This window comes from Salvelinus namaycush, chromosome 3 (genome assembly GCF_016432855.1).
Source record: "Salvelinus namaycush isolate Seneca chromosome 3, SaNama_1.0, whole genome shotgun sequence".
NCBI lineage: Eukaryota > Metazoa > Chordata > Actinopteri > Salmoniformes > Salmonidae > Salvelinus > Salvelinus namaycush.
Genome location: NC_052309.1, coordinates 59,974,512 through 60,046,049, shown reverse-complemented (window position 1 = coordinate 60,046,049; position 71,538 = coordinate 59,974,512). Strand labels below are relative to the sequence as shown.

The 71,538-nt window shown below is 42.3% G+C and overlaps 4 protein-coding genes across 4 annotated transcripts; 1 reads left to right on the top strand and 3 right to left on the bottom strand.

The window, feature by feature from the left end:
- Positions 1-371: 371 nt before the first annotated feature.
- Positions 372-2,406, bottom strand: LOC120033762 (ferritin, middle subunit). The gene is made up of 4 exons (XM_038980220.1): positions 2,122-2,406; positions 1,584-1,730; positions 1,225-1,350; positions 372-761 (listed from the first exon to the last, which is right to left on the bottom strand). The coding sequence occupies exons 1-4, from the start codon at positions 2,221-2,223 to the stop codon at positions 606-608; spliced, it is 531 nt and encodes a 176-aa protein (XP_038836148.1). The 5' UTR covers positions 2,224-2,406; the 3' UTR covers positions 372-605.
- Positions 2,407-22,575: 20,169 nt separating this feature from the next.
- LOC120033771 (ferritin, middle subunit-like) lies at positions 22,576-24,614 on the bottom strand. Its single transcript, XM_038980231.1, has 4 exons — positions 24,310-24,614; positions 23,779-23,925; positions 23,424-23,549; positions 22,576-22,947 (listed from the first exon to the last, which is right to left on the bottom strand). The coding sequence occupies exons 1-4, from the start codon at positions 24,409-24,411 to the stop codon at positions 22,792-22,794; spliced, it is 531 nt and encodes a 176-aa protein (XP_038836159.1). The 5' UTR covers positions 24,412-24,614; the 3' UTR covers positions 22,576-22,791.
- A 7,990-nt stretch (positions 24,615-32,604) lies between these two features.
- LOC120033753 (ferritin, middle subunit-like) lies at positions 32,605-35,904 on the top strand. Its single transcript, XM_038980211.1, has 4 exons — positions 32,605-32,915; positions 33,215-33,361; positions 34,944-35,069; positions 35,535-35,904. Exons 1-4 carry the CDS (start codon positions 32,808-32,810, stop codon positions 35,688-35,690), a joined length of 537 nt encoding a protein of 178 aa, XP_038836139.1. The 5' UTR covers positions 32,605-32,807; the 3' UTR covers positions 35,691-35,904.
- Positions 35,905-47,355: 11,451 nt separating this feature from the next.
- On the bottom strand, positions 47,356-54,514 carry LOC120033798 (ferritin, middle subunit-like). Its single transcript, XM_038980235.1, has 4 exons — positions 54,236-54,514; positions 53,698-53,844; positions 53,337-53,462; positions 47,356-47,717 (listed from the first exon to the last, which is right to left on the bottom strand). Exons 1-4 carry the CDS (start codon positions 54,335-54,337, stop codon positions 47,562-47,564), a joined length of 531 nt encoding a protein of 176 aa, XP_038836163.1. The 5' UTR covers positions 54,338-54,514; the 3' UTR covers positions 47,356-47,561.
- Positions 54,515-71,538: the final 17,024 nt, after the last annotated feature.

Genomic DNA, 71,538 nt, shown 5'->3' with positions numbered 1-71,538 from the left:
GTAAGAGCCAAACTTCCAACACTAGAGAAATGGGCCATAACAGCTGGCTAACGGCTTTGACCTGTAGGCCGTCTAATAAACTTGTGATGCAGAGTAAAGGTCTACGTCAACTGTAGTAACCCATTTTACTCCTATGGACCTAGAGTTGACAGTTGGGCACTTATTTGACATGGCACTATAACAAGATACGGTAGAGGACACGCTCTGTGGTCAGAGGGAATGTCCTTTATAAACCTCATGTTAAACTTTCCCTATTGTTATGACCCTCAGTCACTGGTAGGTCTTCAATTGTCAGTATTTATCACCAGGAATTTGAGATTCTCAGTAAGATGGAGCAAAGAACCCAAATAAACTGATACAACATCCATTACTACAGGTCAACAATTAGAAAAGAAACTTTAGTGATATTGTTCATTGTTTTACAAGAAGCCTCGACTCCAAAATACAGTAGTGTTGTCAACAAAACACCTCAATATTACAGCTGTGTTGCACTGACCCAGTTTAACACTACCACCTCCCTATAAATGCACAGCCAGTAGGATCTATCAGAGAAGGTAGGAGTCCTGGACTGAGGCTGGAGGCCGTAGCCTGGGGATGGACGTGGTTTAGCTCTGGCCTCCCAGGGTGTGCTTGTCAAACAGGTACTCTGCCATCTTGTTTTTGACAGCATCCATCTTGGTGAGGTTGGTGATGTGGTCTCCCAGCTTCTTAATGGCCTCCACCTGCTCGTTCAGGTAATGGGTCTCCAGGAAGTCACACAGCTAAAGAGGGAAAACAGGTCAGACATGAGAATGACTACAGACTATTGTAGATACAGTAACACAAGAGCCTGGTGGTAATGGCATAAGTGCAGATAATGTGTTTCCAGCTTTTTTTTTAACTAGGCAAGTCAGTTAACACATTCTTATTTACAATGACATCCTAACGTGGAACAGTGGGTTAACTGCCTTGTTCAGGGGCATAACATATTTTTACCTTGTCAGCTAGGGGATTCAATCCAGCAACCTTTATTACTGGCCCAACGCTCTAACCACTAGGCAACCTGCCGCCCTTTATGCATTAGCTGCATTGTGTGTATAGTGTGCATCTGTAGACTATTGTGTGCGTGTGAAGCAGCAGGTCACACAATCCTGTGTAATCAGAGCGACAACAACCTGATCATCTCGTGAGACAGTACCTGTCTATGTGATACATACATGTGATGTGCGGTTCCTCATAACTTACATGGGGGTCAACCTTGTCAGAGGCAATCTTGTGCAGGTCCAGCAGGGCCTGGTTCACATTCTTCTCCAGCTGCAGAGCACACTGCATGGCCTCCAGCCCATTGCCCCACTCATCACGTTCTGGCTTCTACACAGGACAGAGTGAACACAGAAGTGTTAGGGACTACTAACAGACATTAAGGTTAGGATTAAGTGAACAGTTTTACACCCCTCAAACTAAGTTCAGTGGTTAGAGACAGTATGTTCAGGACTACTCCAGGCTCTATAGATCAACTAAACTCTAGACATTCTCCTCCATGAAGTAAAGACATTTCTATCAGTCTACAATCTAAATGGGTTTTTCGATGCTCAGGGGCTCACCTTGATGTCCTGGAGTAAAATGCGTCCCCCTCTCTTGTTCTGGAAAGAGAGTAGCTTGTCGGCGTGCTCGCGCTCCTCGTCGCTGTTCTCCTTGAAGAAATGCGCGAAGCCAGACAGAGCCACATCGTCACGGGAGAAATAGAAAGCCTGGGTGGATAAACAAGACAGTGTGGTTAAAAGAAAACAATTACAACCTGAACGTGACTCGGCATTCTGTTATTGTTGTTGCAACTAAGCTTGATGACAAAGGCATGGATCCCTCTAGTCCATAGTCTACTTGGTAACATGCCAAATAACGAGGAGTTGTTACGCGCTCTGTCCAAGGTAGGATAGATTCCAAAATTCTTTGGAAAGCTATATCTAACTGAAGGCTGTAAATAACCAAGCCAACTAAAACTCAAATGTGTACTTCACGGAGTTGAGTTTATCGGCTATTAATTGTTTAGGACTACAGAAAAGGTGAAAAAAAGGCATTTAGGCCCAGGCATAATAATAAACAGGTTGATCAACAAAACGGTAATCTTGGTAGACTCATTACCATTGAAGTGTAGGTGTAGGAGGCAAACATCTCCATGTTGATCATCCGGTTGATTGCAGCTTCGCAATCGTGGTGATAGTTCTGACGGATCTGAGACTCCATTTTGGCAGATATTCTTTTTTTATCAAAATGAAAAGTACAAAAATAAAGTTCCTTCGACTATTTTGCTATTACAGTTAGAGTAAGTGTTACGTTATCAATGCGGGACAAAGGCAGAGGAGTTCCGTTCAATCACTGTTGAAGCAAGAACTTCTTCATGCGTCTTCCCAGACTTGTGAAATGGAAGGAGCCTTGCTCGCTCTATTTATTGTTCCAAACGGAACGCGTCAGTGAAATCCACCCTCACAGAGCGTAGCCAATCACCATTAGAATTTCAACAGGAACTAGGCGGATCATTTGATGACGATCCCACTCATACACATGACATAAAGCGAAGAGTATTTATTATATTGACAAGAGAGCCGAGTGACCAATCTAACAATGGATGTTAGACATGTGCTCAACGATTGAAGACAGGCAAGATCAGGTGGGACCATTCTAGCCAATGAAAGTGCAGGTACGCGTATGAAAAACACACAGAACTAAACTTCGTTTTGCTCAAAGTTGCCGGAATGACACGTGGATCCACATATATTAGTACATTTGTAAAGCTTAAACAATACGAAACTTCGATCAAAATCCTCAAGTAATTTGACACTCTTGTTATCCTCTAACGAGCCTCAACCCCGGATCCGGGATCACCCCCCACCCCCCCCACACTGATTAGCATCGCTAGCATAGCGTCACAATTAAATAGTAGCATCTAAATATCATTAAATCACAAGTCCAAGCCACCTAATGAAAGATACAGATCTTGTGAATAAAGCCACCATTTCAGATTTTTAAAATGTTTTACAGGGAAGACACAATATGTAAATCTATTAGCTAACCACGTTAGCAAAGGACACGATTTTTTTACTCCCAACAGCTTTTTCCTGCGTCAGTAGCTATCACTAATTCGACTAGATAAAAATATATATAGCCACTAACCAAGAAACAACTTCATAATATGACAGTCTGATAACATATTTATGGTATAGCATAGTTTTTTTGGGGAAAAATGTGCATTTTTCAGGTATAAATCACAGTTCTACATTGCAGCTGCAATCTGAAATAGTGCTGACCCAGCCAGAACAATTACAGAGACCAACGTCATATAACGAATTACTCATCTTAAAACATTTCAGAAAAATACACAGCGTACAGATATTGAAAGCCCAACATCTGGTGAATCCAAACAATATTTCAGATTTATTAAATGTTTTATAACGAAAACAAAATGTAGCGCTAAATTAGCATAGCTATACAAGGCAGATTCGGCTAGGCGCCCACGGTCAGTTCACATGCACAACAGATATGATATAACATCGTAAATTGGGTCTTACTATGGCTGATCTTTCATCAGAATGTTGATCAAAGTGTCCTTTGTCAAGATGAGTCGTTGGTTCCGTTCAGAAATCTTCCTTTCCCACTCCATTTAGCACAGGTACCGGTCGAGTGGCACAGATCTCTCAAATGTAAATAAATTGTGACAACGGAACACCGCAAAACTCCCAAAAAAATTCAAATAATCTGATTAAACTATATTGAAAAAACATACATTACGATGATATGGTCACATGTATCAAACAAAATTCGACACGGAGATAGTTTTCATCCATAACGCCAGCAAAACAGTACACAATCGCAGCTCCAACTCGTGCGAATCAGCAAACCGGAAGTTGTCGGTCACGCCAAAGAAATAGGTCTTATTTCACGTCAGTACCAGATAAACAAAGAATTTCTCCTCTGACGTCTTCTTGACACCCAGAGGAAGGCGAATGAGGTGTGTTTCGGGTCATAGGGGGCACGACCATATATAGGCAGAGCTTTGAAGCCAGCATAACACATCTTGATTTTATGTTCTTGGTCATGGAAAGTGCTGTGAAATGACTTCTGTATCACTCAGAGACAAAATTGAAACGGTTTTAGAAACTAGAGATTGTTTTCTTTCCAATGGTATTATTTATATGCATGTAGTAAGAGCAATAATTGAATAAGAGGCAGTTTAATCTGTTGAGCAAATTATGCTAATGGGAAAATAGCACCCCCTGTATTCTCAAGAAGTTATATACCTCCACACAAAAACGGGCTTATCTCAAGAGGACAGATTTTGGGCGGAGTAAATGCTCTCGCCTCGACCTCGACCTCTTCATCTTAATCTGTTTTAAAAAATGTACCTTGTTCTATGACATGCTTGGCATTCCTTTTTAAAGGATACGTTTGGGTGAGCATATAACGCGAACGTCTAGCGTTCCAAAGGTTGCTTGAGTTCACAGACAACTTTAGCATTTTAGCTAATTAGCAACTTTGCAACTATTTACAACTTTTTAGTTACATTGCTACTACTTAGCATGTTAGCTAAACTTTCCCCTAACCGTAACCCTTTAACCTAACTCCTGACCTTAATCTTAGACCTAACCTTAACTCTTAACCCCTAGCCTAGCTAACTTTAGCCACCTAGCTAATATATTTTATTTTTGAGATTCTTCAAATAGCCACCTTTTGCCTTGATGACAGCTTTGCACATTCTTGGCATTCTCTCAACCAGCTTCACCTGGAATGCTTTTCCAACAGTCTTGAAGGAGTTCTCACATATGCTGAGCACTTGTTGGCTGCTTTTCCTTCACTCTGCGGTCCGACTCATCCCAAACCATCCCATTTTTGTTGAGGTCGGGGGATTGTAGAAGCCAGGTCATCTGATGCAGCACTCCATCACTCTCTTTCTTGGTAAAATAGCCCTTACACAGCCTGGAGGTGTGTTGGGTCATTGTCCTTTTGAAAAACAAATGATAGTCCCAGTAAGCCCAAACCAGATGGGATGGTGTATCGCTGCATAATGCTGTGGTAGCCATTCTGGTTAAGTGTTACCAGCACCCCCACAACATAACACCTCCTCCTCCATGCTTTACGGTGGGAAATACACATGCAGAGATCATCCGTTCACTCACAAAGATACGGCTGTTGGAACCAAAAATCTCCAATTTGGACTCCAGACCAAAGGACAAATTTCCACCGGTCCAATGTCCATTGCTCATGATTCTTGGCCCAAGCAAGTCTCTTATTATTATTGGTGTCTTTTAGTAGTGGTTTCTTTGCAACAATTCAACCATGAAGGCCTGATTCACACAGTCTCATCTGAACAGTTGATGTTGAGATGTGTCTGTTACTTGAACTCTGAAGCATTTACTTGGGCTGCAATTTTTGAGGCTGGTAACTCTAATGAACTCATCCTCTGCAGCAGAGGTAACTCTGGGTCTTCCATTCCTGTGGTGGTCCTCATGAGAGCCAGTTTCATCATAGCGCATGATGGTTTCTGTGACTACACTTGAAGAAACTTTCAAAGTTCTTGAAATTTTCCGGATTGACTGACCTTCATGTCTTAAAGTAATGATGGACTGTCATTTCTCTTTACTTATTTGAGCTGTTCTTACCATAATATGGACCTAGTGTTTTACCATTTACATTTACATTTACATTTAAGTCATTTAGCAGACGCTCTTATCCAGAGCGACTTACAAATTGGAAACCAAATAGGGCTATCTTCTGTATACCCCCCCCCCCCCCCCCTACCTTGTCACAACACAACTGATTGGCTCAAACGCATTAAGAAGCATTAAGAAGGAAGGAAATTCCACAAATTAAGTTTTAAGAAGACACACCTGTTAATTGAAATGCATTCCAGGTGACTACCTCATGAAGCTGGTTGAGAGAAAGCCAAGAGTGTGCAAAGCTGTCATCAAGGCAAAGGGTAGCTATTTGAAGAATCTCAAGTATAAAATATTATTTTTTGGTTACTACATGATTCCATATGTGTTATTTCATAGTTTTGATGTCTTCACTATTATTCTACGATGTAGAAAATAGTAAAATTAAAGAAAAACCCTTGAATGAGTAGGTGTTCTTAAACTTTTGACTGGTAGTGTATACATATTTTTTGTCTAATAAACACCACAAACAGCCTACCCGACCGCTCGGAGGCTTCCGCATGGTCCTAAAGCACACTGTTGCCTCGTTTTGTATCACATTCCAATGATAAAACTGGTGGGATGGACAAAAATGCATGTCCCCCCTGTCCCCAGTGAAATGTGCACCCCTGCTTATTCCTGTCATAACGTCCTGTTGGTTCTACTACGGTATAGACTGACTCAGGCTCTGCCCTGGCTGTATTTCTGCCTTGTCATTGTGACTCAGCATTCTGCAGTCTCAAGCAGAGACGGAAGAGGAACAGAGACAGCCCACTCCTTCATTTCCCCCCCCAATGGAAGTCAACTAACTAAGCAGACCACTATCGCATTGTTGTCTGCTTAAGGACACACCTCCTTAAGCAGACAGTGGTAAATGGCCTGAGTGAACTATCTTCACTATCTTGGGCAAAGACCGGCTGATACCAGATTTGAAGAAAAGGAAAAACGGAAGGAGAGAACAGCAGGAACATATACTATACTATGCATCTTACATATACTGTGTAACTTACTAAGACATTTTTAAACAAATAGCTGGTTCTGGTGAATTGAAGGGAAAATACAACAACTTTCCTGAAAATGTTGTCAATTTAGTCAATCAGAACTCAAATACCAATATTTTTCTGTATTACTTTAAACTGTTGGTCTAACTATAACAGTTCAGAAAGTCACCACCAATGTCAAAACACATGATTTTATTTATGTTCCCTTCACCATGTTTGGGTAGTACATGGTCTTGAAATGACTAATTTCTTTATATATATTAGTATTTTCTCTCTTTATTGAGATTTCAAGTTATAAATGAGAGGGGGTGACAGAAAGGTAGAGGAATACAGATATGAAGGCGTAGGTTTAAATCCATGCCGCAAGGGGCCATGTGTGGTCCAGAGTCATCAGCATTACCACTAGACTAGACTATGGCACAAAATTAATAATGTCTAATACTCAATGAACTTAAAAGGAGTCGAGGCACTCAAAGTCAAGAAACTGCTGACTTGATTACACAATTTAATTGCACTATCAATTCATTAAAAAGTATACATACATGGTTGGTAAGGAAATCATGTTCAGTCCTAATAAGCTGAAGATTCTATTATGAATAAACCAGCAAGCTCTGGATCTTGTAGAGTAAGAGTTGAATACTCCTGCACTAGATTGTGTAAGGCAAAACCTGCAATGAAAAGGCAACAGGCAAATGCACAAACACTAGAGAAAACTAAGAAATATATTTTTATTTGCTATCTACCTGCATTTTCTCTGGTATTTCTAGAACCACCTGCAACTGGACACCGACATGTATAAGATAACTGGTTTCCAGAATTGGGAACGAAGACAGTACTGCCAATACCAGGTTAGTTGTAGAATCTATTGCAGTGTTTTGATTAGGCAAACCTGTAATGTCCAGAAATGCTGGATAACAACAATCTTTTGTTATATCATATCTAGTGTAGCTACAATCTATGGATTATTTTGCCATGGGGCAGAGAGAAAAATGTTGCTGTTTTAGAGCTCAGGGATTCTTAAAAGATTTGCACAATCAACTTTTTTTCTACAAATATTTGTCTTAATTTTAACAAAATGTGAAGATTTTGACACAACAAAGTATCAGCTATTAACACCATGTAAAGGAACAACCTATTTTTTCATTAAATGCAACTAAGTGGATTTATGTCAACTCCGTCCAGATACCATAAAAGACATTTCATTTGTACAATTATTGTCCAACAAGTGTTTAAAGGCCTTGATTGTTTAATGCTAACATTTAGATTATTCATAAATGTGTAATACAAGTCTCAACAAATATTTTTGTTTTGTTTTATAGTTATATTAAATGCTCCAGGGCTAATTTAGTTAGAAATCTGGCATGGTTTTCTAGATTTTGAACATAAAAGAACAATTATGAAGCTAACATTATCCCTTAGGTCTAGCAAAGCAAATACATTAACTGTTGAAGCATATGTTGCAGAACAGTGATTACAATATTTGTTCAGAATATTGACAACAAAAGAAATACATCTTAAGGGGGTTAGTTCCTCTGTAGAGATGGGAGAACATTCCAGAAGGACAACCATCTCTGCAGCACTCCACCAATCAGGCCTTTATGGTAGAGTGGCCAGACGGAAGCCACTTCTCAGTAAAAGGCACATGACAGCCCACTTGGAGTTTGCCAAAAGGCACTTAAAGGACTCTTAGACCATGAGAGGCAAGATTATCTGGTCTGATGAAACCAAGATTGAACTCTTTGGCCTGAATGCCAAGCGTCACATCTGGAGGAAACCTGGCACCATCCCTACGGTGAAGCATGGTGGTGGCAGCATCATGCTGTGGGGATGTTTTTCAGCGGCAGGGACTGGGACACTAGTCAGGGTCGAGGGAAAGCTGAACGGAGCAGAATTACAGAGAGATCCTTGATGGAAACCTGCTCCAGAGCGCTCAAGACCTCAGATTGGGCGAAGGTTCACCTTCCAACAGGACAACGAACCTAAGCACACATCCAAGACAATGCAGGAGTGGCTTTGGGACAAGTATCTGAATGTCCTTGGGTGGCCCAGGCAAAGCCCGGACCCGAACCCGATTGAACATCTCTGGAGAGACCTGGAAATAGCTGTGCAGTGACGTTCCCCATCCAACCTGACAGAGCTTGAGAGGATCTGCAGAGAAGAATGAGAGAAACTCCCTGAATAGAGGTGTGCAAAGCTTGTAGCGTTACACCCAAGAAGACTTGAGGCTGTAATCGCTGCCAAAGGTGCTTCAGCAAAGTATTGAGTAAAGGGTCTGAATAGCAGTGGTTGAAAAAGTACCCAATTGTTATACTTGAGTAAAAGTAAAGATACCGTAATAGAAAATGACTCAAGTAAAAGTGACTCACCCAGTAAAATCCTACTTGAGTAAAAGTCTAAAAGTATTTTGTTTTAAATATACTTAACCCTTGTGTAGTCTTAACATTCTGTATACTCCCCTTGTCCTAAGGGTAAAAAATGCCCCGCCTTCACTAAACCCCTCAAATAAAGCAGGTTAATTGAATTTTAAACCCAAAATATATTTTGCATGAAGAAAGAACCTGTCATGCGTCACAAACTTTGTGAATATCTGGGGTTTCCCTCTTCACACAGCAGAAAGACTGCATATAATCAGTGGACACCGCTCATTTTTATTACACCACAACTGACATGGTTTTCTTTACTAAAGTAGAAGTTTATTATTATTATTATTGCTAAAGGAACTGCGTAGGTGTAAATATATTTTTTTTGCAAGAGATAGCACTTGTATAGCCTAAGAAAGTAGCAGAAATATGCAGAAAGTAGTTTTGAATGCATTTTATTGAAGGGAAAGAATAATAGTCTTGAATGTTTTTGGTAACATAGTGATATATTATTATATACTGTACAAAGAGGAATTCAACTACAAAATACTTGTCTTTTCCCATGTTTTTTACCTTTGCCCCCACCCACAAGGTGTATAAACAACAACAATAAATACGAATAAAATAAGATAATAGATACAAAACAAAAACGTGAAGAACATAAATCAACCAACTCAAATTAGCACATGTAGGACAGTATGCAAGTGTGTGTGCATGGACTTTGTAGATGTATTTCTCACATGTGCAGCACATAGTATTTGTTTTACAGTCCTTCTTTGGGGGGCAGAATTGGCATCTCCTCCTCTTGCCTGGCCCAGCTTCAGGTTCAGGTGGAACAGGACAGAATTCAGCCCACTAACAGCTTTCACAAGCACTGCAGAGGCTTCTTTAAATGTGTGGGGTTACAAGTGCCTTTTCCAGCTGCTCCAGGAACACCCTCCTCTTGTTCTGCTTATCAGGCATCTAAGTAGGGTTGATCTTGTTCCATATCACGAAGTCAAACTTTGATGAGAAGGCCTTTCTCTCTCTTGTAGCGAGGAGTGCAGGGGGGAGCTCAGGCTTGTTCTTTATAACTGTGCCAACCATGGTGCTCTTCCTCTTCAGGAGCTGTTGGCTGAGTTCATAAGAGGTGAAGAAATTGTCACACGTGACATTGTGCCCCCTCAGTCCATCTGTCACATCAAGCACAACCCCCATCCCCTGGTTCTTCTCTGGCCCTCCACCGGTCGGCTTCCCTGTGTAGACTTCCATCTTCCAAGCGTAGCTGGATTGTGCGTCACAGGCCACCCATATCTTGATGCCATACTTTGCTGGCTTGCTGGGAATATACTGCCGGAAAGGACAGCAACCTTTTGACAAAAGAGATTACTATCAGTAATTAGTATCAGTGTCACAGAAAATAGTCACATAAATCAATAATATTACAGGTATGGATGTATGGAGGAAACTCCACGAACTTCTCCCAGACCTCTCTTATGGCCGCCAGTTTGTCTCTCACACGTCTCGCAGGTCTTTTCTCACGGTTATCAAATCGTAACGTTCTTGAGAAAGTGTGAAAGACTTTCAGTGGCATTGTGGCATGGAAAATCGCCCTTCCACTCTCTGCATCCCAGAGACTACATGTAGCCTCATCTCGGGACCTATACACACCCGCTAAGATTAGCAGCCCTATTTAGGCACGCAGATCAATCTCATCCATCCTTTTCCAGTTGTCTCCATATTTACGGAAACCCTCTAAATATGTCATCTCCAGGATTATTTTTTATATGGCTGGTGTGATGAACATGTAGAATGTTGAGGTGGTGTCCTGGGCATGGGCAACTGCATGTCTTGTGGGCCCTGGGGTCATCCTTATGACATTTTGGGCTGCCATCCTGCCCTGGTTGTCATATGGTGACAAGGACCATGTTATTTTGCTATTCTTTGACAAAAATGTCTCTCTTTCAGCTTGGGGGATTTCTTTATCTGAAGATGATGCATCGTGCTCTGGGTTGTATTCTTCCCCATCTTCTTCTTCAGATACCTTCTCTTCTAAATCATTGTTCTCTTGTTCCTCCTGAACATCTGAAAAAATCTGATCTACAACCTGTTGGGCACTGAAACGTGCACTCATGGCTTCAGCAAAGAGAGAACTGGGAGGACTGTCATCTGCAGCACCTTTATACCCTCTGACTCTGTTCCCCATTAGTAAACAATGCTTTCCAAGATATGTTTATTTTGTCTGAATTTTTTTTAATTTTGTCTGTGAACTTGAGTCATGTGGGGTCGTGGAGGGGAGATGCTGCACATGTACAAGAAAGTTTTTGTTTTCTCTGAGTTCAATCAGTAGCAGACATCACCTCAATTTCTCAATGTGTGTGTGTCTTTGTGGTTTATGTGGTGTGTAAATGATTTTAAAACTGCCGGGTCAAAAATGACCCTAAGACAATCTTTGTACCGTGGTGGTGTACAGCTTTCATGGAAATATGAACAAAGGCAATGTTTCACTTTTTCTAATGTTGGGGTCACTCTTGGAAAAGTCATCAAATTTCAAGTTGAAAAAAGATCATTTCTCTGCTGTTAAACATAGTGGCGGGTCATTTTTGACCCTTAAGACAACACAAGGGTTAAGTATCAAAAGTAAATGTCATTGCTAAAATATACTTAAGTATCAAAAGTCAAAGTATAAATCATTTCAAATTCCTTATATTAAGCAAACCAGATGGCCCCATTTTAAATATTTTTTTATTTACGGATGTTGCAACCCTCAGACATACTTTACAAACGAAGCATGTATTTAGTGCGTCATCAGATCAGAGGAAGTACGGATGACAGGTGATGTTCTCTTGATAATTGTGTGAATTAGACCATTTCCCTGTCCTGCTAAGCATTCAAAGTGTAACGAGTATTTTGGGTGTCAGGGAAAATGTATGGAGTAAAAAGTACCTAATTTTCTTTAGGAATGTAGTGAAGTAAAAGTATAAAGTTGTCAAAAATATAAATAGTAAAGTACAGATAACCAAAAAAAGCCACTAGCATGGCTCTCCATACCCTATCAGAGGTCCTCGTACCACAGGTTGTCACAGTGAGCCAGTCCCCCAGCCTACCCAGCCGTCCGCCCAGGTCAGCGATGCCGTACTGTCCCTTCTGGAGAAGTATGACGTACTCCATCAAAATGCCATGGCTTCCTACTCCAGTGCTCCCTCTATTTCGCCCATCAGATGGGAGCCCCCACCACCGAGAGGTCCAAGGTTGCCACGATCATTTCCCTGCTGATCTGGCGGGCGTTGGTGTTGGCTACGGCTGTCTGCGAGAGAGGAGAGGAGGAGCTTGGTTCCTATGAGAGGTTCATGGTTCTGTTCAGGGCGGTCTTTGACCATCCTCCAGAGGGCAGAGAGGGAGGTGAGCAAGGTGCCCAGACTGCTGCGGAGTACGCCCTCACCTATTGGACTGTGGCAGCCTCCAGCAGATGGAATGAGCCGACACTCCGCATTCTCTTCCGGAGAGCCTGAACCCATGGACCCAGTCCAAGCCCTGGAAAAGCAACCATTGGGATCCGGCACAATCACACACATTAAAGCACCACTCACCCTCATGGGACACATGCACCAGGAAAGCCTTCCCTTCCTTATCATCACTGCACAAAGTCATCATCACAAAGTCATCCTTGGCCCCCCCCCGTGGCTCCAATGTCATAACCCCACCATCTCCTGGTCGAGGATGAAAATCACTGCCTGGGTACCAGGATGCCGGAAGACCTTCTTTCCCGTAACATGTGGTTCCACACCAGTTGAGAGTCCTGAAAGTGCCCTCCAGCCCATCAGTCGGTCCTCCCGTATCATTGGCCCTGTGATTTGTGACGTAGATGTGGACATCCGCCAGGCTCTGGGGAAGGAATCCGCTCCTGCTACCGGCACTCCAGAACGCATCTACGTCACCACGGGGGTAAGTGATCGGCTGTTGACCTGGGCACACACATTCCTCGTCGCTGGACACCCAGGTATCACCTGCACTATCCAATCCCTCTCTGAAAAGTACTGGTGGCCCACCTTGGCGCAGGACATTGCCTGCTATGTCAACTCCTGCTCCATATGTGCCCAAACCGAATTCCCCCGGCACGCTCCAGCAGGGAAACTACTTCTCCTTCCCGTGCCTCAGCGGCCCTGGTCCCATCTGTCCATAGACTTCGTTACCCCCCGTCTAATGGTTTCACCACTGTTATGGTTGTTGTGTACAGATTCTCCAAATCCTGCCATTTTATCCCTCTGGTCTCCCTACCGCTCTCCAGGTCGCTGAGGCACTGTTCCAGCAGGTCTTCTGGCACTATGGCCTTCCAGGGGACATCGTCTCCGACCGTGGCCACCAATTCATGTAGCAGTTATGGAGAGCCTTCATGGAGAAGCTGGGGGCCACGGCCAATCTCACATCCGGGTACCGGCCTCAGTCCAACGGGCAGGTCGAAAGGACCAACCAGGAGCTGGGGAGGTTCCTAGGGAGTCACTGCCATGACCAACAGGGGGAGTGGGCCCGGTTCTTTCCCTAGGCGGAGTACAGCCAGAACTCACTTTGTCACTCCTACACCGGGCTGACTTCCCTTCCAGTGCATCCTGGGAAATCAGTCGGCCCTGACTCCGTGAACTCCGAGCCACACCGAGGCCCCTGCAGTCAACGAGTGGTTCCAGCACGCAGTTCGCCGTCAGAAGGATCAGGCAGACCGCCTCCGCAGTGTGGCTCCTGTGTGCCATCCTGGTGATCGCATCTGGCTCTCCACAAGGAACTTCCCACTCCGCCTGCTCTGCCGGAAGCTGAGCCCCCCAGTTTGTGGGGCCCTTCACAGTCCTCCGGAGGGTCAATGAGGTAACTTACCATTTTCAACTCCCCACAAACTACCAGATCTCACCCTTTTGTCATGTTTCCCTCCTCAGGTAGGTGGTTCCTGGTCTACTGTCTGATGCGTCCCCCGTGACACCCCTCCGCCTCAACTGAACTTCAATGGGACCCCTACCTATGCCGTCAGGTCCCTACTGGACTCCCAACGTCAGCTTCAGTACCTGGTGGACTGGGAGGGGTGCGGCCCAGAGGAGAGCTGTTGGGTTTCGGCGGACGACATCCTGAACCCCAACATTGTCCAGGATTTCCATCTCTGCCGTCCGGACCGGCCTTCTCTTCGCCCTAGGGCCGTCCTCCTGGCCGGCATCGTTGGGAGGGGGGTACTGTCACACTCCCGCTCCCTCTCTCCAGTGCTTAACTTTGCCGGTCTACTAACCATGGACCCTGGCAACCATTATTACGCACACCTATTTCCCATCATTACGCACACCTGCTCCCCATCATTACGAACACCTGGACTTCATCATCACCTTGATTACCTTCCCTTTATTTAGCCCTCAGTAGCCTCAGTCATTAGGAAGTATTGTTTTGTTTTCATGTTCAGTACGCATCCCCTATTTTGTTCATTTGCTTTGCAACATTGTTATTAAACTCTCCTTCTGCACCTGCTTCCTGACTCCCTGTGTATACATGACAGCATGTAAATGTTAAGTTGTAAATCGTTTTTGGCCATGTTTTTTTGTAAAAAAAATGTATACATATATATACGATAACATGGACAGGGAGGACCTGATCCTATATTAGCACTCCTGTTCTAACAGACTTGAAACATTTAAGCGACCTCTAGTCTGTCATGGCCTTGTATGCTCACCCAGATGTTTGAGAACACAATCCCCCTTTTTCAAGTATGTAACCCAAAACCGTCTCTATTAGTTTGTCATAGCTACTATCTAGGTTTATTGCTTGTTTAAAAATTATAACGATGCTTCAAATGGGGGAAAGGGTCTTTGAAAATAGAAAGCCCTTGAAGTGTGTGCTCTGCTCTCTGTTACTTTGACCAACTCTTAGATTGAACCTAACTTTATAGCCTAATGTTTTCATTATGAGTGCAAACAAAGTTTTGGAGACAATGAGACGAAGCCCCTTCAGACTTTTGGGAGTGACAGTCTTACTGTATGCTTAAACCAGTGTTGCAAAAGGCCTGTGACCTACCTAGCATTCCTTTTCTTTGCGATAAGGGACATCACTTTTTGAACAAATTATGTGTCATGTTTAGGAGAGATAGTAATCCATGATTCAGATCAGGAGGATTGAGATTTTGAGTCAGTTTCATAGTATCACAAAAGGACAAAAGTTCCTGTAATTGCTGTCATGTCAACTGTTGCTAGTCAGCAGCAACCCTTATGAACTGTTGTTAGTCAGCTGCAACCCTCACTCATTCAATGTGACCTTGTTATAGCAGAAGGGCCAACTGCAGGAGTAAACGTTATTTATAATAAGGGTTACACAGAGAAAATTGGACATCTCTGAAATGAAAATGGATGTCTCTACCTTCAGCAAATTATATTTTACTTAAACCCTCCCTGAACGCTTGACAATAAAACAAGTGACTCCTCATAACCCAAAAAATTATTAACACAAAGTGGATAACAGAACATCCTTACAGTTTAACCTCACCTCTTGGAGACACCAGAGCCTGAGATAGGCCATTTTAGAAACTGTCCTTCGTCCTGTCAGCATTACATGGCAACGCAGGAATTTTGATAGTGCACAGGTCTGCAGGGCAGAAGGTTGTGTGTTCACAGACCCCTATGGACAAGTGTAAGGGTGGAAAGATCTAATTCATAGTAAAAGCATTGCATGAGTCTATCATCGTATTTGCAGGTCTGAGAAAAATGTGCCTTTATAAACATTTCATGCAACTCTACGTAATAGTACATATTGGCAGAATATTTTTTTATACTACACAAATTACTCAAATTACAGGCTAAGAATGGACATGGAGATTGCCCTATGTGTTCATTTTATCCAGTGATGACCTGTCATTCAGGGCAGCTTTGTTTTTCATGTTTAGCTTTGTTTGAGCCTCACCTGTTTTGCATGTTATTCTGGCATTAATACATGTCACATATCAGTTTGCAAACAATGTACAAAAAAGAAAAAGCATTGAGTTAATAAAGCCACATACAAACATTGTCTCTTTTTTTGCTTTCTTGAGTAAGACAGCTCCAAAATGCAGGTGTTTCCGCCTAGCTCAGTGCTTTCTGTGGTGGTGGTGGGGCAGCCAGAAAATACAGAGCGCAGGGGTTGGTAATGTTCTCTACTTGCGCCATGATTGGCTCAGTGTTCTGTCACTCATGGGGACACTACGTCACAGAAAAATGTATGGGGAGAGCTCGGAAATTCAAGCCCCTTGGGTGCTGCCATATAGTTACATTAGAAGTGCCCATCTAAGAAGGCTCAAGGTCATTGACCGCAGATAAAATGACGTCAAATCACGTTATATCTACCGTAGCTTTGATTGGAATGATCATGTCAACATCAAACTTTAAAAATCTTAGTTAGCAAGCTAGCAGTCATCATACTGGAAAATCCTTTTCAATCCTTGTCATATGAAGGAAATTCTGAAGAGAAATTATAGATAAAACGTATCGGTGCTAATCGGCCATTGGACATAAACATTGCACAACAATTTGGTAATCGCAAATTCAACAATGAGTGGTTTGGAAGTAATCAGTGGCTAACTGCAAGCATTGCAAAGCAATCACTAGCCTACTATTCAGTTGAGTTGGTGTGTGGTCCAAGACTGGGGTTAAGGTTCTCTTTTCCAAGCTTAAAAGGATAAACATTCAACATTGGCCATGCCATTGGCCGAGTTCAAAACAACTGGAAACTTGGAACTGGGAAATCTCAGACTTCAGTGAGTTCAAGACAACTGGGAACTCAGAAAGCTCAGACTGGGAAAATACGTTTTGAACGGTCATCCAACTTGGAATTCCAAGTCGGGAACTCAGGCATCTTTCTAGAGCTCCGACTTGAAGATCACTGACTTCATGATTCAACCTTGTTTTTTGTAGAGTTTCCAATTGTCTTGAAAGCACCATAAATCCAAAGAATGCCAGACTTTGATGGCAAAATTTGCCCACGAAGGACCGCAAATTACATTTTTTGCCTCCTCCACTATAGGAGATTGTATCTCAGACTCTGAATGTCTGAAAAGACATGAATGAAAAGACACTTAACAATGAAAAGACACTTAACAATGATATTCCCATATGGATCGAAGTCATGTCTTTCCAGGGTATTTTCAGGTTGTTTTTTGCATAAAGCATAACGGACCAAAGTGCTGTTATAGATCACTGTATGTAATCGGGTCTGTTTTATTTTAATTCTAAATCTTAAGATAACAATGGGTAGGCACTTGCTTTTTGAAAAAATGTTCAATAAAAGGTAGGCCTATGGCATACCCTCTCATACCCCCTCAATTCCAGTACTGGTTTACACTTAACAGTCCTTCACTGACTTGGAGGGAGTATATTTAAAGAGTGCATGGTGGGTGGAGGAATTGAACCACAAATCTATGGATATAGCAGCCTATAGTCTAATTCTGTCTGTCAAACAGGTAGAGCTACCTCTTATTTCTGAAATAGAAAGGAATTAATAGGCTCCAACACAAAGCCCTCTTGTTGTTAGTAAAGTCTAATTAAAATGAAGACGGTTTAAATGATATATTCCTTCTCCAATTTGCCTATTTTCAGCACCATCAGTTGTCCATTTCCAATTGATTGTGCCGCGACTGCTGCTTCAAGTTTCAGCACCACAATGTAAGTAACTAAAATCTGGCTTATTGTGATGTCAATAAGTTGGATAAATACATCATGGGCAAGAAACATATTGTTTTTCTTCAAATCAATTATAGTAGTAGCAAGCTATCAAAGTTGACCTCCGGTCCTCAAATGCTCTCCTTCTCAAACTGAACAGAACATAGGCTATAGGCTAGTCTACGCGCAAGATATTGCATTTTTTTGGACTAGGAGGAATTATTTGACTCTCCTCCTGAACTGCCACTGTAGGCCTACACAGCACAGCATTGGTTAGCCTGCACAAAAAAACGGTTTTGATCAGCAAGGGCAGAGCAGGCCTCAGGCTTGGAATATCATTTGCAGTGTGTAATGCAGTCCAGTTTTATTTACGCAATCCCAGCAGCTATCTTAGAAATATAACTTTGCTCTGTGCTTCTCTGAGCATGCACTTCGTAAGCCTATAGCCTATAGGCTATGAATCATTTGATTGAGAACACACTAAATAGCCTATAGGCACATTTCATATTTCACGCCCAGCAGAGAATCAGGTGGAATCGGGCACCGCTATATAGCCTAAAAAGCAACTAATTCTTAAACACTGAGAAATATTGACATTTCATACATTTCAAATTACATGACCCTCCCCTGCACTAGATTTAAAAAATAGTAAACCCTCCTCTTGACTGAAATTGAAAAAGCATGACCCTCTGCTATTTTCCTCCAGGTACCCACCCTGTACATTTTTATCCATCTCTTAGCATTACAAATTAATCGTACTAACTAAGAATGCTCTTAAGTTAAAGTTATAAACAGAAGTGATAGTAATACTGTAAATGATTAACCGTTGCAGAACTCTTTCTTTTGAAGTTCTGAAGGGTGACACAGCGTTTTTAGTCTGTACTCTTTCCCCTTCCCCCTCTATTTCTCTCCCTCCTTCCCACTCTTTCTCCTGTCATAACCTCCTGTTGGTTGTACTACAGTATGAAATGACTTAGGGTATGCCCTGGCTGTATCTCTGCCTTGTCATTGTGACTCAGCATTCTGGAGACCCAAACGGAGACGGAAGAGGAAGCAAGATGTTCACTCCCTCAATTGTTCTGTTTCAATGGAAGTCAAGGACTAAGCTGACCGCTACCCCCCCCCCCCCCCCCCCCCCCCCCCCCGTAATCAGACAATGGTGAATGGCCTGAGTGAACAACCTTCATTTACCCACCACCCGCCATTCTTTTCCACTATCACCGTGACAGTGGTGGAAGGAGACTGGGTCTCATGACTGTGGAAACAGACTTGAGCGGTGGTGAGTGGGCGAAAACATGCTGAGTTTAGGAAAAAAAAGGAAGAAGGAGAGAACAGCAGTAACATACTATGTAACTTACTAAGGCATTTTTAAACAAATAGCTGTAATATGGTTGTTTCTGATGAATGTTGGAGGGAAAATACACCAACAACTTTCCTGATCATTTGGCCAATATACCCCAATCACAACTCAAGTAACAATATTATTCAATATTACTTTAAACTGTTGGTCTAACTAACAGTTTAGAAAATCATCACCAAACCCCATGGTTTTTCACACTCAATAGTTTCCCGTGTGTATCAAGAATGATCCACCTCCCATAGGGACATCCAGCCAATTTAACACAACTGAGGGAAGCATCCCTGTAGAACGCTGTCGACACCCTGTAGATCGAGTCCTTGCCCCAACGAGTTGAGGCTGTTTTGAGGGAAAAAGGGGAGTTTGCAACTCAATATTAGGAAGTTGTTCTTAATGTTTTATACACTCAGTGTATATATACAGTGCCGTAAAAAAGTATTTCCACCTTTCTGATTTTCTCTATTTTTGCATATTTTTGATACTGAATGTTATCAGATCTTCAACCAAAACCTAATATTAGATAAAGGGAACATGAGTTTACAAATAACAAAAAAAATGATACTTATTTTATTTATTTAATTAACCAAGTTACACAACACCTAATTCCCCTGTGTGAAAAAGTAATTTCCCCCTTACACTCAATAACTGGTATTGCCACCTTTAGCTGCAATGACTAAAAACAAATGCTCAATAACCATATGGATCCATATTATGAGGTAGGTGTGTTATTTAGCAATAAGCATGATATCCTGTATTATGGGGTTGTATGGGGTTGCCCATCTACATTTACCCCAGTGTGCTAATCATTAGCTAGATCACTGGTTCTCAATCCTGGTCCTGGGGACCCAAAGGGGTGCACATTTGAGTTTTTTCCCAAGCACTACACAGCTGATTCAAATCATCAAAGCCTTTTGATGAGTTGATCATTTGAATCAGCTGTGTAGAGATAGGGCAAAAACAAAAATGTGCACCCCTTTGGGTCCCCAGGACCAGGTTTGAGAACCAGTGAGCTAGATCATAAACTCAAAACATTATCTTGTTGCTAGCAACATAGGCTATTGCTGACTTGACTGTCCCAAACTTTCCACTGGTAGTCAGCCAAGGATGTATAAACACTGAATAATGTAGGCCTATCTGTTACAACGGAATCCTGTTACTGCCTACCATGCTATGTTGTTGTCTTAGGTCTCTCATTATGGAGTGTTGTGTTGTCTCTCTTGTCGTGAAAGGCCTTTTGCCTTTTGGTAGGCCGTCATTGTAACTAAGAATGTGTTCTTAACTGATTTGCCTAGTTAAATAAAGCACTTCTCTGCAGATTTTGACATTATTGATCATAATCCGCTGCTGGAAAAAGCGTAATTGTTATGGCTTTACATCACCTGCTATATTGTGGATCTAGAGTTACCTGTCTAACAGAACACACAGGGTGTTCTTCAATGGAATCTTCTCCAACATAATCTAGTTAGAGTCAGGCATTCCCCAGAGCAGCTGTCTAGGCCCCTTACTTTTTCAATCTTTACTAATGACTTGCCACTGGTGCTGAGTGAAGCCTGTGTGTCTATGTATGCTGATAACTCAACACTATACACATCAGCTACCACAGCAGGTGAAATCACTGCAACACTTAAGAGCTGCAGTCAGTTTCAGAATGGGTGGCAAGAAATAAGTTAGTCCTAAATACATGAATTTCAAAAACTAAAGGCATTGTATTTGGGACATAACATTAAAACACTAAACCCTCAACCTCAACAACATCTTGTAATGGATAATGTGGAAATGTAACAAGTTGAGACTAAACTTCTGTCATGGTAAAAACATATTGATACAACAGTTGCTAAGATTGGGATAGGTCTGTCCATAATAAAGCACTGCTCTGCCTTCTTAACAACGCTATCAACAGGGTAGGTTCTACAGGGCCTTGTTTTGTTGCACCTGGACTACTGTCCAGTCATGTGGTCAGATGCAACAAAAAAGGACTTATGAAAATTACAATAGGCCCAGAACTGGGCAGCACAGCTCACCCTTAAATGTACACAGAGAGCTAACATTAATATTATGAATGTCTATCTCTCATGGCTCAGAGTAGAGGAGAGATTGACTTCATCACTACTTGTATTTGTGAGAAGTATTGACATGTTGAATGCACTGAGCTGTCAGTTTAAACTACTAGCACACAACTCAGACACCAGTGCATACCCCACAAGACATGCCACCAGGTCTCTTCACAGTCCCCAAGTCCAGGACAGACTATGGGGGGTGCACAGTACTACAGAGAGCCATGACATGGCTACTATTCCACATCAAGTAACTCATGCAAGCAGTGAAATAAGATTTTAAAAGAGATAAAAAATACAACTTACGGGACAGCAGGGACTGTGAAGAGACACATATGCACTATAGACATAAACACATGGATTTTGTGTTGTAGATATATGGTAGTAGACTAGTGACCTGAGTGCAAACCCTTAATGTGTTGTGAAATCTGTTTAGTAATGTGATGTTAGTTGTATTGTATAGAACTGCCCATAATTTGTCAGACCCCATGAAGAGTAACTGCTGCCTTGACAGCAGCTAATTGAGATCCATAACAAATACAAATGTTGGTAAATTAAGGAATATGCAAATTAATCAGATGCCATCTAGTGGGTTTTTTGGTTGTCAGATTATCACAAATCTCTGGCCCTGTGTGGCCTTGTAAAATATGTCAAATAGAATGACAAAGTTGTGAAACTTTAACCTAAATATAAACCAACTTAGTACCGTACAAATGTACTCAATTATTTTACCATGTCAATACTTCGTGGTTGTAAATGTTGGTGGCAGTTATGAAAAGAAAATAGTTTCATAGTTATTGAAAATGCTATTGCTGATTAGACAGTTCTCATTAGGCCATTTTCCCCTTTAACCAAATGGTTTATCCACTAGAAACTCATTTACTATATTAACACATTAGAAACATCAATATTTGTCAGTTAAACTATTAAAGTTAAGCTTGCCTTTTAATTACCAAAATGAAAGTGTTCAGTAATTTCAGTAAATTAACAGTAGCTTTGCAACCATATGACAGCTCCAATAAGACCCTTATGGTGAATGAGAGGCTTGTAGAATCATTACTATTTTAGTATTCAGTTCATAGTTTACTGTAGGGGGACTATTGGGCATTAAACACAATGATTAGAGTAATTTCTTAGTAAGAGCTGAACTTCCATCACTAGAGAAATGCGCCATAACAGCTGGCTAACGGTTTTGATTGACCTCTAGGCCATCTAATAAACTTGTGATGCACAGAGTAAAGGTCTACGTCAACTGTATTCACCCATTTTACGCCTATGGACCTAGAGTTGACAGTTGGGCCCTTAATTGACATGGCACTATAACAAGATACAGTAGAGGACACGCTCTGTGGTAATGTCCTTTATTAACCTTCCCTATTGTTATGACCCTCAGTCACTAGTAGGTCTATAATTGTCAATATTTATCACTAGGAATTTGAGATGCTCAGTTAGACGGAGCAAAGAACCCAAATAGACTGATACAACATCCATTACTACAGGTCACCAATTAGAATAGAAACTTTAGTGATATTTTTTTATTGTTTTACAAGATGCCTCGACTCAAATACAGTAGTGTTGTCAACAAAACACCTCATTGTTACAGCTGTGCACTGCACCAGTTTTACACTCTCCCCTCCATATAAATGATAAGCCAGTAGGATCTATCAGAGAATGCAGGGGTCCTGGTCGAGGCTGGAGGCCGTAGCCTGGGGATGGGAGTGGTTTAGCTCTGGCCTCCCAGGGTGTGCTTGTCAAACAGGTACTCTGCCATCTTGTTTTTGACAGCATCCATCTTGGTGAGGTTGGTGATGTGGTCTCCCAGCTTCTTAATGGCCTCCACCTGCTCTTTCAGGTAATGGGTTTCCAGGAAGTCACACAGCTAAAGAGGGAAAACAGGTCAGACATGAGAATGACTACAGACTATTGTAGATACAGTAACACAAGAGCCTGGTGGTAATGGCATAAGTGCAGATAATGTTTCCAGCTTTTTTTTAACTAGGCAAGTCAGTTAACACATTCTTATTTACAATGACTCCTAATGTGGAACAGTGGGTTAACTGCTTTGTTCAGGGGCAGAACATATTTTTCCTGGTCAGATAGGGGATTCAATCCAGCAACCTTTGTTACTGGCCCAACGCTCTAACCACTAGGCAACCTGCCGCCCTTTATGCAAAATGATGCATTAGCTGCATTGTGTGTATAGTGTGCATCTGGGAACTATTGTGTGCGTGTGAAGCAGCAGGTCACACAATCCTGTGTCATTAATCATCAGAGCTACAACAACCTGATCATCTCCCGAGACAGTACCTGTCTTCTATGTGATACATACATGTGATGTGCGGTTCCTCAACTTACATGGGGGTCAACCTTGCCAGAGGCAATCTTGTGCAGGTCCAGCAGGGCCTGGTTCACATTCTTCTCCAGCTGCAGAGCACACTGCATGGCCTCCAGCCCATTGCCCCACTCATCACGTTCTGGCTTCTACACAGGACAGCGTGAACACAGAAGTGTTAAGGACTACTAGCAGACATTAAGGTTAGGATAAAGTGAACAGAGTTACACCCCTCACACTCAGTTCAGTGGTTAGAGACAGTATGTTCAGGACTACTCCAGGTTCTCTAGATCAACTCTGTAGACACTCTCCTCCATGAAGTAGACATTTCTATCAGTCTACAATCTAAAATGGGGTTTTCGATGCTCAGGCGCTCACCTTGATGTCCTGGAGTAAAATGCGTCCACCTCTCTTGTTCTGGAAAGAGAGTAGCTTGTCGGCGTGCTCGCGCTCCTCGTCGCTGTTCTCCTTGAAGAAATGCGCGAAGCCAGACAGAGCCACATCGTCACGGGAGAAATAGAAAGCCTGGGTGGATAAACAAGACAGTGTGGTTAGAGAGAAAAAAACACCCCAAACATGACAGCATTCTGTTGTGGCAACTAAACTTGATGACAAAAAGCATGAATCAGTCTAGTCCGTAGTCTATTTGGTAACCTGACAATGAACCTGTCAATGAGTTGTTACGCGCTCTGTCCAAGGTAGGATAGATTCCCGGCTTCATTTGAATGTTATATCTACCTGAAAACTCAATAACAAAGTAAAACTCAAATATGAACTTCAGGGAGTTACATTTCTTGGCTCTTTAATTGTCTAGGCCCGTAGAAAAGTCATGTGAAAAATGGCATTTAGGCTCAGGAATAATAATACACAGGTAGATCAACAAAACGGTCATCTTGGTAGACTCATTACCATTGAAGTGTAGGTGTAGGAGGCGAACATCTCCATGTTGATCATCCGGTTGATTGCAGCTTCACAATCGTGGTGATAGTTCTGGCGGATCTGAGACTCCATTTTGGCAGATTTTCTTTTATATCAAAATGAAATGTACAAAAATAAACTTCCTTCGACTATTTTGCTATTACAGTTAGAGTAAGTATTACGTTATAAATCCGGAATGTTCTATAATGCGGGACGAAGGCAAAGGAGTTCCGTTCAATCACTGTTGAAGCAAGAACTTCTTCATGCGTCTTCCCAGAATTGTGAACTGAAAGGAGCTTTGTTCGCTCTATTTATTGTTCCAAACGGAACGCGTCAGTGAAATCCACCCTCACAGAGCGTAGCCAATCACCATTAGAATTACAACAGGAACTAGGCGGATCATTTGACGACGAGCCCACTCATACACATGACCTAAAGCAAAGATTATTTATTATATTGACAAGAGAGCCGAGTGACAACTCCAACAATGGAAATACATGTGCCCAACGATTGAAGACAGGCAAGACTATAACCAATGAGAGGGCAGGTACGCGTGTAAACAACAAGCACAACTAAACATCGTTTTTCTCAAAGTTGCCGGAATGCCACGTGCATCCACATATAATATATGTGTTGGCGTTTGTAAAAGCTTTTGTAAAAGCTTAAACATTACGAAACTTCTATTCGATCAAAATCCTTAAGTAATTTGACACTCTGTTATATACCTCCACACATAAACGGCCTTATCTCACGCGGACAGATTTTGGGCGGAGTAAATGCTCTCGCCTTGACCTCTTCATCTCGATCTGTTTCTTTGTTTATTACAAAGTAACATTTTATTGGAAACAACTAAAGGAGTAGTATCAGCCAAAAGCAATGCTACAGTGCAGGTCTAACTACAGCGGTTATTGTTGAAAAATGTGTGTGTGTTATATCCTTAGAAGAAAATAGGAAGAATTTGAACACTCATTCTAATATTAGGCTAATTGAGAAATAGTCTACGTTTACATTTGATTTAGGATATAAAAGGAGTTGAACTTTGAGACGCAGTTCTGTAAACTTCTGTTTCATTCTCTAAGAGCACATGTTTCAATAGCATATGTAGCTTAATTATTGACCTTTTACAGAATGCAGTCAAAAGAAAAACTGTAGGGTTATCACACTTTTTTATATCAGCTCAATGTTCAATATGAGGTATGGGAATACAGTAGTGGACAGAGAAAGAAAGGCTGGCTTTTGTAGAAATTGTATTTGATGATACACCTTTCGGTTTCAAAAGACAAATTGTAGTTGACAAATGGTATATCAATGTTGATTACATTAGCCTAGATATAACTACACAAAATCAGCAGCTACATACATCTAACCATACATAGGTTATTAAGCTAAAACTGTGAAGTGGAAAACTTTTTACAGCTAATGAAAATCAAAGACTACAGTAATAAAGTAACCTTCCTAACAACTTCAGTTCACATGACCTGATCTTCCACAACTGTTGACAGGGTGCTTTCAGGGTGCTGGGTTATTGCTCAATACATCCATGTAGTTGCAACATCATTGGTATTCATAAGAACTAGAGCTGTGTTCGAATACTCATACTAACCGCACTAACCATACTATTTGTGATGTAAGTGGAGTATGTAGTATGGTTATTGGTCATAGTATGGATATAGTTAGTATGCCAAAAGTTCCCGGATGTCATACTAAATTAGCCAAAATACGAAGTATACAAGCAGTGGACATTATTTCCGTGCTTTCAGGGCCCATAATACAATTCTTCAGAAAACGGGCGTGGCCACACAACGTTTTCAGATTTTAAGAAAATAGTGGAAAATATGCAGCCGAAGTCAGACGAGAGTGGATACAATTTCATTGCTTTAACTAATTATGACAAATGTTAAGAAAATGTTCAGCGATGTAATGAATTTTAAAATAAGTTACGTTACAATTCTTTAGCTACGCTATCCTTACGAACCGCATAGCATATCATTGCAGTAGTATGTACCGTTATGTTAGTTAGCTACCTAACATCAATTTAGTTGGCTATTAAGACATCAGGCTTAGCTAAGTGGTATAGTCATTGTGCGTTCTCAATGGACATTGTTAATTCGCTCTGGCTATCTACTCCGATTTCAGAGCACTCTCATCTGAGTGCACCAAATCGCAGATTAATTGATGAATTTACAAACGTAACACCCATTGAAAATAACCGGTGTCAGTAAACGTCTGCAAAAAAAATCGTATTAAATTGTTGCCAACACCATAGTTACAGTCACCAATGCTCTGGATAACATGAAAACAGCCTAATCAGCTCTGATAGGGCGAGTAAAATGGTCAGAGTGAGGTGTTCTCTCATTTGTGTCTGGAAGTATCTAGCAAGCTAGCCAAAGTTAGCCAGTTAGCTTGGGCACTTGACTGCCGTTGTGAGGTCAGAACGCTCGGATCAACCCTACTCCTCGGCCAGAGCGTCCAGTGTGGGCTCTGAATGCTCAGAGAGCAAAACGCTTTGAATTTACGAACGGACAATCTGACAACGCTCTGAATTTACGAACGCCCAGAGCGTACTCTGGCACTCCAGATTGAATTTACGAACCCCCCGAAATCGTATGATGTCTAGCTAGTAATTTGTTATGCTAACAAGCTAGCAAGAGGTTGCATATCAACAGCATAAGCTTCTGGTAGACAGGCGATGCGCTAGTAAACTAAAATTATACCGTTCTTTTACAGTAAACTAAAATGTAACCTTTGTTTAAGTAGGCAAGTCAATTAATAACAATTTTTTTTTTTTCAATGACGGCCTATTCCAGACTACGCTGGGCCCAATCACAGCCGGGTGTGATACATGCTGGATTTGAACCAGGTACTATAGTGACACCGCTTGCACTGAGATGCAGTGCCTTAGACCGCTGCGCCACTCGGGAGCCCTATGAACTAATAGTATATGTTATGCAGTATGTACTCATTAAGTATTTAGTATATAGTATGTTAGTATGGGTATTCGAACACAGCTTAGGTCTTTTGGGGCAGTATGCATCAAGCCTCTCAGAGTAAGAGTGACGATTTAGGATCAGTTTTGCCTTTTAGATCACATTGAATAACATTACATTTACGGGGAAGCTCCTCCCCCCAGCCTCCACTGATTTATACAGCCCCTGGTCTTTCCTGGCCTAGTATGTAAGGTAGTGCCTCTACTCCAATTGTTTGAGAACAGGACCCCCTTTTTCCTAAAATATAATCCAAAACAGACTATCTATCAGTTTGTCATAGCTACTATCTAGGTTCATTGTTTGTTGAGAAATTATGAAGCTGCTTCAAATGGGGGTAAGGGTCTTCAACATAGATAATCCTTGAAGTATGTGCCCTGCTCTCTGTTACTTTGATCAACTGTTCTAGGCTGAACCTCCCTTTATAGCGTAATGTTTTCATTATGAGCGCAAACAAAGTTTTGGAGACAATGAGTGGAAGCCTCTTCAGACTGTTGGAAGTGACAGTAGACTTATGCTTAAACCGGTGCTACAAAAAGGGCTGTGACATACTTGGCATTCCTTTTTTTTTGCGAAAAGGGACATCACTTTTTGACTAAATGATGTGTCGTGCTTAAAGGATAAGTGTGGGTGAGCATATAAGGCGAACGTCTAGCATCCCAATGGTTGCTTGTAACTCATCACAGGCAACTTTAGCTTTTTTTTTCTAATTATCAACTTCGCAATGATTTACAAATTTTTATCTACTTTGAAACTACTTAGCATGTTAGCTAACCCTTCCCCTAACCCTAACCGTAACCCTTTAACCTAACTCCTAACCTTAACCTTAGACCTAACCTTAACCCTTAACCCCTAGCCTAGCTAACTTTAGCCACCTAGGTAATGATAGCACCTAGCCACCGAGCTAACGTTAGCCACAACAAATTGGAATTCGTAACATATCATATGTTTAGCAATTCGTAACATATTGTACGAATTACAATTCGTAAAATATAATATGAAATGGATGATGGACATGCACAAATTAATACATACCATACAAAACATATCATACTAATTGGAGTATCTCAAATTTACTTTTACTATGTTACGTCTACCCCTGAGTCCAGGTTGTTCTAAGTGACCTTATTTTAGCAGAAGGGAAAACATAGCATTACAATTGAAATTGACAAAGAATTGTCTTAATTTTTTAATGCAAATCTCTTCTGTAATGTTCAACCCCGAGAACCTGTGTTAAGTTGTAAAAGTCATGAACTGGTCCATCATGTGACCAGCCGCACAAAGTTATAAACAGTAAGTAATACTGTAAATGGTTAACCATTACATAACTCTTTCTATTGAAGTTCTGAAGGGTGACACAGTGTTTTTAGTCTGTACTCTTTCCCCCTCCCCCTCTCTCCCTATTTGTCTCTCCCTCCCACTATTATTACCAGGGGCACAACTTGGTTTTAGATGTGGGGGGGACATATATATTTATATTTTGGGGGGTTTGAATAAACACTGCAAACAGCCTTCCCGACTGCTCGGAGGCATCCGCATGGTCCTAAAGCACACAATTGCCTCGTTTTGTATCACATTCCAATGATAAAACTGGGGGAGGGACAAAAATGCATGTCCCCCCTGTCCCCAGTGAAATTTGCACCCCTGCTTATTCCTGTCATAACCTCCTGTTGGTTCTACTACAGTATGTACTGACTCAGGCTCTGCCCTGGCTGTGTTTCTGCCTTGTCATTGTGACTCGGCATTCTGTAGTCTCAAGCAGAGACGGAAGAGGAAGCGAGACAGCCCACTCCTTCACCCCCCCCACAATGGAAGTCAATTAACTAAGCAGACCACTATCGCATTGTTGTCTGCTTAAGGAGCCACCTCCTTAAGCAGACAGTGGTAAACGGCCTGAGTGAACTATCTTAATTTATCCACCATCTTTGGTCTCAATGTAGTTCTGTTCTGTTATCACAGTGCCAGTGGTGGAAGGAGGTGCAGTTTTGTGACTGCAGAAACAAACATGAGGGGTGATGAATGGGCGAAGACCGGCTGATACCAGATTTGAAGAAAAGGAAAAACGAAGAGGGATAGAACAGCAGGAACATATACTATACTATGTAACTTACATATACTGTGTAACTTACTGAGGCATTTTAAACAAATAGCTGTGAATGGTTGTTTCTGGTGAATTTAAGGGAAAATACAACAACTTTTCTGAAAATGTAGTCAATCAGAACTCAAATACCAATATTTTTCTGTATTACTTTAAACTGTTGGTCTAACTATAACAGTTCAGAAAGTCACCACCAATGTCAAAACCCGTTATTCTATTTATGTTGCCTTCACCATGTCTGGGTAGTACATGGTCTTGAAATTACTAATTTCTTTATATATATATTGGTATTTTCTCTTTCTTTATTGAGATATCAAGTTATGAATGAGAGGGGGGTGACAGAAAGGTAGAGGAATAAAGATATGAAGGCGTAGGTTTGAATCCATGCCGCAAAGGGACATGTGTGGTCCAGAGTCAGCAGCATTACCACTAGACCAGCAGGTACATTTTTCTTCTGGACCTTCTTTGGACACTGTGTTAAACCTCTTTGGGGTACGTGGGACGCTACCGTCCCACCTGGCCAACATCCGGTGAAATTGCAGAGAGCAAAATTAAAATGACAAAAATTGTAATATTAAACTTTCATGAAAATACAAGTGTCATACGTCTTTTAAAAGCTTAACTTCTTGTTAATCCAGCCGCTTTGTCAGATTTCAAAAAGGCTTTACGGCGAAAGCACAACATGCGATTATCTGAGGACAGCGCCCCGCGCACAAAAGCATTACATACATTTTCCAACCAAGCAGAGGTGTCACGAATGTCAGAAACAGCGATAAAATAAATCACTTACCTTTGAAGATCTCCATCTGGTTCTTTTGTTTGATAAAGTCCTTCTTTATATCCCAAAAAGTCAGTTTAGTTGGCACGCTTGACTCAGTAATCCACAGGTTTCCCTCGTTCAAAATGCATACAAATGAATCCTGTAAGTTACCAATAAACCTCGTCCAGACAAGTCAAACAACGTTTCTAATCAATCCTCAGGTACCCTAATATGTTAATAAACGATCAAATTTAAGACAGAGAATAGTATGTTCATTACCGGAGATAAATAACGAAGTGCATGCTCTCATCCACGCACCCGTGAAAACACTACAGCCAAAATGGGAGCCACTTACAAAAACTACAAATTCTTGGAAATTTTTCAAAAAACAAGCCTGAAACTCTTTCTAAAGACTGTTGACATCTAGTGGAAGCCCTAGGAACTGCAGTCTGGGAGGTATTCCTTTTATATTCCCATAGAGAGCCATTATAATCAGTGGTGAGCTCAACAACAACAAAAAATTCTGGATGGATTCTCCTCGGGTTTTCGCCTTCCAAATCAGTTCTGTTATACTCACAGACATTATTTTAACAGTTTTATAAACTTTAGAGTGTTTTCTATCCAATACTACCAATTCTATGCATATCCTAGCTTCTTGGCCTGAGTAACCGGCAGTTTACTTTGGGAACCTCATTCATCCAAACTTCCGAATACTGCCCCCTACCCCGAAGAAGTTAACTAACCTCCAGACGAGCTTCAATGCCATACAACTCTCCTTCTGTGGCCTCCAACTGCTCTTAAATGCAAGTAAAACTAAATGCATGCTCTTCAACCGATCACTGCCCGCTGCAGTAGTTTATGTGTCGGGGGGCTAGGGTCAGTCTGTTATATCTGGAGTATTTCTCCTGTCTTATCCGGTGTCCTGTGTGAATTTAAGAATGCTCTCTCTAATTCTCTCTTTCTTTCTTTCTCTCTCGGAGGACATGAGCCCTAGGACCATGCCTCAGGACTACCTGGCCTGATGACTCCTTACTGTCCCCAGTCCACCTGGCCGTGCTGCTGCGCCAGTTTCAACTGTTCTGCCTGCGGCTATGGACCCCTGACCTGTTCACTGTGATTACTATTATTTGACCATGCTGGTCATTTATGAACATTTGAACATCTTGGCCATGTTCTGTTATAATCTCCACCCGGCACAGCCAGAAGCGGACTGGCCATCCCTCATAGCCTGGTTCCTCTCTAGGTTTCTTCCTAGGTTTTGGCCTTTCTAGGGAGTTTTTCCTAGCCACCGTGCTTCTACAGCTGCATTGCTTGCTGTTTGGGGTTTTAGGCTGGGTTTCTGTACAGCACTTTAAAATATCAGCTGATGTAAGAAGGGCTATATAAATCAATTTGATTTGATTTGATTTATTTTAGGGGGTGCCCATGGAGCTGGGGATCAGAAATGTCCCGTGCGAAAGAAGCAGGTTGAGGTTTCCAGGGTTAGAGTAGTGCAGAATTTGTCATATGCTGAGGCAGTTAAGAAGTAGAGGAAGATGGGTCAAGGGGGAGATATCCAAAGAGGAGGGGTGTGAGGAGTAGATCTGTACCAGCACAGAGGGATAACCCAACAAGTGATATATGTTTCAGTAAGATTGGATTTTTGGCATTTATAGTAATGGTTATCAACGGTACTGCAGGGATGGAACGTAAAGTCGCAGGAAATAGAGGTTGTGGTGGCAGCTGCAGAGAGGTATTTGGGTGTGCGAGTGTAACCGATGTGAAATGGCTAGCTAGTTAGCGGTGGTGCGCACTAACAGCCTTTCAAACGGTGACGTCACTCGCTTTGAGACCTTGAAGTAGTGGTTCCCCTTGTTCTGCAAGGGCCACGGCCTTTGTGGAGCGATGGGTAACGATGCTTCGTGGGTGACTGTTGTTGATGTATGCAGAAGGTCCCTGGTTTGCGCCCGGGTCTGGGCGAGGGGACGGTCTAAAATTAAACTGTTACACTTGACATCAGAGGAGTTTTATCTCTTATTCTTATCTGTATTTTTTAACTGCACAGTTGGTTAGGGGCTCGTAAATAAGCATTTCACTGTAAGGTCTACACCTGTTGTATTTGAGGCATGTGACTAATAAAATTTGATTTGATTTATTTTGAGTTGCAGGGTGTGTTAAGTGGTGGTGTCCCATCCTTTCATGCTGTTGGCCTGAAGTAGGACTAAAGAGATGTAAATAGTGGAGTATGGTAAAAAAAAAAAAAAAATTGTAAGTGTAGTTTTAGATGGTAGGGTATTTGTTGTATTTTTTGTTGTTGTTGTGGTTGTTGATTTTTTTTTAAAGCAAAGTATAAGGGAGTTATACTCCAGTCTAGTAGGTAGAGATAATGCAACATTTATTGGATGCCAACATGCCGTCAAATCTCATCGAAGAAGAGGGTCGATTTCACTGACGCGGTCCGCTTGGAACAATAAATAGAGCGAACAAGGCTCCTTCCAGTTCACAACTCTGGGAAGACTCATGAAGAACTTCTTGCTTCAACAGTGATTGAACGGAACTCTTCTGCCCGCCTCCCGCGCTATATAACATTCCGGATTAAAGTAACACTTACGTGAACTGTTTTAGTAAAATAATCTAAGAATCTCTATTTTTGTACCGTTAATTTTGAATGAAAATGGAGTCTCAGGTCCGCCAGAACTATCACCAAGATTGCGAAGTTGCAATCAACCGGATGATCAACATGGAGATGTTTGCCTCCTACACCTACACTTCAATGGTAAGGTGTATACCAAGATTACCGTTTTGTTCATCTACCTGTGTATTATTATGCCTGGGTTTAAATATTTTCTGTACGCCTAGGCAATTAACAGCCTTGAGGTAGACCTATCATTCAAATAAAGTTGATAAATATATCCTTGGACAGAGCGTATCGCCTTGACAGGTTAATTGGCAGGTTACCAAGTAGGCTAATGATTTTCCGCATCATATTGCTGTGTCAATCATGCTTAGATCCCTCAATAATAGAATGAGTCACGTTTGACATGTGTTTCTAAACAATTTTGTCTGTCCACGCAGGCTTTCTATTTCTCCCGTGACGATGTGGCTCTGCCTGGCTTCGCGCATTTCTTCAAGGAGAACAGCGACGAGGAGCGGGAACACGCCGACAAGCAACTCTCCTTCCAGAACAAGAGAGGTGGACGTATTGTCCTTCAGGACATCAAGGTGAGCGCCTGAGCGTCGAAAAACACATTTGCATTGTTTTTGTTGCGCTGTATACAAACGTAAACTTCTTCATAGAGGGTTCTCTGGTTGAAATGGTTCTTGTCTCAGTTGAAAAGGTTCTACCTGGAACCAAGTGGTTTATCTATAATCTATGGCAAGAAGTCTAAAGAACCCTTTTTAGTAAATCTAGAGCCTTTTTTTCTAATACTGTTAACTTCAAGGGTTTTTGGATGAGTAGTCATTCATGTTAATACTGAGTTCAGTGTAAGGCACGCCCTATGTGGCTGCCCTGGTATTAGAGCAAGGTGGCCAGAGGAGATAATGTCCTGACTGCTTAGGCCTGAACACACTGCCTCCATTCCTTCATAACCACTGAAAGAGCACGAGGGGTGTAACTCCATCCACTCTATCCAAACTCTCCCAATGTTAATATAATATATGATCACTGGCCAGTTTCAAAACAAATTTTATTGGTCATGTCCACTTAATACAACAGGTGTCGACTTTACAGTGACATGCGTACTTACGAGACCATTCCCAACAATGCAGAGTCAGACATACTTGCTAAATAAAAAAGGATATGGTAACACAAAGAATAACAAGGCTATATACAAGAAGTACTGAGACATGTGCAGGGGTACAAGGTAGTTGACTATAGTACGTACATGTAGGTAAGGGGTAAAAGTGACTAGTGTCAATATGCTTGTCTGTGGGCTTATGTAGTGTGTGTCGGGGTAAAGTCTAGTGAGTGCGAAATAAGTGGTTAAACACATCTACTCAGACCCCTGTTTGCCTCCAGAACAGACTGAATTATTTGGGGCATTCTACAAGGTGTCTGAAATGTTCCACAGGGATGTTGGTCCATGCTGACACGATGGCATCAGGCAGTTGCTGCAGATTGTACGGCGATATAGTCATGCTGTGAACAGCCTGTTCCATCTCATCCCAAAGATTCTCTATTGGTTTGAGGTCTGGGGACTGTGCAGTGAACTGAACTTGCTGTTCCAGTGTAACAGTATAACTTTAAACCGTCCCCTCGCCCCGACACGGGCGCGAACCAGGGACCCTCTGCACACATCAACAACTGACACCCACGAAGCGTCGTTACCCATCGCTCCACAAAAGCCGCGGCCCTTGCAGAGCAAGGTGCAACACTACTTCTAGGTTTCAAAGCAAGTGACGTAACTGATTGAAACGCTAGTCGCGCGTACCCGCTAAATAGCTAGCCATTTCACATCCGTTACACCAGGCAATGATTTCCACTCAATTGCCCACTGGAGCCACTTGTTTTTAGCTGATAGGAGTGTGGTCGTCTGCTGCAATAGCCCATCCGTGAGAAGGATGGACGAGTTGTGTGTTCTGAGCTGGGGGTTCTGTAAACCTTCGGCGTTGCAAGCACCATGATCTATCGACTGAGCCACACCGGACCCATGATGTGCTTCATAAACTCTAGCTTATGTGGTTGTTCATATGGACTGTTAAAATGACTCCATCTTGAGATATACTGAATTTACTTTTAATTATGTCTAGAAACATCTGCTAGTAGTCCCTAACCCTCCTGTGTTCACTCTGTCCTGTGTAGAAGCCAGAACGTGATGAGTGGGGCAATGGGCTGGAGGCCATGCAGTGTGCTCTGCAGCTGGAGAAGAATGTGAACCAGGCCCTGCTGGACCTGCACAAGATTGCCTCGGACAAGGTTGACCCCCATGTAAGTTATGAGGAACCTCACATGTATGTATCACATAGAAGACAGGTACTGTCTCAGGAGATTTTCAGGTTGTAGCTCTGATAACTAATGACACAGGATTGTGTGACCTGCTTCTTCACACGCACACAATAGTTCACAGATGCACACTATACACACAATGCAGCTAATGCATAAGTTTGCATAAAGGGCGGCAGGTTGCCTAGTGGTTAGAGCGTTGGGCCAGTAACAAAGGTTGCTGGATTGAATCCCCTAGCTGACAAGGTAAAAAATATGTTCTGCCCCTGAACAAGGCAGTTAACCCACTGTTCCATGTCATTGTAAATTAGAATTTGTTCTTACCTGATTTTCCTAGTTAAAGCTGGGAACACATTATCTGCACTTATGCCATTACCACTAGGCTCTTGTGTTACTGTATCTACAAAAGTCTGTAGTCATTCTCTTGTCTGACCTGTGTTTTCCCTCTAGCTGTGTGACTTCTTGGAGACCCATTACCTGAACGAGCAGGTGGAGGCCATTAAGAAGCTGGGTGACCACATCACCAACCTCACCAAGATGGATGCTGTCAACAACAAGATGGCAGAGTACCTGTTTGACAAGCACACCCTGGGAGGCCAGAGCTAAACCACTTCCATCCCCAGTCTGAGGCTGGAGACCATAGCCAGGACTCCTGGCTTGTCTGATAGATCCTATTGGCTTTGCATTTATAGGGATGGGAGAGTGTTAAACTGGTGCAGTGCAACACAGCTGTAATATTGAGGTGTTTTTCTGACAACACTACTGTATTTTGGAGGCAAGGATCTTGTAAAACAATTAAAAAAATCTCACTAAAGTTTGATCTTTTCTAAGTGTTGACCTGTAGTAATGGATGTTGTATCAGTCTATTCATGTTTGCTCCGTCTTACTGAGCATCTCTATACCAAGTGATAAATACTGACATTTGTAGACCTACTAGTGACTGAGGGTCATAACAATAGATAAAGTTTAACATGAGGTTTATAAAGGAAGTTACCTCACCACAGAGGGCACTATTACAAGATATGTTATATACACCATGTCAATTAAGGGCCCAACTGTCAACTCTTTACCCATAAGTGAAATGGGTAACTACAGTCAATGTGGACCTTTACTCTGCATCTTAAAAGGGTACATTAGAGGTCAATCAAACCCTTGCCTCCTGCTCGGTAAATTCATATGCCGCATTTCTTTAGTGATGTGAAGTTTGGCTCTTAGAAATGAATCTATAATCATTTTGTTAATTCAGTTTAATGCCCAATAGTTCCCCTACAGCAAACTATGAACTGAATACTAAAATAGTAATGATTCTACAAGCCTCTCGTTCACCATAAGGGGCTTATTGGAGCTGTCATATGGTTGCAAAGCTACTGGTAATTTACTGAACACTTTCATTTTGGTAATTAACAGGCAATCTAACTTTGGTAAATTATACTTTAACTGAAAATATTTATTTTTCATGTGTCCATATAGTGCATGGGTTTCTAGTGGATATACCAGATGGATTAAGGGGAAAATAGCCTAATTATTAATTTCACCTTTAACCAGGTAGGCAAGTTGAACAAGTTCTCATTTACAATTGTGACCTGGCCAAGAAGAAGCAAAGCAGTTTGACACACAACACAGTTACACATGGAGTTAAACAAAAGTCAATAATACAGTAGAAAAATAAGTCTATATACAATGTGAGCAAATGAGGTGAGATAAGGGAGGAAGGCCATGGTGACAAAGTAAATACAATATAGCAAGTAAAACACTGGAATGGTAGATTTACAGTGGAAGAATGTGCAAAGTAGAAATAGAAATAATGGGGTGCAAAGGAGCTAAATAAGTACATTAGGGGAAGAGGTAGTTTATGCTAAATTATAGATGGGCTATGTACAGGTGCAGTAATCTGTGAGCTGCTCTGACAGCTGGTGCTTAAAGCTAGTGAGGGAGATAAGTGTTTCCAGTTTCAGAGATTTTTGTAGTTTGTTCCAGTCATTGGCAGCAGAGAACTGGAAGGAGAGGCGGCCAAAGGAGGAATTGGCTTGGGGTGACCAGAGAGATATACCTTCTGGAGCGCGTGCTACAGGTGGGTGCTGCTATGGTGACCAGCGGGCTGAGATAAGGGGGGACTTTACTTAGCAGGGTCTTGTAGATGACCTGGAGCCAGTGGGTTTGGCGACGAGTATGAAGCGAGGGCCAGCCAACGAGAGCGTACAGGTCGCAGTGGTGGGTAGTATATGGGGCTTTGATAGACTGCATCCAATTTATTGAGTAGGGTATTGGAGGCTGTTTTGTAAATGACATCGCCGAAGTCGAGGATCGGTAGGATGGTCAGTTTTACGAGGGTATGTTTGGCAGCATGAGTGAAGGATGCTTTGTTGCAAAATAGGAAGCAAATTCTAGGTTTAACTTTGGATTGGAGATGTTTGATGTGAGTCTGGAAGGAGAGTTTACAGTCTAACCAGACACCTAGGTATTTGTAGTTGTCCACATATTCTAAGTCAGAACCGTCCAGAGTAGTGATGCTGGACAGGCGGGCAGGTGCAGGCAGCGATCGGTTGAAGAGCATGCATTTAGTTTTACTTGTATTGAAGAGCAGTTGGAGGCCACGGAAGGAGAGTTGTATGGAAGTTGTAATGAAGTGTTTTATCAACAATGGCATTTCCAATAATTCTCCAACTCATCCATTTTTCTTTACACAACTGCCACCAACATTTACAACCATGAAATACTGACATGGTAAAATAATTGATTACATATTTTTTAAATAAAGGTAAAGGTTTTCACTAAGTTGATGGTTTATATTTAGGGTAATGTTTTGCGGCTTTGTCATTCTATTTTAAAGTATATTTTACATGTGATTAGGCCACACAAAGGGCCAGAGATTTGTGATAATCTGAAGTATGCAAAAAGGCCACTAGATGGCACCTGATCAAATGACATATTCCTTGAAATGTCAAACATTTGTGTTTGTTATGGAACCCAATTAGCTGCTGTCAAGGCAGCAGTTACTCTTTCTGGGGTTCAGCAAAGAAAAGGCAGTTCTATACAATAAAAATAACTTTACATTACAAAACAGAGTTCACAACACAAGTGTTTGCCCTCAGACCACTACTCTACCACATATCTACAACACAAAATCCATGTGTGTCTATAGTGAATATGTTATTGTGTTTTTATGTTTTAAATATGACTTTACTGCTTGCTTGAGTTACTTGATTTGGAATAGTAGCCATGTCATGGCTCTATGTAGTACTGTGCACCTCCCATAGTCTGTTCTGGACTTGGGGACTGTGAAGAGACCTGGTGGCATGTCTTGTGGGGTATGCATTGGTGTCTGAGTTGTGTGCTAGTAGTTTAAACTGACAGCTCGGTGCATTCAACATGTCAATACTTCTCACAAATACAAGTAGTGATTAAGTAAATCTCCTCTACTTTGAGCAATGAGAGATTGACATGCATAATAATGTTAGCTCTCTGTGTACATTTAAGGGTGAGCCGTGCTGCACCAGTTCTGGGCCAATTGTATTTTTCCTAAGTCCCTCTTTGTGGCACCTGACCACACGACTGGACAGTAGTCCAGGTGCGACAAAACTAGGGCCTGTAGGACCTACCTTGTTGATAGTCGTTAAGAAGGCAGAGCAGTGCTTTATTATGGACAGACCTCTCCCCATCTTAGTTATTGTTGTATCAATATGTTTTGACCATGACAGTTTACAATCCAGGGTAACTCCAATAAGTTTAGTCTCCTCAACTTGTTACATTTCCACATAATTCATTACAAGACTTAGTTGAGGTTTAGTGTTTTAATTTTATGTCCCAAATACAATGCCTTTAGTTTGTCGTGGTAATTTCCTGTATTACTCAATAAAGAGAGAGAGAGAGCCAACCACACACAAGTCAGAGTTAAATTATATATTCCATTAATAATATATATACAAGCTTCACCAAAGCCCTTTTTTGACACTCAGATCAATTCAGTGTCTATAAATGAATTCTCTGAGAGTGTCTACAAAACAATTCTTAGTTTCATTTATAGCCAAGATACACCCCTCTCAACTTCCAAAGAATCCTTTACCCGAAAGAGGAGTATCCTATCGCTAGACAGCATCAGCTATAAATCATCGTTCAGTTTGATCTCCCAAGACAAGGCTTAAATCTCATGCTTGATACTTCACTGTCTACCAAAACATTACCCCATCCAATGGCATATATCAATTGTCATTTCTAGATACTCCCAAACCTGGACAAACTCAAAATCAGACAGTGAGCCCCTTAGGTCAAATACTAGGTCAAGATAAGGGCAACCTCAGAGGGGACATACAATGGTTCCAAACACGGCCAAACTCCTTCCCCCTATGAGAAAAGTAGGGATTGACTGGCGTACAGACATTGTATGAGATAACTAACTGGTTCCCCAATTAATAACTCCATCCCTTCACATGGTTTAGGAATAGTTACAAACAACGTTCCCATAAGAAACCAACATTCCACTCTGTCCTCCTCCCCTTCTGATATTCTACTTAGCACCACATGGTTTAACAGATACATTGACTTATGAAGACAAGCCTGACCTCTCCCCTCTCTGGCCCCAAGTTACCAATCCCTAGCTCAGAAGATTCTAATGACAAGTATCTCACAAGCATATGATGAAAATAACATCTTATCTATCTATGTTACTTAGCTAAATCTGATTCTGCCACGACAAGTTTTTGAAAATCATGTATTTAGGACTAACTTATTTCTTGCCACCCATTCTGAAACTTACTACAGCTCTTAAGGTTTGCAGTGATTACACCTGCTGTGGTAGCTGATGTGTATAGTGTTGAGTCATCAGCATACATAGACACACAGGCTTCACTCAGCGCCAGTGGCAAGTCATTAGTAAAGATTGAAAAGATAAGGGGCCTAGACAGCTGCTCTGGGGAATGCCTGACTCTACCTAGATTATGTTGGAGAGGATTCCATTAAAGAACACCCTCTGTGTTCTGTTAGACAGGTAACTCTAGAACCACAATATAGCAGGGGATGTAAAGCCATAACACTTACGCTTTTTCCAGCAGAAGATTATGATCAATAACGTCAAAAGCTGCAAAGAAGTGTTTAAAACATTTTTTTAAATGTTTCTGTATTAAATATTTATAATGTTTTGACCTTTATTTAACTAGGCAAGTCAGTTAAGAACAAATTCTTATTTACAATGACGGCCTACCATGGCCAAACCCTAACCCGGACGGCGCTAGGCCAATTGTGTGCCACCCTGTGGGACTCCCAATCACGGCCGGTTGTGATACAGCCTGGAATCGAACCAGGGTTTGTAGTGACGCCTCTAACACTGAGAGTTATGTAATGGTTAACCATTTACAGTATTACTTACTGTTTATAACTTTTTGCATCTGGTCACATGATGGACCCGGTTGTGACAACTTAACACATGTTCTCTGGGTTGAACATTACAGAAAAGATTTGCATTGAAAAAATAAGAAAATACTTTGTAAAATGCTATTTTAATGCTCTGTTTACCCTTCTGCTAAAACAAGGTCACTTAGAACAACCTGGACTCAGGGGTAGACGTAACATAGTAAATGTAAATCTGGGATACTCCAATTAGTATGATATGTTTTGTATGGTATGTATTCATTTGTGGAAGTCCATCATCCATTTCGTATGATATGTTAGGAACTACAATTTGTACAATATGTTAGGAATTTGCAAAACATATGATATGTTACGAATTCCAATTTGTTGTGGCTAACATTAGGTCGGTGGCTAGGTGGCTAATGTTAGCTAGACTAGGGGTTAGGGGTTAAAGTTAGGGTTAGGTCTAAGGTTAAGGTCAGGATTTAGAATAAACGTTTAAGGTTAGGGGAAAGGTTAGCTAAAATGCTAAAGTTGTCAGTGATGAGTTTCAAACAACAAACGTATCCTTTAAGCATGACACATCATTTAGTCAAAAGTGCCAACACTTTTCACCAAAAAAGAGATTTCCAAGTATGTCACAGCCCTTTTGTAGCACCATTTTAAGCATAACTCTACTGTCACTCCCAACAGTCTGAAGAGGCTTTGTCTCATTGTCTCCAAAACCTTGTTTGCGCTCATAATGAAAACATTACACTATAAAGTGAGGTTCAGTCTAAAACAGTTGATCAAAGTAACAGAGAACAGGGCACATACTTCAAGGATTATCTATGTTGAAGACCCTTACCCCCATTTGAAGCAGCTTTATCATTTTTCAACAAACAATGAACATACAGTGGGGCAAAAAAGTATTTAGTCAGCCACCAATTGTGCAAGTTCTCCCACTTAAAAAATGAGAGAGGCCTGTAATCATAGGTACACTTCAACCATGACAGACAAAATGAGAAAAAAAATCCAGAAAATCACATTGTAGGATTATTAATGAATTTATTTGCAAATTATGGTGGAAAATAAGTATTTGGTCACCTACAAACAAGCAATATTTCTGGCTCTCACAGACCTGTAACTTCTTCTTTAAGAGGCTCCTCTGTCCTCCACTCGTTACCTGTATTAATGGCACCTGTTTGAACTTGTTATCAGTATAAAAGACACCTGTCCACAACCTCAAACAGTCACACTCCAAACTCCACTATGGCCAAGACCAAAGAGCTGTCAAAGGACACCAGAAACAAAATTGTAGACCTGCACCAGGCTGGGAAGACTGAATCTGCAATAGGTAAGCAGCTTGGTTTGAAGAAATCAACTGTGGGAGCAATTATTAGGAAATGAAGACATACAAGACCACTGATAATCTCCCTCGATCTGGGGCTCCACGCAAGATCTCACCCCGTGAGGTCAAAATGATCACAAGAACGGTGAGCAAAAATCCCAGAACCACACGGGGGGACCTAGTGAATGACCTGCAGAGAGCTGGGACCAAAGTAACAAAGCCTACCATCAGTAACACACTACGCCGCCAGGGACTCAAATCCTGCAGTGCCAGACGTGTCCCCCTGCTTAAGCCAGTACATGTCCAGGCCCGTCTGAAGTTTGCTAGAGAGCATTTGGATGATCCAGAAGAAGATTGGGAGAATGTCATATGGTCAGATGAAACCAAAATAGAACTTTTTGGTAAAAACGCAACTCGTCGTGTTTGGAGGACAAAGAATGCTGAGTTGCATCCAAAGAACACCATACCTACTGTGAAGCATGGGGGTGGAAACATCATGCTTTGGGGCTGTTTTTCTGCAAAGGGACCAGGACGACTGATCCGTGTAAAGGACAGAATGAATGGGGCCATGTATCGTGAGATTTTGAGTGAAAACCTTCCATCAGCAAGAGAATTGAAGATGAAACGTGGCTGGGTCTTTCAGCATGACAATGATCCCAAACACACCGCCCGGGCAACGAAGGAGTGGCTTCGTAAGAAGCATTTCGAGGTCCTGGAGTGGCCTAGCCAGTCTCCAGATCTCAACCCCATAAAAAATCTTTGGAGGGAGTTGAAAGTCCGTGTTGCCCAGCAACAGCCCCAAAACATCACTGCTCTAGAGGAGATCTATCTGCATGGAGGAATGGGCCAAAATACCAGCAACAGTGTGTGAAAACCTTGTGAAGACTTACAGAAAACGTTTGACCTCTGTCATTGCCAACAAAGGGTATATAACAAAGTATTGAGATAAACTTCTGTTATTGACCAAATACTTATTTTCCACCATAATTTGCAAATAAATTCATTAAAAATCCTACAATGTGATTTTCTGGATTTTTTTTCTCATTTTGTCTGTCATAGTTGAAGTGTACCTATGATGAAAATTACAGGCCTCTCTCATCTTTTTAAGTGGGAGAACTTGCACAATTGGTGGCTGACTAAATACTTTTTTGCCCCACTGTAGATAGTAACTATGACAAACTGATAGATAGTCTGTTTTGGGTTACATTTTAGGAGAAAGGGGGTCCTGTTCACAAACAATTGGAGTAGAGGCATTACCTTACATACTGGGCCAGGAAAGACCAGGGGCTGTATAAAGGTATCAAGCCTGTTGTCAGAATAGGATTAAATGTAATGTTTTTCAATATGATCTAAAAGACAAAAACTGAAACTAAATCAGCAATGAGACGTTTGATACATAGTGCCCCAGAAGACCTAGTTCTTATGAATAACAATGACGTTTCAACTACATGGATGTATTGAGCAATAACCCAGCACCCTGAAAGCACCCTGTCAACAGTTGTGGAAGATCAGGTCATGTGAACTGAAGTTGTTAGGAAGGTTACTTTATTACTGTAGTCTTTGATTTTCATTAGCTGTAAAAAGTTTCCACTTCACAGTTTTAGCTTAATAACCTATGTATGGTTAGATGTATGTAGCTACTGGTTTTGTGTAGTTATTTCTAGGTTAATGTGATCAACTTTGATAGACCATTTGTCAACTACAATATGTAATTTGAAACCGAAAGATGTATCATCAAATACCATTTCTACAAAAGCCAAAATGTCTGTGTCAAGCCTGCATGAAGGGTTTGGTGGTGAGTTTCTGAACTGTTATAGTTAGACCAAGAGTTTAAAGTAATACAGAAAAATATTGGTATTTGAGTTCTGATTGACTATATTGGGCTCCCGAGTGGCACAGCGGTCTGAGGCACTGCATATCAGTGCTAGAGGCGTCACTACAGACCCTGGTTTGATCCCGGGCTGTATCACAACCGGCCGTGATCAGGAGTCCCATAGGGTGGCGCAATATTGGATCAGTCGTCCGGGTTAGGAGAGCATTGCGTGAAGCCCGAGGGGTTTGTGCTGATTGAACGGAGATTGTGACAGCCGGTTAAATGGCGTCCCTTGACAAGGCGAGAGCAAGACGTTAGTCAGGAGAAGTGCAGTATTATCAGAAGGAGAGTTTACACTCAACGTGATCAAGACAAAGGAGGTGATTGTGGACTTCAGGAAAAGGAGGACCGAGCACGCCCCCATTCTCATTGACAGGGCTGTAGTGGATCAGGTTGAGAGCTTCAAGTTCCTTGGCGTCCACATCACCAACAAACTAACATGGTCCAAGCAGAGGGCATGACAAAACCTATTCCCCCTCAGGAGGCTGAACAGATTTGGCATGGGTCCTCAGATCCTCAAAAGGTTTTACAGCTGCACCATCGAGAGCATCCTGACGGGTTGCATCACTGCCTGGTATGGCAACTACTCGGCCTTCGACCGCAAGGCACTACAGAGGGTAGCGTGTACGGCCCAGTACATCACCGGGGCCAAGCTTCCTGCCATCCAGGACGGGTTGCATCATTTCTACAGTGAAATAAGGCAATAATCACTAACCAAAACAGCAATGGACAAGGCATATTGACATTAGGGAAAGGCATGCGTAGTATAGTGATCGTACAGTGAGTAGCTGGACGGGCTGGAGACACAACGATTCAGACAGCTAGTGGGTCGGGGCTAGCAGGCTAGCGGAAGAGCCTTAAAGGGACGTCATGACGGAAGAAGTCTGTTGTAGCCCCCTCGTGCGGTTACGTCGGCCAACCAGTCGTGATGGATCAGCAGGGGTCCGTGTAGTAAAAGGGTCCAGGCCAATACGACGACAGCCGTTACAGTAGCTTTGATTGGAATGATCATGTCAACATCAAACTTTCAAAATCTTAGTTAGCAAGCTAGCAGTCATCATCATGAATTAAGTTGACAATCTACTGGCAAATCCTTTTCAATCCTTGTCATATGAAGGAAATTCTGAAGAGAAATTATAGATAAAACGTATCGGTGCTAATCGGCCATTGGACATAAACATTGCACAACAAATTGGTAATCGCAAATACAACAATGAGTGGTTTGGAAGGAATCAGTGGCTAACTGCAATCATTGCAAAGCAATCACTAGCCTACTATTCATTGAAGTTGGTGTGTGGTCCAAGTCTGGGGTTAAGGTCCTCTTTTCCAAGCTTAAAAGGATAAACATTCAACATTGGCCATGCCATTGGCCGAGTTCAAAACAACTGGAAACTTGGAACTGGGAAATCTCAGACTTCAGTGAGTTCAAGACAACTGGGAACTCAGAAAGCTCAGACTGGGAAAATACGTTTTGAACGGTCATCCAACTTGGAATTCCAAGTCGAGAACTCAGGCATCTTTCTAGAGCTCCGACCTGAAGATCACTGACTTGATGATTCGACCTTGTTTCTTTTGTAGAGTTTCCAGTTGTCTTGAAAGCACCATAAATCCAGAGAAAGCCAGACTTTGATGACAAAATTTGCCCACTAGGGGGGCCGCTGTGGGCACCACACACATGTGAGCACAGCACAAACATTTGAGTCCAGAAAGGCCTTGTATGCTGCTGCATAAATTATGTAATATGCCAGAGAGATATGCATACTGTAGCTAAGAAAGTAATACCAAGTGTATGTTGTGTAGTAAGCTGTTAGTAGCCCATGTCCCTTACTCTAATAATTGGGTCCTTTTCCCCCTCATAACGTAGCCTACTGTTCTCACTTGGTGGTGCACATGTAGCCTATAGCTTGTTTTAGAGAAATGTCATCAACAAATATTGTAAGAGCTTTCATTGTCTGATTATATGCCCCCTTTGTTTATCCTACGGTTCTGACTTGGTGCACAGGGACAATACTGTAAGAACGGCCCATGTTCTGCATTCTGCCGCTGTACATTTCAAAAGTGCTGACCAAATAGTTATGACTACGTTCGTCCTACTTTGCATATTAATGTCTTAATCGAAATTACGCATTGCCTCTTATCCGTTCGTCGTCCCCTTATGCCATCATTTGTGCTTCTCATTGTCAGTAGAAACAACTGATATGGCAAGTCAGCCATACCAGCTATCTGTTTTTAATAAAGGCAGTAATTGAGGCTGAATGAACTGTATTGCTGCCAGGTGTAGCAATGGTAAAGTGTTGAGACTATTGGCAACAGCTTTATTTAGGCCCTAACAGTTTGGCACCGTTATAATGCAATTAATGTATTGTGTAGTGCTTTGCTGACATGCATCTACATTTTAGTGGGGGAGTTTGCCCCACCAGTAATCTTATATTTCTCCAATGTCAAATCAGTGTGTCTTGTTTGCAACGAAACTGTCCCTGTTAGGAATCTGAGCATGGTACTTTGAACAACCTTCATTTACCCACCATCTTTGGCCTGAAGGCCATTCTTTTCCACTATCACCATGACAGTGGTGGAAGGAGACTAGGTCTCATGACTGTGGAAACAGACTTGAGCGGTGGTGAGTGGTCGAAAACATTCTGAGACTAGGAAAAAAAGGGAAGGAGAGAACAGCAGTAACATATACTATGTAACTTACTAAGGCATTTTTAAACAAATAGCTGTAATATGGTTGTTTCTAATGAATGTTGGAGGGAAAATACACCAACAACTTTCCTGATCATTTGGCCAATATACCCCAATCACAACTCAAATAACAATATTTTTCAATATTACTTTAAACTGTCGGTCTAACATTAAACGATTAATTTGATTGCTTTTCTGATTTGTGACCAAATTAACTGATGCTAGGTGTACTTATGGTTTTGTTGAGCGATCGATAAATTTACACAAACGCTTGTATTGCGTTCGCTGTAAAGCATAATTTCAAAATCTGAGACGACAGGTGATTTAAAAGGCTAAGCTGTGTTTTGCAATATTGCACTTGTGATTTCATATTATTTACATGTGGCGCTATGCTAGGCTATGCTAGTCAGGGTTTCTGATGACAATTATCCCAGATTCGGGATGGGTAGTCCAGAAATGTTAATTTCCAAAATTGTGTTCAGTAAATTACCAGTAGCTTAGCAACCATATGACACCTCCAATAAGCCCCTTATAGTGAACGAGAGGCTTGTACAATCATTACTATTTTAGTATTCAGTTCATAGTTTGCTGTAGGGGAACTACTGGGTATTAAACTGAAATAAACACAATGATCATAGATTCATTTTTTAGAGCCGAACTTCCATCACTAGAGAAATGCGCCACAGCTGGCTAAAGGCTTTGATTGACCTCTAGGCCGTCTAATAATAAACTTGTGATGTGCAGAGTAAAGGTCTACATCAACTGTAGTTACCCATTTTACTCCTTTGGACCGAGTTGACAGTTGGACCCTTAATTGACATGGCACAATAACAAGATACAGTAGAGGACACTCTGTGGTCAGAGGTAATTTTTTTTATAAACCTCATGTTAAACTTTAACTATTGTTATGACCCTCAGTCACTAGTAGGTCTACAACTGTCAGTATTTATCACTGGGTAATGAGATGCTCAGTAAAACAGAGCAAACATGAATAGACTAATACAACATCCATTACTACAGGTCAACACTTAGAAAAGATCAAACTTTAGTGAGATTTTTTTTAATTGTTTTACAAGATGCCTTGCCTCCTAAATACAGTAGTGTTGTCAACAAAATCACTTCAATGATACAGCTGTGCACTGCACCAGTTTAACACTCTCCCCTCCCTATAAATGCAAAGCCAGTAGGATCTACCAGAGAAGGCAGGAATCCTTGACTGAGGCTGTAGCCTGGGGATGGAAGTGGTTTAGCTCTGGCCTCCCAGGGTGTGCTTGTCAAACAGGTACTCTGCCATCTTGTTTTTGACAGCATCCATCTTGGTGAGGTTGGTGATGTGGTCTCCCAGCTTCTTAATGGCCTCCACCTGCTCATTCAGGTAATGGGTCTCCAGGAAGTCACACAGCTAAAGAGGGAAAACACAGGTCAGACATGAGAATGACTACAGACTATTGTAGATACATTAACACAAGAGCCTGGTGGTAATGGCATAAGTGCAGATAATGTGTTTACAGCTTTTTTAACTAGGAAAGTCAGTTAAGGACAAATTCTTATTTACAATGACATCCTAACGTGGAACAGTGGGTTAACTGCCTTGTTCAGGGGCAGAACATATTTTTACCTTTACCTTCAATCCAGCAACCTTTTTTACTGGCCCAACGCTCTAACCACTAGGCAACCTGCCGCCCTTTATGCAACTTTACTTTGCTAGCTGACAGCACCTTCAACAGCCGAAGCTAAGTAGTAACATTAACATGATGTCTTCTAATTGCAGTCGCTGTACTCATAATATACAGGAGAACGATCGCCTTACGGCGAGGATAGCTGTGCTACAAGCCCAGCTTCAGACGCAATCGTTAGGCAAGGGTAATTTCAGTGTAGGAAAGGAAGAAACAGCGTCTGTGCCACCAGTAAGTACAGATAGTAACGTTAGTATAAACCCCCCCGCACAGTCCCCGCAGCCGGACAACTTTCTCATGGCTTCTGGAGGGAAATGCTGTAGGAATGCTCAACTGGTGTCGCTCATTCAGCCGACAGAAACTTTCAACCGGTTCTCCCCATTATGTAGCGAGTCGGAGTCTGAGGCTGAGTCTTCTCTTGTCTCTACTCCTCCCGCTACGGGGTCTGAGACGCCGAAGGCTCCAACCATTAGCTCTGACAAATTGAAAACCCTAGTCATTGGCGACTCCATTACCCGCAGTATTAGACTTAAAACGAATCACCCAGCGATCATACACTGTTTACCAGGGGGCAGGGCTACCGACGTTAAGGCTAATCTAAAGATGGTGCTGGCTAAAGCTAAATCTGGCGAGTGTAGAGAGTATAGAGATATTGTTATCCACGTCGGCACCAACGATGTTAGGATGAAACAGTCAGAGGTCACCAAGTGCAACATAGCTTCAGCGTGTAAATCAGCTAGAAAGATGTCGGCATCGAGTAATTGTCTCTGGCCCCCTCCCAGTTAGGGGGAGTGACGAGCTCTACAGCAGAGTCTCAGCACTCAATCGCTGGTTGAAAACGGTTTTCTGCCCCTCCCAAAAGATAGAATTTGTAGATAATTGGCCCTCTTTCTGGGACTCACCCACAAACAGGACCAAGCCTGACCTGCTGAGGAGTGACAGACTCCATCCTAGCTGGAGGGGTGCTCTCATCTTATCTACCAACATAGATAGGGCTCTAACTCCTCTAGCTCCACAATGAAATAGGGTGCAGGCCAGGCAGCAGGCTGTTAGCCAACCTGCCAGCTTAGTGGAGTCTGCCAATAGCACAGTCAGTGTAGTCAGCTCAGCCATACCCATTGAGACTGTGTCTGTGCCTCGACCTAGGTTGGGCAAAACTAAACATGGCGGTGTTCGCCTTAGCAATCTTATTAGGATAAAGACCTCCTCCATTCCTGCCATTATTGAAAGAGATCGTGATACCTCACATCTCAAAATAGGGTTACTTAATGTTAGATCCCTCACTTCAAAGGCAGTCATAGTCAATGAACTAATCACTGATCATAATCTTGATGTGATTGGCCTGACTGAAACATGGCTTAAGCCTGATGAATTTACTGTGTTAAATGAGGCCTCACCTCCTGGTTACACTAGTGACCATATCCCCCGTGCATCCCGCAAAGGCAGGAGGTGTTGCTAACATTTACGATAGCAAATTTCAATTTACAAAAAAAAAAAAAAAATGACGTTTTCGTCTTTTGAGCTTCTAGTCATGAAATCTATGCAGCCTACTCAATCACTTTTTATAGCTACTGTTTACAGGCCTCCTGGGCCATATACAGCGTTCCTCTCTGAGTTCCCTGAATTCCTATCAGACCTTGTAGTCATAGCAGATCATATTCTAAATTTTTGGTGATTTTAATATTCACTATGGAGAAGTCCACAGACCCACTCCAAAAGGCTTTCGGAGCCATCATCGACTCAGTGGGTTTTGTCCAACATGTCTCTGGACCTACTCACTGCCACAGTCATACTCTGGACCTAGTTTTGTCCCATGGAATAAATGTTGTAGATCTTAATGTTTTTCCTCATAATCCTGGACTATCGGACCACCATTTTATTACGTTTGCAATCGCAACAAATAATCTGCTCAGACCCCAACCAAGGAGCATCAAAAGTCGTGCTATAAATTCACAGACAACACAAAAATTCCTTGATGCCCTTCCAGACTCCTTCTGCCTACCCAAGGACGTCGGAGGACAAAAATCAGTTAACCACTTAACTGAGGAACTCAATTTAACCTTGCGCAATACCCTAGATGCAGTTGCACCCCTAAAAACGAAAAACATTTGTCATAAGAAACTAGCTCCCTGGTATACAGAAAATACCCGAGCTTTGAAGCAAGCTTCCAGGAAATTGGAACGGAAATGGCGCCACACCAAACTGGAAGTCTTCCGACTAGCTTGGAAAGACAGTACCGTGCAGTACCGAAGAGCCCTCACTGCTGCTCGATCATCCTACTTTTCCAACTTAATCGAGGAAAATAAGAACAATCCAAAATTTATTTTTGATACTGTTGCAAAGCTAACTAAAAAGCAGCATTCCCCAAGAGAGGATGGCTTTCACTTCAGCAGTAATAAATTCATGAACTTCTTTGAGGAAAAGATCATGACCATTAGAAAGCAAATTACGGACTCCTCTTTGAATCTGCGTATTCCTCCAGGGCTTAGCTGTCCTGGATCTGCACAGCTCTGCCAGGGCCTGCGATCGGGAGAGACACTTAAGTGTTTTAGTACTATATCTCTTGACACAATGATGAAAATGATCATGGCCTCTAAACCTTCAAGCTGCATACTGGATCCTATTCCTACTAAACTACTGAAAGAGCTGCTTCCTGTGCTTGTCCCTCCTATGTTGAACATAATAAACAGCTCTCTATCCACCGGATGTGTACCAAACTCACTAAAAGTGGCAGTGATAAAGCCTCTTGAAAAAGCCAAACCTTGACCCGGAAAATATAAAAAACTATCGTCCTATATCGAATCTTCCATTCCTCTCAAAATTTTAGAAAAAGCTGTTGCGCAGCAACTCACTGCCTTTCTGAAGACAAACAATGTATACGAAATGCTTCAGTCTGGTTTTAGACCCCATCATAGCACTGAGACTGCACTTGTGAAGGTGGTAAATGACCTTTTAATGGCGTCAGACCGAGGCTCTGCATCTGTCCTCGTGCTACTAGACCTTAGTGCTGCCTTTGACACCATCGATCACCACATTCTTTTGGAGAGACTGGAAACCCAAATTGGTCTACACGGACAAGTTCTGGCCTGGTTTAGATCTTACCTGTCGGAAAGATATCAGTTTGTCTCTGTGAATGGTTTGTCCTCTGACAAATCAACTGTACATTTCGGTGTTCCTCAAGGTTCCGTTTTAGGACCACTATTGTTTTCACTATATATTTTACCTCTTGGGGATGTTATTCGAAAACATAATGTTAACTTTCACTGCTATGCGGATGACACACAGCTGTACATTTCAATGAAACATGGTGAAGCCCCAAAATTGCCCTCGCTAGAAGCCTGTGTTTCAGACATAAGGAAGTGGATGGCTGAAAACTTTCTACTTTTAAACTCGGACAAAACAGAGATGCTTGTTCTAGGTCCCAAGAAACAAAGAGATCTTCTGTTAAATCTGACAATTCATCTTGATGGTTGTAAAGTCGTCTCAAATAAAACTGTGAAGGACCTCGGCGTTACTCTTGACCCTGGTCTCTCTTTTGACGAACATATCAAGACTGTTTCAAGGACAGCTTTTTTCCATCTACGTAACATTGCAAAAATCAGAAATGTTCTGTCCAAAAATGATGCAGAAAAATGTAATCCATGCATTTGTTACTTCTAGGTTAGACTACTGCAATGCTCTACTTTCCGGCTACCCGGATAAAGCACTAAATAAACTTCAGTTAGTGCTAAATACGGCTGCTAGAATCCTGACTAGAACCAAGAAATTTGATCATATTACTCCAGTGCTAGCTTCCCTACACTGGCTCCCTGTTAAGGCAAGGGCTGATTTCAAGGTTTTACTGTTAACCTATAAAGCGTTACATGGGCTTGCTCCTACCTATCTTTCCGAGTTGGTCCTGCCGTACATACCAATACGTACGCTACGGTCACAAGACGCAGGCCTCCTAATTGTCCCTAGAATTTCTAAGCAAACAGCGGGAGGCAGGGCTTTCTCCTATAGATCTCCATTTTTATGGAACAGTCTGCCTACCCATGTGAGAGACGCAGACTCGGTCTCAACCTTTAAGTCTTTACTGAAGACTTATCTCTTCAGTAGGTCATATGATTGAGTGTAGTCTGGCCCAGGAGTGTGAAGGTGAACGGAAAGGCTCTGGAGCAACGAACCGCCCTTGCCTGTCTCTGCCTGGCCGGTTCCCCTCTCTCCACTGGGATTCTCTGCCTCTAACCCTATTACAGGGGCTGAGTCACTGGCTTACTGGTGCTCTTTCATGCCGTCCCTAGGAGGGGTGCGTCACTTGAGTGGGTTGAGTTACTGACGTGATCTTCCTGTCTGGGTTGGCGCCCCCCCTTGGTTTGTGCTGTGGTGGAGATCTTTGTGGGCTATACTCGGCCTTGTCTCAGGATTGTAAGTTGGTGGTTGAAGATATCCCTCTAGTGGTGCGGGGGCTGTGCTTTGGCAAAGTGGGTGGGGTTATATCCTTCCTGTTTGGCCCTGTCCGGGGGTATCTTCGGATGGGGCCACAGTGTCTCCTGACCGCTCCTGTCTCAGCCTCCAGTATTTATGCTGCAGTAGTTTATGTGTCGGGGGGCTAGGGTCAGTTGGTTATACCTGGAGTACTTCTCCTGTCTTATCCAGTATCCTGTGTGAATTTAAGTATACTCTCTCTAATTCTCTCGTTCTCTCTTTCTTTCTCTCTCTCTGAGAACCTGAGCCCTAGGACCATACATCAGGACTACCGGGCATGATGACTCCTTGCTGTCCCCAGTCCGCCTGGCCTTGCTGCTATTCCAGTTTCAACTGTTCTGCCTGCGGTTATGGAACCGCCACCTGTCCCAGACCTGTTGTTTTTCAACTCTTAATGATCGGCTATGAAAAGCCAACTGAAAATTATTCATGATTATTATTTGACCATGCTTGTCACTTATGAACATCTTGGCATAGTTCTGTTATAATCTCCACCCAGCACAGCCAGAAGAGGACTGGCCACCCCTCATAGCCTGGTTCCTCTCTAGGTTTCTTCCTAGGTTTTAGCCTTTCTAGGGAGTTTTTCCTAGCCACCGTGCTTCTACACCTGCATTACTAGCTGTTTGGGGTTTTAGGCTGGGTTTCTGTACAGCACTTTAAAATATCAGCTGATGTAAGAAGGGCTATATAAAATAAACTTGATTGATTAGCTGCACTGTGTGTATAGTGTGCATTTGTGGACTATTGTGTACGTGTGAAGAAGCAGGTCACACAATCCTGTGTCATTAGTCAGAGCTACAACAACCTGATCATCTCCCGAGACAGTACCTGTCTTCTATGTGATACATACATGTGATGTGCAGTTCCTCATAACTTACATGGGGGTCAACCTTGTCAGAGGCAATCTTGTGCAGCTCCAGCAGGGCCTGGTTCACATTCTTCCCCAGCTGCAGAGCACACTGCATGGCCTCCAGCCCATTGCCCCACTCATCACGTTCTGGCTTCTACACAGGACAGAGTGAACACAGAAGTGTTAAGGACAACTAGCAGACATTAAGGTTAGGATAAATTGAACAGAGTTACACCCCTCACACTCAGTTCAGTGGTTAGAGGCAGTATGTTCAGGACTACTCCAGGTTCTCTAGATCAAATTAACTCTGTAGACACTCTCCTCCATGAAGTAAAGACATTTCTATCAGTCTACAATCTAAATGGGTTTTTCGATGTTCAGGGGCTCACCTTGATGTCCTGGAGTAAAATGCGTCCCCCTCTCTTGTTCTGGAAAGAGAGTAGCTTGTCGGCGTGCTCGCGCTCCTCGTCGCTGTTCTCCTTGAAGAAATGCGCGTAGCCAGACAGAGCCACATCGTCACGGGAGAAATAGAAAGCCTGGGTGGATAAACAAGACAGTGTGGTTAAAAGAAAACAATTACAACCTGAACGTGACTCGGCATTCTGTTATTGTTGTTGCAACTAAGCTTGATGACAAAGGCATGGATCCCTCTAGTCCATAGTCTACTTGGTAACATGCCAAATAACGAGGAGTTGTTACGCGCTCTGTCCAAGGTAGGATAGATTCCAAAATTCTTTGGAAAGCTATATCTAACTGAAGGCTGTAAATAACCAAGCCAACTAAAACTCAAATATGTACTTCACGGAGTTGAGTTTATCGGCTATTAATTGTCTAGGACTACAGAAAAGGTGAAAAAAAGGCATTTAGGCCCAGGCATAATAATAAACAGGTTGATCAACAAAACGGTAATCTTGGTAGACTCATTACCATTGAAGTGTAGGTGTAGGAGGCAAACATCTCCATGTTGATCATCCGGTTGATTGCAGCTTCGCAATCGTGGTGATAGTTCTGACGGATCTGAGACTCCATTTTGGCAGATATTCTTTCTTATCAAAATGAAAAGTACAAAAATAAAGTTCCTTCGACTATTTTGCTATTACAGTTAGAGTAAGTGTTACGGTATCAATGCGGGACAAAGGCAGAGGAGTTCCGTTCAATCACTGTTGAAGCAAGAACTTCTTCATGCGTCTTCCCAGACTTGTGAATTGGAAGGAGCCTTGCTCGCTCTATTTATTGTTCCAAACGGAACGCGTCAGTGAAATCCACCCTCACAGAGAGTAGCCAATCACCATTAGAATTTCAACAGGAACTAGGCGGATCATTTGATGACGATCCCACTCATACACATGGCATAAAGCGAAGAGTATTTATTATATTGACAAGAGAGCCGAGTGACCAATCTAACAATGGAAATACATGTGCTCAACGATTGAAGACAGGCAAGATCAGGTGGGACCATTCTAGCCAATGAAAGTGCAGGTACGCGTATGAAAAACACACAGAACTAAACTTCGTTTTGCTCAAAGTTGCCGGAATGACACGTGCATCCACATATATTAGTACATTTGTAAAGCTTAAACAATACGAAACTTCGATCAAAATCCTCAAGTAATTTGACACTCTTGTTATATACCTCCACACAAAAACGGGCTTATCTCACGCGGACAGATTTTGGGCGGAGTAAATGCTCTTGCCTCGACCTCTTCATCTTAATCTGTTTTAAAAAATGTACCTTGTTCTATGACATGCTTGGCATTCCCTTTTAAAGGATACGTTTGGGTGAGCATATAACGCGAACGTCTAGCGTTCCAAAGGTTGCTTGAGTTCACAGACAACTTTAGCATTTTAGCTAATTAGCAACTTTGCAACTATTTACAACTTTTTAGTTACATTGCTACTACTTAGCATGTTAGCTAAACCTTCCCCTAACCGTAACCCTTTAACCTAACTCCTGACCTTAATCTTAGACCTAACCTTAACTCTTAACCCCTAGCCTAGCTAACTTTAGCCACCTAGCTAATATATTTTATTTTTGAGATTCTTCAAATAGCCACCTTTTGCCTTGATGACAGCTTTGCACATTCTTGGCATTCTCTCAACCAGCTTCACCTGGAATGCTTTTCCAACAGTCTTGAAGGAGTTTGCACATATGCTGAGCACTTGTTGGCTGCTTTTCCTTCACTCTGCGGTCCGACTCATCCCAAACCATCCCATTTTTGTTGAGGTCGGGGGATTGTAGAAGCCAGGTCATCTGATGCAGCACTCCATCACTCTCTTTCTTGGTAAAATAGCCCTTACACAGCCTGGAGGTGTGTTGGGTCATTGTCCTTTTGAAAAACAAATGATAGTCCCAGTAAGCCCAAACCAGATGGGATGGTGTATCGCTGCATAATGCTGTGGTAGCCATTCTGGTTAAGTGTTACCAGCACCCCCACAACATAACACCTCCTCCTCCATGCTTTACGGTGGGAAATACACATGCAGAGATCATCCGTTCACTCACAAAGATACGGCTGTTGGAACCAAAAATCTCCAATTTGGACTCCAGACCAAAGGACAAATTTCCACCGGTCCAATGTCCATTGCTCATGATTCTTGGCCCAAGCAAGTCTCTTATTATTATTGGTGTCTTTTAGTAGTGGTTTCTTTGCAACAATTCAACCATGAAGGCCTGATTCACACAGTCTCATCTGAACAGCTGATGTTGAGATGTGTCTGTTACTTGAACTCTGAAGCATTTACTTGGGCTGCAATTTTTGAGGCTGGTAACTCTAATGAACTCATCCTCTGCAGCAGAGGTAACTCTGGGTCTTCCATTCCTGTGGTGGTCCTCATGAGAGCCAGTTTCATCATAGCGCATGATGGTTTCTGTGACTACACTTGAAGAAACTTTCAAAGTTCTTGAAATTTTCTGGATTGACTGACCTTCATGTCTTAAAGTAATGATGGACTGTCATTTCTCTTTACTTATTTGAGCTGTTCTTACCATAATATGGACCTAGTGTTTTACCAAATAGGGCTATCTTCTGTATTATCCCCCCCCCCCCCCCTACCTTGTCACAACACAACTGATTGGCTCAAACGCATTAAGAAGGAAGGAAATTCCACAAATTAAGTTTTAAGAAGACACACCTGTTAATTGAAATGCATTCCAGGTGACTACCTCATGAAGCTGGTTGAGAGAAAGCCAAGAGTGTGCAAAGCTGTCATCAAGGCAAAGGGTAGCTATTTGAAGAATCTCAAGTATAAAATATTATTTTTTGGTTACTACATGATTCCATATGTGTTATTTCATAGTTTTGATGTCTTCACTATTATTCTACGATGTAGAAAATAGTAAAATTAAAGAAAAACCCTTGAATGAGTAGGTGTTCTTAAACTTTTGACTGGTAGTGTATACATATTTTTTGTCTAATAAACACCACAAACAGCCTACCCGACCGCTCGGAGGCTTCCGCATGGTCCTAAAGCACACTGTTGCCTCGTTTTGTATCACATTCCAATGATAAAACTGGTGGGATGGACAAAAATGCATGTCCCCCCTGTCCCCAGTGAAATGTGCACCCCTGCTTATTCCTGTAATAATGTCCTGTTGGTTCTACTACAGTATGGACTGACTCAGGCTCTGCCCTGGCTGTATTTCTGCCTTGTCATTGTGACTCAGCATTCTGCAGTCTCAAGCAGAGACGGAAGAGGAAGCGAGACAGCCTACTCCTTCATTTTTCCCCCCAATGGAAGTCAACTAACTAAGCAGACCACTATCGCATTGTTGTCTGCTTAAGGAGCCACCTCCTTAAGCAGACAGTGGTAAATGGCCTGAGTGAACTATCTTCACTATCTTGGGCAAAGACCGGCTGATACCAGATTTGAAGAAAGGGAAAAACGGAAGGAGAGAACAGCAGGAACATATACTATACTATGCATCTTACATATACTGTGTAACTTACTAAGACATTTTTAAACAAATAGCTGGTTCTGGTGAATTGAAGGGAAAATACAACAACTTTCCTGAAAATGTTGTCAATTTAGTCAATCAGAACTCAAATACCAATATTTTTCTGTATTACTTTAAACTGTTGGTCTAACTATAACAGTTCAGAAAGTCACCACCAATGTCAAAACACATGATTCTATTTATGTTCCCTTCACCATGTTTGGGTAGTACATGGTCTTGAAATGACTAATTTCTTTATATATATTAGTATTTTCTCTCTTTATTGAGATTTCAAGTTATAAATGAGAGGGGGTGACAGAAAGGTAGAGGAATACAGATATGAAGGCGTAGGTTTGAATCCATGCCGCAAGGGGCCATGTGTGGTCCAGAGTCAGCAGCATTACCACTAGACCAGACTATGGCACAAAATTAATAATGTCTAATACTCAATTAACTTAAAAGGAGTCGAGGCACTCAAAGTCAAGAAACTGCTGACTTGATTACACAATTTAATTGCACTATCAATTCATTAAAAAGTATACATACATGGTTGTAAAGGAAATCATGTTCAGTCCTAATAAGCTGAAGATTCTATTATGAATAAACCAGCAAGCTCTGGATCTTGTAGAGTAAGAGTTGAATACTCCTGCACTAGATTGTGTAAGGCAAAACCTGCAATGAAAAGGAAACAGGCAAATGCACAAACACTAGAGAAAACTAAGAAATATATTTTTATTTGCTATCTACCTGCATTTTCTCTGGTATTTCTAGAACCACCAGCAACTGGACACGGACATGTGTAAGATAACTGCTTTCCAGAATTGGGAACAAAGAGGGTACTGCCAATACCAGGTTAGTTGTATAATCTATTGCAGTGTTTTGATTTGGCAAACCTGTAATGTCCAGAAATGCTGGATAACAACAATCTTTTGTTATATCATATCTAGTGTAGCTACAATCTATGGATATTTTTTGCCATGGGGCAGAGAGAAAAATGTTGCTGTTTTAGAGCTCAGGGATTCTTAAAAGATTTGCACAATCAACTTTTTTCCTACAAATATTTGTCTTAATATTAACAAAATGTGAAGTTTCTATTTTGACAGACCAAAGTATCAGCTATTAACACAATGTAAAGGAACAACCTCCTATTTTTTCATTAAATGCAACTAAGTGGATTTATGTCAACTCCGTCAGACACCATAAAAGGCATTTCATATGTACAATTATTGTCAAACAAGTGTTTATTAAAGGCCTTGATTGTTTAATGCTAACATTTAGATTATTCATAAATGTATAATACAAATTTCCAAACATATTTTTGTTTTGTTTTATAGCTATATTAAATGCTCCAGGGCTAATTTACTTAGCAATCTGGCATGGTTTTCTAGATTTTGAACATAAAAGAACAATTATGAAGCTAACATTATCCCTTAGGTCTAGCACAGCAAATACATTAATTGTTGAAGCATATGTTGCAGAACAGTGATTACAATATTTGTTCAGAATATTGACAACAAAATAAATACATCTTAAGGGGGTTAGTCCCTCTGTAGAGATTGGAGAACCTTCCAGAAGGACAACCATCTCTGCAGCACTTCACCTATCAGGCCTTTATGGTAGAGTGTCCAGGCGGAAGCCACTTCTCAGTAAAAGGCACATGACAGCCCACTTGGAGTTTGCCAAAAGGTACCTGAAGGACTCTTAGACCATGAGAAGCAAGACTATCTGGTCTGATGAAACCAAGATTGAACTCTTTGGCCTGAATGCCAAGCGTCACATCTGGAGGAAACCTGGCACCATCCTTACAGTGAAGCATGGTGGTGGCAGCATCATGCTGTGGGGATGTTTTTTAGCGGCAGGGATTGGGACACTAGTCAGGGTCGAGGGAAAGCTGAACGGAGCAGAATTACAGAGAGATCCTTGATGGAAACCTGCTCCAGAGTGCTCAAGACCTCAGATTGGGCGAAGGTTCACCTTCCAACAGGACAACAAACCTAAGCACACATCCAAGACAATGCAGGGGTGGCTTTGGGACAAGTATCTGAATGTCCTTGGGTGGCCCAGGCAAAGCCCGGACCCGAACCCGATTGAACATCTCTGGAGAGACCTGGAAATAGCTGTGTAGTGACGTTCCCCATCCAACCTGACAGAGCTTGAGAGGATCTCCAGAGAAGAATGAGAGAAACTCCCTGAATACAGGTGTGCAAAGCTTGTAGCGTTACACCCAAGAAGACTTGAGGCTGTAATCGCTGCCAAAGGTGCTTCAGCAAAGTATTGAGTAAAGGGTCTGAATAGCAGTGGTTGAAAAAGTACCCAATTGTTATACTTGAGTAAAAGTAAAGATACCTTAATAGAAAATGACTCAAGTTAAAGTGAAACTCACCTAGTAAAATCCTACTTGAGTAAAAGTCTAAAAGTATTTTGTTTTAAATACACTTAACCCTTGTGTAGTCACTTGTGAATAGGGGGGCGCTGTTTTCACTTTGGATAAAATCGTGCCCAAATTAAACGGCCTCGTACTCTGTTCTAGATCATACAATATGCATATTATTATTACTATTGGATAGAAAACACTGAAGTTTCTAAAACTGTTTGAATTATATCTGTGAGTAAAACAGAACTCATTTGGCAGCAAACTTCCATAAAGGAAGTGAAAAATCTGAAAACGAGGCTCTGTGTCAGGGCCTGCCTATTCAACTGGCTTTTATTTATCGATCTGTATGCACTTCATACGCCTTCCACTAGATGTCAACAGGCAGTAGAAGGTTGAATGGGGTGTCTAGCTTGATGTGAGGCCGAATAAGAGCTTTTGGAGTGACAGGTCAGCTCTTTTGTCAGTTTTCGACGGCGCGCGGGGGAACTCCACATTGTCTTCTGAAAAGCGTTCGGTATACACGGCGAATTGCTCCGGCTCTGAAAGTAGGATTTTTCAACCGAGTTTGATCAGTTTATTCAACGTTTATTGGGACTTTTGGAATTTTTCGTTCTTTGCGCCAAGAGATGATGGACACGTGCGCTCCACAATGCTAGCCAAAGTTGCTAATTCGACAGAAGAAATGGACATTCTAAAACCAAACAACGATTTATTCTGGAAATAGGACTCCTTGCACTACATTCTGATGGAAGATCAAGAAAGGTAAGCGAATATTTATGATGTTATTTCGTATTTTTGTGGTAAATGTTGGCTCCAACAAGGCGGAGAATATGTGAGCCTCTGTCTCACAATACTGCATGCTGTATGTTCTACTAAAGTTATTTTAAAAAATCTAACACAGCGGTTGCATTACGAACCAGTGTATCTTTCATTTGCTGTACAACATGTATTTTTTAGTAAAGTTTATGATGAGTTCTTTGATTAGATTAGGTGACTGTCCAAAATATCTCCGGAGATTTTGGTGAATTGTTGCTACGTATTCACAATGTATAACCACGATTTGCAGCTCTAAATATGCACATTTTCGAACAAAACATAAATGTATTGAATAACATGATGTTATAAGACTGTCATCTGATGAAGTTGTCCAAAGGTTAGTGATTAATTTTATATCTATTGCTGGTTTTTGTGAAAGCTATGTTGGCGGTGAATAAATGTTTTTGTGTGTTTGGCTATTGTGGTAAGCTAATATAATTCTATATTGTGTTTTCGCTGTAAAACACTTTAAAAAATCGGAAATATTGGCTGGATTCACAAGATGTTTATCTTTCATTTGCTGTACACCATGTATTTTTCATAAATGTTTTATGATGAGTATTTATGTATTTCACGTTGCTCTCTGTAATTATTCTGGCTGCTTTGGTGCTATTTGTGATGGTGGCTGCAATGTAAATATGCACATTTTCGAACAAAACATAAATGTATTGTATAACATGATGTTATAAGACTGTCATCTGATGAAGTTGTTCAAGGTTAGTGATTAATTTTATCTCTATTTGTGGGTTTTGTGAAAGCTACCTACGCGGTGGAAACATGGTGAAAACATGCTGTTGTGTGTTTGGCTATTGTGGTTAGCTAATATAAATACATATTGTGTTTTCGCTGTAAAACATTAAAAAAATCGGAAATGATGGCTGGATTCACAAGATGTTTATCTTTCATTTGCTGTATTGGACTTGTGATTTCATGAAATTATATTATATGATATCCCTGTCCCGTTAGGCTAGGCTATGCTAGTCAGCTTTTTTGATGAGGAGGATCCCGGATCCGGGAGAGAGAAGCGGTAGAGGTTTTAACATTCTGTATACTCCCCTTGTCCTAAGGGTAAAAAATGACCCGCCTTCACTAAACCCCTCAAATAAAGCAGGTTAATTGAATTTTAAACCCCAAATCTATTTTGCATGAAGGAACAACCTATCATGCGTCACAAACTTTGTGAATATCTGGGGTTTCCCTCTTCACACAGCAGAAAGACTGCATATAATCAGTGGACACCGCTCGTTTTTATTACACCACAACTGACATAATTGTTTTCTTTACTAAAGTAGAGGTTTATTATTATTATTATTGCTAAAGGTACTGCGTAGGTGTAAATATAATATTTTTTGCAAGAGATAGTACTTGTATAGCCTAAGAAAGTAGCAGAAATATGCCGAAAGTAGTTTTGAATGCATTTTATTGAAGGGAAAGAATAATAGTCTTGAATGTTTTTGGTAACATAGTGATATATTCTTATATACTGTACAAAGAGGAATTCAACTACAAAATACTAGTCTTCTCCCATGTTTTTTACATTTGCCCCCACCCACAAGGTGTATAAACAACAACAATAAATACGAATAAAATAAGATAATAGATACAAAACAAAAACGTGAATAACATAAATCAATCAACTCTAATTAGCACATGTAGGACATTATGCAAGTGTGTGTTCATGGACTTTGTAGATGTATTTCTCACATGTGCAGCACATAGTATTTGTTTTACAGTCCTTCTTTGTGGGGCAGAATTGGCATCTCCTCCTCTTGCCTGGCCCAGCTTTAGGTTCAGGTGGAACAGGACAAAATTCAGCCCACTAACAGCTTTCACAAGCACTGTAGAGGCTTCTTTAAATGTGTGGGGTTACAAGTGCCTTTTCCAGCTGCTCCAGGAACACCCTCCTCTTGTTCTGCTTATCAGGCATCTAAGTAGGGTTGATCTTGTTCCATATCACGAAGTCAAACTTTGATGAGAAGGCCTTTCTCTCCCTTGTAGCGAGGAGTGCAGGGGGGAGTTCAGGCTTGTTCTTTATAACTGTGCCAACCATGGTGCTCTTCCTCTTCAGGAGCTGTTGGCTGAGTTCATAAGAGGTGAAGAAATTGTCACACGTGACATTGTGCCTCCTCAGTCCATCAAGCACAACTCCCATCCCCTAGTTCTTCTCTGGCCCTCCACCGGTCGGCTTCCCTGTGTAGACTTCCATCTTCCAAGCGTAGCTGGATTGTGCGTCACAGGCCACCCATATCTTGATGCCATACTTTGCTGGCTTGCTGGGAATATACTGCCGGAAAGGACAGCAACCTTTTGACAAAAGAGATTACTATCAGTAATTAGTATCAGTGTCACAGAAAACAGTCACATAAATCAATAATATTACAGGTATGGAGGTATGGAGGAAACTCCACCCACTTCTCCCAGACCTCTCTTATGGCCGCCAGTTTGTCTCTCACACGTCTTGCAGGTCTTTTCTCACGGTTATCAAATCGTAGCGTTCTTGAGAAAGTGTGAAAGACTTTCAGTGGCATCGTGGCACGGAAAATCGCCCTTCCACTCTCTGCATCCCAGAGACTACATGTAGCCTCATCTCGGGACCTATACACACCCGCTAAGATTAGCAGCCCTATTTAGGCACGCAGATCAATCTCATCCATCCTTTTCCAGTTGTCTCCATATTTACGGAAACCCTCTAAATTTGTCATCTCCAGGATGATTTTTTCGATGGCTGGTGTGAAGAACATGTAGAATGTTGAGGTGGTGTCTTGGGCATGGGCAACTGCATGTCTTGTGGCCCTCGGGTCATCCTTATGACATTTTGTGCTGCCATCCTGCCCTGGTTGTCATATGGTGACAAGGACCATGTTATTTTGTTTTCTTTGACAAAAATGTCTCTCTTTCAGTTTGGGGGATTTCTTCTTCATCTGAAGAGGATGCATTGTGCTCTGGGTTGTATTATTCCCCATCTTCTTCTTCAGATACCTGCTCCTCTTCAAAATCATTGTTCTCTTGTTCCTCCTGGACATCTGAAAAAATGTGATCTACAACCTGTTGGGCACTGAAACATGCACTCATGGCTTCAGCAAAGAGAGAACTGGGAGGACTGTCATCTGCAGCACCTTTATACCCTCTGACGGTGTTCCCCATTTAGTTAACAATGCATTCAAGAAATGTTTATTTTGTCTGAATTTTTAAATTTTTTGTTTGAAATTGCTTTTGTTTTGTTTGTGAACTTGAGTCATGTGTGGGGTCGTGGAGGGGAGATGCTGCACATGCACAAGAAAGTTTTTGTTTTCTCTCTTCAATCAGTAGCACACTTAATCTCAATTTCTCATTGTGTGTGTGTGTGTGTGTGTGTCTTTGTGGTTTATGTGGTGTGTAAATGATTTAAAAACTGCCGGGTCAAAATGACCCTAAGACAATCTTTGTACCCTGGTGGTGTACAGCTTTCATGGACATATGACAAAGGCGATGTTTCATTTTTCTAATATTGGGGTCACTCTTGGAAAAGTCATCAAATTTCAAGTTGAAAAATATCATTTAGGGAGATTTCTCTGCTGTTAAACATAGTGGTGGGTCATTTTTTTACCCTTAAGACAACACAAGGGTTAAGTATCAAAAGTAAATGTAATTGCTAAAATATACTTAAGTATTCAAAGTAAAAGTATAAATAATTTCAAATTCCTTATATTAAGCAAACCAGTTGGCACCATTTAAAACATTTTTTTTACGGATGCCAGGGGCATGCTGCAACCCTCAGACATACTTTACACACGAAGCATGTATTTGGTGCGTCATCAGATCAGAGGAAGTACGGATGACAGGTGATGTTCTCTTGATAATTGTGTGAAATAGACAATTTTTCTGTCCTGCTAAGCATTATAATGTAACGAGTACTTTTGGGTGTCAGGGAAAATGTATGGAGTAAAAAGTACATAATGTTCTTCAGGAATGTAGTGAAGTAAAAGTATGAAGTTGTCAAAAATATAAATAGTAAAGTACAGATACCCCCCCAAAAGTTGTTCTTTCAAGTATTTTTACTTAAGTACTTTACATCACTGCTGAATACTTATGTAAATGTGATATTTTTAATACATTTGCTAACATTTCTTAACCTGTTTTTGCTTTGTCATTATGGGACATTGTGTGTAGATTGCTGGGGGAAAAAACTATAATACATTTTAGAATAAGGCTGTAACGTAACAAAATGTGGAAAAAGTCAAGAGGTCTGACTACTTCCCGAATACACTATATGATACCTAAAAGCTTTTGGGCATCAAAGCAATAGTGAGGGAATCCTATTTGAGTCAGAAAAAGATACACACGTGATAGGTAAGATTTACAAAACCTTGCAGAGAGCCTATCCGACTCACAATCTAAGGAGAAAAAAATATGAACTATTGGAACCAAGACTTAAAAATAACTGATATTGGCACAAGATGGAGAGTGTGTTGGCTACAGACAGAAACAACATAACACAATTTCAAGTCATATGGGGTAGAGTTTCATAAGAATTAGAAACAACATTGGGTGTGGATACATTGGGTCTGAGCAAGTGTAAGGTCATACATTTTTGTGGAAATATATGTATGTATGTGTCACGCCTTCATCGTTACGCACACCTGGACTTCATCATCAATTTGATCATCCTCCCTTAACTTCTTATGGCTGCAGGGGCAGTATTGAGTAGCTTGGATGAAAGGTGCACAGAGGTGCCCAGAGTAAATGGCCTGCTCCTATGTCATAGTTGCTAATATATGCATATTATTATTAGTATTGGATAGAAAACACTCTGAAGTTTCTAAAACTGTTTGAATTATGTCTGTGAGTATAGCAAAACTCATATGGCAGGCAAAAACCTGAGAAAAAATCTAACCAGGAAGTGGGAAATCTGAGGTTTGTAGGTTTTCAAGTCTTTGCCTATCCAATATACAGTGTAAAATTTGGTCCGATTGCACTTCCTAAAGCTTCCACTAGATGACAACAGTCTTTAGAACCTTGTTTCAGGCTTCTACTGTGAAGGGGGAGCAAATAAGAGCTGTTTGACTAAGAGGTCTGGCAGAATGCCATGAGCTAAGTCATGCGCGCGGCCGTGAGAGTGAGCTGCGTTCCTTTTCATTTCTAAAGACAAAGGAATTGTCCGGGTTGGAATATTATTGAAGATTTATGATAGCAACATCCTAAAGATTGATTCTATACATCGTTTGACATGTTTCTACGAAATGTAATGGAACTTTTTGACTTTTCGTCTGGACTAAGTGACTGCGCCTCGTGAATTTGGATTTGTGAACTAAACACGCGAACAAAAAGGAGGTATTTGGACATAAATGATGGACTTTATCGAACAAAACAAACATTTATTGTGGAACTGGGATTCCTGGGAGTGCATTCCGATGAAGATCATCAACGGTAAGTGAATATTTATAATGCTATTTGACTTCTGTTGACTCCACAACATGGCGGGTATCTGTATGGCTTGTTTTGGTGCCTGAGCGCTGTACTCAGATCATTGCATGGTGTGCTTTTTCCGTAAAGCTTTTTTGAAATCTGACACAGCGGTTGCATTAAGGAGAAATATATCTTTAATTCCATGCATAACACTTGTATTTTCATCAACATTATATGATGAGTATTTATGTATATTGATGTGGCTCTCTGCAAAATCACCGGATGTTTTGGAAGCAAAACATTACTGAACATAACTCGCCAATGTAAACTGAGATTTTTGAATATAAATATGAACTTTATCGAACAAAACATACTTGTATTGTGTAACATGAAGTCCTATGAGTGTCATCTGATGAAGATCATCAAAGGTTAGTGATTCATTTTGTCTCCTTCTGCTTTATGTGACTCCTCTCTTTGGCTGGAAAAATGGCTGTGTTTTTCTGTAACTTGGCGCTGACCTAGCATCGTATGCTTTCGTCGTAAAGCCTTTTTGAAATCGGACACTGTGGTGGGATTAACAACAAGTTTATCTTTAAAATGGTGTATAACACTTGTATGTTTGAGGAATTTTAATTATGGGATTTCTGTTGTTTGAATTTGGCGCCCTGCACTTTCACTGGCTGTTGTCAAATCGATCCCGTTAATGGGATTTCAGCCGTAAGAAGTATTGGCTTGTTTTCCTGTTCAGTACATATCCCCTGTTTTGTTATTTTTGCCTTGCACTCTCTTTCTGCACCTGCTTCCTGACTTGCTGCGTATATGTGGCAGAATACTGCCTCTCAATATGGAAGCAGCAGGGGAGAAACCCATCATCCAGAAGGTCCAGGAACAGGGTCATTTTCTCCACCGGAACACCACGACCAGCTGGCGCAACTGGGTACAGCATTGGAGGAGGTCCTCCGCATTCTCCACCGCCTCGACACCACTAGCATGGCTCTCCATACCCTATCAGAGGGCCTCGTACCACAGGTCGTCACAGTGAGCCAGTCCCCCAGCCTACCCAGCCGTCCGCCCAGGTCAGAGATGCCGTACTGTCCCTTCTGGAGAGGTATGACGTATTCCATCGAAATGCCGTGGCTTCCTACTCCAGTGCTCCCTCTATTTCGCCCATCAGATGGGAGCCCCCACCCCCGAGAGGTCCAAGGTTGCCACGGTAATTTCCCTGCTGATCGAGTGGGCGTTGGTGTTGGCTACGGCTGTCTGGGAGAGAGGAGAGGAGGAGCTCGGTTCCTATGAGAGGTTCATGGTTCTGTTCAGGGCGGTCTTTGACCATCCTCCAGAAGGCAGAGAGGGAGGTGAGCAAGGTGCCCAGACTGCTGCGGAGTACGCCCTCACCTTTTGGACTGTGGCAGCCTCCAGCAGATGGAATGAGCTGACACTCCGCATTCTCTTCCGGAGAGCCTGAACCCATGGAAGTACGGGCCACACACCTTTCCTAGGCAGAGCAGCATTGCCAGAGATTGCTGTGGCTCTGTCCCTGTTTCGGCCAGGAGGGGCACCAGCTTCAGCGTTGTCCGGTGTGTTCCAACTCAGAGTTCACTAGGGCAGAGGGGATTACCTCGTAATCTTCCGTCTCCAGGGTAGGCGTGAGTTTTCCATCATCGTTTTCCTCCAAACCCTTTCTGGTTCCCATTTTACTGGCTGGCTGTCCCTCAAGTGTTGTCTCTACAGCTTTAATGGACTCCGGGGCCGCAGGGAACTTAAACGACCAGGACCTCGCTTCCTCCCTGACCATAAATTGGCATCCGCTTTCCTCTCCTTTTCCAGTCCAAGCCCTGGAAAAGCAACCATTGGGATCCGGCACAATCACACACATTACAGCACCACTCACCCTCACCATGGGACCCATGCACCAGGAAAGCCTTCCCTTCCTTATCATCACTGCACAAAGTCATCATCACAAAGTCATCCTTGGCCCCCCGTGGCTCCAATGTCATAACCCCACCATCTCCTGGTCGAGGATGAAAATCACTGCCTGGGTACCAGGATGCCGGAAGACCTTTTTTTCCTGTAACCTGTGGTTCCACACCAGTTGAGAGTCCTGAAAGTACCCTCCAGCCCATCAGTCGGTCCTCCCGTATCATTGGCCCTGTGATTTGTGACGTAGATGTGGACATCCGCCAGGCTCTGGGGAAGGAATCCGCTCCTGCTACCGGCACTCCAGAACGCATCTACGTCACCACGGGGGTAAGTGATCGGCTGTTGACCTGGGCACACACATTCCTGGCCGCTGGACACCCAGGTATCACCTGCACTATCCAATCCCTCTCTGAAAAGTACTGGTGGACCACCTTGGCGCAGGACATCGCCTGCTATATCAACTCCTGCTCCATATGAGCCCAAACCAAATCCCCCCGGCACGCTCCAGCAGGGAAACTACTTCCCCTTCCCGTGCCTCAGCAGCCCTGGTCCCATCTGTCTATAGACTTCGTTTCCCCCCGTCTAATGGTTTCACCACTGTTATGGTTGTTGTTTACAGATTTTAAAAGTAACGTCCTCACCATCTTAGATAAGCATGCCCCGTTCAAAAAATGCAGAACTAAGAACAGATATAGCCCTTGGTTCACTCCAGACCTGACTGCCCTCGACCAGCACAAAAACATCCTGTGGTGGACTGCAATAGCATTGAATAGTCCCCGCGATATGCAACTGTTCAGGGAAGTCAGGAACCAATTCACGCAGTCAGTCAGGAAAGCAAAGGCTAGCTTTTTCAAGCAGAAATTTGCATCCTGTAGCTCTAACTCCAAAAAGTTCTGGGACACAGTAAAGTCCATGGAGAACAAGAGCACCTCCTCCCAGCTGCCCACTGCACTGAGGCTAGGTAACACGGTCACCACCGATAAATCCATGATAATCAAAAACTTCAACAAGCATTTCTCAACGGCTGGCCATGCCTTCCACCTGGCTACTCCAACCTCGGCCAACAGCTCCGCCCCCCCGCAGCTACTCGCCCAAGCGTCCCCAGGTTCTCCTTTACCCAAATCCAGATAGCAGGTGTTCTGAAAGAGCTGCAAAACCTGGACCCATACAAATCAGCTGGGCTTGACAATCTAGACCCTCTATTTCTGAAACTATCCGCCGCCATTGTCGCAACCCCTATTACCAGCCTGTTCAACCTCTCTTTCATATCGTCTGAGATCCCCAAGGATTGGAAAGCTGCCACGGTCATCCCCCTCTTCAAAGGGGGAGACACCCTGGACCCAAACTGTTACAGACCTATATCCATCCTGCCCTACCTATCTAAGGTCTTCGAAAGCCAAGTTAATAAACAGATCACTGACCATCTCGAATCCCACCGTACCTTCTCCGCTGTGCAATCCGGTTTCCGAGCCGGTCACGGGTGCACCTCAGCCACGCTCAAGGTACTAAACGATATCATAACCGCCATCGATAAAAGACAGTACTGTGCAGCCGTCTTCATCGACCTGGCCAAGGCTTTTGACTCTGTCAATCACCATATTCTTATCGGCAGACTCAGTAGCCTCGGTTTTTCTGATGACTGCCTTGCCTGGTTCACCAACTACTTTGCAGACAGAGTTCAGTGTGTCAAATCGGAGGGCATGTTGTCCGGTCCTCTGGCAGTCTCTAAGGGGGTACCACAGGGTTCAATTCTCGGGCCGACTCTTTTCTCTGTATATATCAATGATGTTGCTCTTGCTGCGGGCGATTCCCTGATCCACCTCTACGCAGACGACACCATTCTGTATACTTCTGGCCCTTCCTTGGACACTGTGCTATCTAACCTCCAAACGAGCTTCAATGCCATACAACACTCCTTCCGTGGCCTCCAACTGCTCTTAAACGCTAGTAAAACCAAATGCATGCTTTTCAACCGTTCGCTGCCTGCGCCCGCCCACCCGACTAGCATCACCACCCTGGACGGTTACGACTTAGAATATGTGGACATCTATAAATACCTAGGTGTCTGGCTAGACTGTAAACTCTCCTTCCAGACTCATATTAAACATCTCCAATCCAAAATCAAATCAAGAATCGGCTTTCTATTTCGCAACAAAGCCTCCTTCACTCACGCTGCCAAACTTACCCTAGTAAAACTGACTATCCTACCGATCCTCGACTTCGGCGATGTCATCTACAAAATAGCTTCCAATACCCTACTCAGCAAACTAGATGCAGTTTATCATAGTGCCATCCGTTTTGTTACTAAAACACCTTATACCACCCACCACTGCGACCTGTATGCTCTAGTCGGCTGGCCCTCGCTACATATTCGTCGCCAGATCCACTGTCTCCAGGTCATCTATAAGTCCATGCTAGGTAAAGCTCCGCCTTATCTCAGTTCACTGGTCACGATAACAACACCCACCCGTAGCACGCGCTCCAGCACGTATATCTCACTGATCATCCCAAAAGCCAACACCTCATTTGGCCGCCTTTCCTTCCAGTTCTCTGCTGCCTGTGACTGGAACGAATTGCAAAAATCGCTGAAGTTGGAGACTTTTATTTCCCTCACCAACTTTAAACATCTGCTATCTGAGCAGCTAACCGATCGCTGCAGTCTACATAGTCCATCTGTAAACAGCCCACCCAATTTAACTACCTCATCCCCTTACTGTTTTTATTTATTTACTTTTCTGCTCTTTTGCACACCAGTATCTCTACTTGCACATGATCATCTGATGATTTATCCCTCCAGTGTTAATCTGCTAAATTGTAATTATTGGCTCCTATGGCCTATTTATTGCCTACCTCCTCATGCATTTTGCACACAATGTATATAGACTCATTTTTCCCCCTACTGTGTTATTGACTTGTTTATTGTTTACTCCATGTGTAACTCTGTGTTGTTGTCTGTTCACAGTGCTATGCTTTATCTTGGCCAGGTCGCAGTTGTAAATGAGAACTTGTTCTCAACTAGCCTACCTGGTTAAATAAAGGTTAAATAAAAAAATAAAAAATAAAAATTCTCCAAATCCTGCCATTTTATCCCTCTGGTCTCCCTACCGCTCTCCAGGTCGCTGGGGCACTGTTCCAGCAGGTCTTCCGGCACTATGGCCTTCCAGAGGACATCGTCTCCGACCGTGGCCACCAATTCATGTAGCGATTATGGAGAGCCTTCATGGAGAAGCTGGGGGCCACGGCCAATCTCACATCCGGGTACCGGCCTCAGTCCAACGGGCAGGTAGAATGGACCAACCAAGAGCTGGGGAGGTTCCTAGGGAGTCACTGCCATGACCGACAGGGAGAGTGGGCCCGGTTCTTTCCCTAGGCGGAGTACAGCCAGAACTCACTTTGTCACTCCTACACCGGGCTGACTCCCTTCCAGTGCATTTTGTGAAATCAGCCGGCCCTGGCTCCGTGGACTCCGAGCCAGACCGAGGCCCCTGCAGTTGACGAGTGGTTCCGGCACGCAGTCCGCCGTCAGAAGGATCAGGCAGACCGCCACCGCAGTGTGGCTCCTGTGTGCCATCCTGGTGATCGCATCTGGCTCTGCACAAGGAACTTCCCGCTCCGCCTGCCCTGCCGGAAGCTGAGCCCCCCAGTTTGTGGGGCCCTTCACGGTCCTCCAGAGGGTCAATGAGGTAACTTACCATTTTCAACTCCCCACAAACTACCAGATCTCACCCTTTTGTCATGTTTCCCTCCTCAGGTAGGTGGTTCCTGGTCCACTGGCTGATGCGTCCCCCGTGACACCCCTCC

What these genes read in the sequence shown, in the direction of transcription:
- LOC120033798 (XM_038980235.1), bottom strand. Translation starts at nt 54,337, where the DNA reads ATGGAGTCTCAGATCCGTCAGAACTATCACCACGATTGCGAAGCTGCA. An exon ending in CCTACACCTACACTTCAATG is followed by an intron (nt 53,845 to 54,235) that starts GTAATGAGTCTA and finishes TTATCCACCCAG; the next exon opens with GCTTTCTATTTCTCCCGTGA. An exon ending in TTTTACTCCAGGACATCAAG is followed by an intron (nt 53,463 to 53,697) that starts GTGAGCCCCTGA and finishes TGTCCTGTGTAG; the next exon opens with AAGCCAGAACGTGATGAGTG.
- LOC120033771 (XM_038980231.1), bottom strand. Translation starts at nt 24,411, where the DNA reads ATGGAGTCTCAGATCCGCCAGAACTATCACCACGATTGTGAAGCTGCA. An exon ending in CCTACACCTACACTTCAATG is followed by an intron (nt 23,926 to 24,309) that starts GTAATGAGTCTA and finishes TTATCCACCCAG; the next exon opens with GCTTTCTATTTCTCCCGTGA. An exon ending in CTGGCAAGGTTGACCCCCAT is followed by an intron (nt 22,948 to 23,423) that starts GTAAGTTGAGGA and finishes TTCCCTCTTTAG; the next exon opens with CTGTGTGACTTCCTGGAAAC.
- LOC120033762 (XM_038980220.1), bottom strand. Translation starts at nt 2,223, where the DNA reads ATGGAGTCTCAGATCCGTCAGAACTATCACCACGATTGCGAAGCTGCA. An exon ending in CCTACACCTACACTTCAATG is followed by an intron (nt 1,731 to 2,121) that starts GTAATGAGTCTA and finishes TTATCCACCCAG; the next exon opens with GCTTTCTATTTCTCCCGTGA. An exon ending in CTGACAAGGTTGACCCCCAT is followed by an intron (nt 762 to 1,224) that starts GTAAGTTATGAG and finishes TTCCCTCTTTAG; the next exon opens with CTGTGTGACTTCCTGGAGAC.
- LOC120033753 (XM_038980211.1), top strand. Translation starts at nt 32,808, where the DNA reads ATGAAAATGGAGTCTCAGGTCCGCCAGAACTATCACCAAGATTGCGAA. An exon ending in TTGTCCTTCAGGACATCAAG is followed by an intron (nt 33,362 to 34,943) that starts GTGAGCGCCTGA and finishes TGTCCTGTGTAG; the next exon opens with AAGCCAGAACGTGATGAGTG. An exon ending in CGGACAAGGTTGACCCCCAT is followed by an intron (nt 35,070 to 35,534) that starts GTAAGTTATGAG and finishes TTTTCCCTCTAG; the next exon opens with CTGTGTGACTTCTTGGAGAC.